Below are 68,476 nucleotides of genomic sequence, written 5' to 3'. Positions count from 1 at the left end.
TATCTGGCAACAAAACTGACACCTTTTTACAAGGAGTCATGTTTGCATAGACCGCAATACCTGCAGTCATAATACAAACAAAAGAACATAACTCTGATAATGTGCACTGTCCTTGAAGTTGATTGGTCCACACCCGAGACAGCTTTCCTTAGAGCCTAGTCTCACATGGGTTGGACCAGATGACGCCAAAAGGCGCACAACTTGGAGCCATTCGAACATTGTGCACTTCCACTACCACGTGACTTGCACGAATATAATTTTAAAGTAATATTTCAGACTTAAGCTTTTCGTGACTGCAGGAATTCATATTCTTTGGGTTTTTCGGTAAAGTCACGTAGATAGGTTGAAAGTAATAAAAATAAAATAAACAAAAAAACTACGTTTCGATCGCAACACCAGCGGTCGTCATCATGGCAGAGAGAAGAGGCTGACCCCCATTTTCTCTCCGCCTCATGGTGACCGCTTGTGTTGCGATCGAAACGTCGTCGTTTTTTGTTTATTTATTTTTTATTAATTTGAACCTATCTACGTGACTTTATCGAAAGACCCAAAGAATATAATATTTCAGAGTCACGTCGAATATTAACAGTCTCTCATAGAAGGGAAATAATAAAATAATAAAAACATAACAATAATATGAATCCCTGCAGTCACGAAAGCTTTAAATCGAAATTTAAAGTCTCTCATGGATTAATTCGAATTTCTCATTGAATCTCCGGTGAATGTTAGTAACAATGTCCTTTGAGAGTTCGTAACAATGCCCCTCTTCTATCCGGGAATGGCCTCACAGATTGCCAGGGCTTTTCTTGAGGGTCCTACATTGGGACGCTTGGCCATTTCAATTTATGAGTGTTTGGCTTTGAGAAGCAACCCGGAGCACCGGAGGAAAAGCCCATGCATAATACCGGCTATAGCACTGAAAGCTCCACACACACACACATTCAAAAACACGTTGTTGCACTGCCACCTCCTGGCTGCCTCACAGCCCAATCAATCGACACCCGGTGTTCTCGGGCAGTCGTTTCATCCAATTGTAAGGTGGCCCACCGAAGGCTGACTAATGAATTACACAAATCTCGCAGTCACGGGACAGCTGTCACGGTAGAACGAACTTGATTGGTTGAGGGATTCGCAAGAATTTTGGGAAATGAGGGACGAGTGGCGGAGTTTGAGGACGATTTTCGAAGATCGGTGGTGAAGAGGAGGAGGAGGAACATCGGGAAAACGTTCTAGAAGGTTCGCAAAGGAACGGGGAACAGATGGCAACAAATGGGTGGCGAAGCTCTCTGCGAGTGCGTGTAAGTGGAGCGATAGATTTCCTTACGCGGAGATCGACTCGCGTGGACTGCCTTTCACAAGTACCAACTGGGCTCAAGCCAGCTGAGCTTTCAAAAGCAGACGAGATCAGTCACACCGTTGGTAATTTGGATGTTGAGTGTATGAGATCACACCTTGGCTAACTATGCTTGGACAGGCCATCGTTACTGCGGGTGTCTCATTCTCTGGTGTTGAGGAATTCAATTTGCTCCGCTTCCAGCGTTTGCTCATGCACCCCACGCGAAGTCGACACCCCCTCCTTCCCTGGTCTGCTGGTCTACCTCCCAAATCACCCCCCCCTCCCAATAATCTCAGCCATCCTCCCGGCATAAGGGTCTTGCTTTGTTGGCCCTTTTTGACATTTTATTTTATCCATAGGAAGGAAAGATATTATATTGAAGGTGACAGTTAATCTATAATCCATTGGAATTGATATTTGTTGTGGACGTATAATTTATTAAATGTAATTTGATTTAAGAAGCAGAATTTTGATTTATGATAATATTGTGTTATCTGTGTAGCACTAGGCTTTACGCAAATAAATGTATTTCATAAAATAATATTCCTCTCTTATTGCATTTACTTCATCTCCAAATTAAATTCATAATAAGGTTATCATTTTTCCGTAATGGCACATTTTAAATGCGTTGCGGTGGGGGGGGGGCTATGGCACACTTTACCAAAGCCTTTTTAAAAAAGTATCATGCAATATTGTTTCAGAGATCATATCACTGATGCCACTCTTATTTTCATTTTGAAAATGGCAAAGTCCCGTCATAACCGGCAATAATTTACGATGTTTACTTTGCGCCGTGACTCCAGGCAGTGTCTGCCAGTTAAAGAATAATGGCCTGCGAGGTACATTTTTCAATCCGCGCACGGTGTGATCTACAACAGGTGTCAGGCAGGCGAGAAAATAACATTTTTAACCATTCCACATCACGCGGGCAGCGCTCCATCAACCGGCTCTGCAAATCAAAGCGGAGAGCTGAAATAAAGTGTCAATTCGTCTGTTTCAATGTCACCTTGAATACTCGGTGAGAAAATGTACTTTTCAGAAATATTTCATACGCTCGTCCGTGTACTGTATGAGCATGCTAAGGATATCTGTTGTGGGTTTTTTTTGGGGGGGGGGCGCGGGGGGGGGGGGCACTCTTTTGTTTTAACGATATACGGCAGATATTTACAAATCGATGCACTGCACCGTCGAGTGTTGCAACCCTTAGGGCCGGCTTTTAGAAGCAATGACTTTGCTCAAATCTGCCGATTCACAAGCAGCCGAGTTCAGCCGGGTCGCAGGTGTGTTTGCTTATTGTAACGAGTGAGTCAATTGGCCTTGGAACTTCCTGCCACTGTCACAGCTGAACAACTTTGCATTGCTATCGAGTCAAGACTCCTGACGTCCACATACTGCGTAGATATATGAATTCAGTGTGGACGCACGCGTGCATGCAAATTATTTGTTTTTAGTCTTGAAAGAAACGTCTTCAGGAACCGTCTGCGATAGATGTCAGGCAAATAAATTATACTGGTAGTAACCTCCTGGTTACACCAGCCCACAGGGGATTATTGTGTCTGTCCGTCCGTCGTGCATCCAAAAATGGGAGGGGTGGGGCTGGGTGGAGAGGGGAGGGTGGGGAGGGGCTGGGTGGGGAGGGTGGGAAGGGGTTGGGTGGGGAGGAAGGGGCTGGGTGGGGCTGGGTGGGGAGGGGCTGGGTGCAGAGGGGAGGGTGGGGAGGGGCTGGGTGGGGAGGGTGGGGGGCGGTAGGGGTGGAGCTGGGTGGGGAGGGGCTGGGTGGGGAGGGGCTGGGTGAGGGGTGAGAGGGGTGGGGCTGGGTGGGGGGTGGGAAGGGTGGGGCTGGGTGGAGGGTGGGAGGGGTTGGGCTGGGTGGGGAGGGGCTGGTCACCCCGTGGTGCCCTTATAAAACTCAACGTTTAACCTACTCACGCCGGCTTGTGCCCGCCCTCACAGTCGGGCATATTTGCGAAATACACCACGCCGCCGTTGACCCTGGCCATTGACCGAGCAACCCAACGTTCCTACCAGCTCCCTCCGCAGGAATGTGTTATTCATTTATTTTGTTATCATCTGGAAGACCAGAAGCTTCAGAGGAAACTCGTAATAAGAAGCAGCATATTAATAATGATGATCGTCGGTGTTAGTTGTGGGGGTTTTTGGGCCATAATTCACCACACTGATCAGCAAGGGTTAGTGTCGGGATAAGGCTGGACCAGTTCAGACAACGCCGCTGTTGTTAGCCTTTGTCAGGAATCAAACCTACGTTTTCTGGGTTCATAATAAAGTTGACTAACCCCTGCAATCACCAATCCACCTACCCAGAGAGCATAAGACACAGTGTCCTGTACAAGCGTATGTTCAGAAACTCTATTCGGTATGCAGAACTGTACGGTCACGTGTAACAGCAATTGCTCAATAAAATAAACTGTGCAAATATGTAGAGTACCCTATAAGCCAAAGCCAAAGATCCCCCGTATAGCCTTAACAGACTGTAGGGGCAAGTAGTGTTAGCGAGCACCTATGAAGGCCGGAACGGTACACGAGGGGGTGGGTGGCCAGCACCACGCCCGACCGCCTTTGTCTTCCCAGTGGCGATGTTTATACACCGCACAGGTACTCATTTGAGGCTGAGTCAACCTAGGAGAGAGGCCCAGAACCGGTTCAGATAATCGTCACTGGTGTTGACCATGAGCGGGAATCGAACCCGGGTGGCCAGGTTAATAGAAAAGCGCTCTAACCGCTACACCACCACTCCACTTATAAGCAAACTCATTCACACATACATTTTTATTTATCCGGTCGTGAGTTATCCTTTGATGTGCTGTACGTTTTAATGTTGTTCTAGAAGGGCGACAAAGCTGACATTTGGCAGGTATGTAGTTAAGTCAATGCTTATAACTAGCAATAAACAAATAAAAACCTCTTCTGTTATTTTTGGCCCACAATAAAATTCGGGCCCAAAAAAGTTTTGGAACCTAGGGCAGCAAAGACTTGCGTCTGGAAGTACTGAAGGGCGCCAAATGTCAAATCGGACGTAAAGATTTACGCCAACTCAAATATTTAGGGTTATTTTTGGATGAAAATGTGATGTTAAATCCAGTATGAAGCCACTGAAGACTGCTACCGGTTACTAGCACGTAATATGTACTGTACAGAACAAGTACAGTAGATTGCATCTCATCCGTGACCCTATTATCCATGGGAGCAGTAGGGTCTGCGAAAACCCATATTACCCATGGCCCTATTATTCTTCCAATTAGCCACAATATTTTCCTACGGATAAGGGGAATAAATCCATGGCTAACCCGACGGATGATAGGATCCGCGATGTTCAACCCCCCCACAGCACCACGGATAAGAGTTCCTGTGTAATATATACAGCGCATACAAAAATACAACTACATCTCAAGATACAATGAGTATATTTAATCGTAAATATTTAGATACGTAATTATAATTCAGTGTGTGCATATTCACACGTGAACAAGTCAGACCTCAACAGGCATATCTGGTACTTTTGCCAAAAGTCTTTGTATTCGCAAGGAATTCATGACAGTACATGCCTAAAGTGTGTGTTTGTATCAGTTTTGTTGTGCATACATGAGTCATTCGGAGCTGATATGATTTCAGCAGGAAGTTATGGACCGGTCCATTTATGATGAGGGGGTGGTAAGTATTCCATGAGTGTGCTCCATCTTTGTGATAGTCACTGAAACTGAGCTTCGGGTCTTTCTTATTAGATCGTGATATATTGGTGCAGTCGATTTACCTCTTTTGTGTCACCTTTCAGGGCGCAATTGAACCACTGTAGATTCCAAGCATTCTCGATATACAGTAAATGTTTTACCCATCACGATAAACACAAGGAGCTTTGCTGGAAGCCAGTTGGGGCCTGCTGGGCTGACATACCTGTTAAGTTACTTTTTTGGCAGGCGAGTTAATATTTAAAAATACATCGTTTGATCTCGGTCCTGGCATGTAAATCTCCTGTTTTACAAGCTGTTCAGAGATTATTTAAATTTCATTTTTGAAAAATGTGGCCTGTCAAATGAAGACGTGAACTTCTTCATTGAAAGATCCCCTTTCACGACAAACAAATAAAAAATAATCCCTATGAACAGTAATGAACCCTGTATATGACAGCAGGTGACCACCGGCGTGTTCAGGTCGACTAATGAGACTTTATTACGACACGAGTCGCTTGTGTGGTCATCCAGAAGTGTTTTGTTTCTTTCTTCTGGACACTCCCAATGAAAGGGCCGTGCAGTCATGACTCAAGCTTGTTCATGATTTGGTTAAACAGAAGTCCCAGGAGGATCGTGCACATATTGTATCCCAGCTGTTTTCTCTGAGCTTGCTGGCAAAAAAAATGTTGTAATGAAAAAAGAGACCGGGGTTGTTTTTAACACGCTGATCCCTTCCCGCCATCGCTTTTTCAATCTGTCGATAAATTCCCCAGAGCATGCGTGGTGGTATTTGAGGAATGTAACATGTGCCTCGCAGTTTTTTTTTATTTTATGTTTGGGGGGGGGGGTCACATTACTCATATTCATGGTCCACACTTGCAACAGAATGCGTAGGTAGTATCCAGTAGACAGTACGGGGTATGTTCTCTCTTAAACGCATTTGCGTATGACCCACCAACTTTGGGACTCCGTTCCATTTTGCGAGGCTTATCTAGGTCGGGATTTGGTGGTACGCTGGCACGGGCTGGTATGCGGCACATGTGCTTTCCTAATTATCATTTTCATGTGCTTCCAATTACATGTGTATATTTATTTCGCTCGTGAAATATAATGATAATAAAACGCACGTGTGCACAGCCCCATGCAATAGCAGTGGATTGTTTAAAAAAAAAAGCCAGATTGTGTGCGAGTGTAGTAGGCTCGTCGTGATTCACTGTGGCAACCTTCAAAATAAACCCCGTATTTTTTTTATTGTTCGCAGTTTTTGTTGTTGCTGTCCAAGTCTTTAAATGCTATTGTAAACAACTTGGAAGTTTGGAGCAGAATGCGAAGAGCACGCTTTGCAGATGCAGTCAAGGAAATTGGCGTGATACGTTTTGGGGGGGGTGGAGGGCATGCCGGCAGAACTTGGTTGTAAGGCAGCTTACCAGGCAAGTGGAAGACCTCAAGCCAGATGGTTGGCTGCTGTACAAACATATCTTTGGAAGATAGACGTCGCACTTCCATACAAGCTGCCGAATGTAGCATAAGGAAGGACGCAATGGTGGCCCTTTGTGTCGAGGTGCGGTGGAATCTCAATCTGCAGCATTGGCTGAGATGGCATCTCTCGGCCGATTGAAAACGATGACGTTTTCATCGGCACAACCTACAGAAGCGCTGTGCAATGCTACGTTTTCCAATATTTTTTTTCATATAATTTACTTCTCTTATTGGCGAAGCCGAGCAGAGGGCACTGACAGTTTCATAATCAATAGAAACAAGCTCCCAGTCGCCATTGGCCCACGGGTGACTAGGATCCACCTCTAGAATTTAAATGAAATAAATGGGTAGTTAACTACCAGAGGCCAATTATAATGATCAGTTTTGATGGTGGTGGCGTTTATCTTCGAATGTTTGACGCCTTCGGGGGAAAGAGAGTCAGGCGTTCATGCGGTTTGACGTCATTCCAGATGCATTGCAAGCACAAGCAAAGCCTTTTTGTGCGTGTGTGTGTGTGCGTGTGTGCGTGTGTGTGTGTGCGTGTGTGTGTGTGCGTGTGTGTGTGTGTGCCATGACTGCAGCAGGGATGCGGCAGCATTCTTGTGCGCTTGCATCACGGCGGTAACCTTCAGCTGTCACTTTACGAACGGTTTGGTGGGGGGGGGACAAATGTGCCACAATGTATGTGTGTGTGCGTAAGCTTTGGAGGCCTCAATTCTATATTCCTCGTACTCTTTCTGTGCGAGAGAACACAACGGCGAGGGTGATTGCATACTTGGCTGCTCAAAAAAGCCAAACTGAACGCGTGATGCCGAATTGCACTATAAAACGGCACTCGTTACACAATAATACGTATGCAAAACAATTCACGATTTCAAATAGAATGGACGTTGAAACTTCTTTCGCACCGTGCGGAGCCAACCAGGCCAATCGGAGGTGGCTGGTAGCAAACGCCTATGAAGGCCGGCACGGGGCACGAGGGGGTGGGTAGCCAGCACCACTTCCGACCGCATTTGTCTCCCGAGTGGCGATGTTTACTACACACCACACCAGGTATTCAGTTGAGGCTGAGTCGACCTACGGGAGGAGGCCCAGAACGGGTTCAGATGAACGTCACTGGTGTTGGCCGTGAGCAGGAATCGAACTCGGGTCGCGAGGTTTGTAGCTGAGCACGCAAACCGCTACACGACTGCTCCCCACGTAGTATGTTTGTCTGCTGCATATATACTAACACGCGAATACCGTATAGCTTGTCCTTATACGGTATACTAATAATAATGCCAACTTTGAAGACGCGCAGTATTCGCTCACTCTCGAATGCAGAGAACGACTCAGAGGCAAGGGTAACCACAGATGAGCGGGGAATGCAGCAGCCAGGCTGTGAGCTGGCACCGACAACTGCCCAAGCTCTGTGGCCCGGTGTACGTTAAGATGTTTTCAGACAATACCTGTTCATATGAGGGATGAAACTGGAGCACCCGGAGAAAACCCACATGTGCGAGGAGTCAACGCTCTATCCCATACATTTGGAACAGATGGCAAATATCCATAATAAATGTGTTTTGGGGTTTGAGCATATAAATATATAAATGTGTCGTTAAACCCGCCGCCACCCGACACAGCAAATTAGTAAGGTTTGTCGTGTAAACAAAACATGGCAATTAGTTACGAGTTTAGCACAATGGTGTGTTAGAGAGTAAACGCATAATATTTAAGATTGGATTCTAGATTTGAAGCTTTCGTGACTGCAAGGATTCATACTCTTAGGTTTTTTCGGTAAAGTCACGTAGGTAAAAAAAGAAAATTTTAATTAATAAAAGTAAAATAAAAAATCACGACGTTACTGATACAGCAATCGTGCTGTGACTGTTCCACCTGAAGACGGAAGCTTGTGTTGCCTCCGAAACGTCGTGATTTTTTATTTGACTTTTATTATTTTTATTTTAAGATTGGAGTACGACGTTTCGCTGGTGATTACAACCAGCTTCATCAGGCGATAGCCAGAATTGTGCCGAACTAGTAACTGATTGCCACGTTTTGTTCACGTGATAAAACTTTACTAATTGGCTGCGTCAGCTGGTGGCGGGTTTAACGGCACATTTATATTTACGCGATCTAACGCTAGAAAAACCTTTATCATGGATAATATTGGTCGCGAAAGCCTACGCGTTAGACGCCAAATCGTCCACAGTTGCTGCACCGCCTTCTCCTGGCAAAGCCAGGGTTTGGCACCTCAACGCTCACGGGAAGGGAATTTCTCAACAATTGTGTGATCCACCAACGCTTGCCTCCGCAGTGTTGGTTCACACGGCCCAGCTACTGGAGTCAATTCCGCGACTCCGACGTGCAGTGCGCAATGCAATATGCACAGCACGTGTGATGTATAATGCATTGATTCCATTAACATGTTACGCAACATTTTCCTACGTCGTCCGCGCAGGCTCAGCATGCGTAACAGTGCAAAGGGGAGCGGCGAGAACGCACGGCAGTAAGTACAATTGGCATTTAAAGGCTTAAATCAATACCATTGCATGCGGACACAACTGTTTGCGGCCAGCCTCATTTCGTTTCAATGCACAGCCATCGTGAAGTCTCCCAGTGTAATGATGGGTGTCAGCCCGCACTCCATTCCGCAAGGGGTGAAGCGATCCAGTGCACGTTTACAATCGCCATCATAACAGGTGCTCCCAGCGCAAGTAACCGAAGCCTGCCACTCACATCTATTGTGGCCGTGCGTAAGAAAGCACGCGGTCTACAGTTACACGCTGTTTTATTGGACGCACCTGCTGTGGCGCTTTGAAAACCTGGATGGGATTCTTTTTCTCTCCAGGAGCCGGATCGCTCAAGCACCTGTTGACACAGTTTGCTTATTGCGCTGTCATATGCTGACTGAATGTCTGTGTAGGTGGATCGGCAAGGCAGGCGGGCACAGAGAGATTGTTGGTAAAGTGTGTCAGTACAACGAGGGGATACTGCCTCTGGACTTGCAATGCAGAGGTCGCCGATTCAGTCTCCCAGCGTGGCTGTTGTAAATATTTGTGCAAATATTTTGAATCGCCCCTGCCACTGTCCACCCAGCAGTTGCTCAAAAGGCAAGTCGCATGCGTTCGGGTAGAATTTGTGGTAGGGTAGCGAGATGTTAACTACCTCGCCTCGTATACAACTGGTCGCGGGTTAAATCCCAACCCTGACGCCTATATAATTGAATTCTAGATTTTAAGCTTTCGTGACTGCAAGGATTCATACTCCCAGATTTTTTCGGTAAACTCACGTAGGTAAAAAAATAAATTTAAAGTTAATAAAAGTAATAATGGGAATAAAATAAAATAATAAATCACGACGTTTCGGAAGCAACACAAGTCTCCGTCATCAGGTGGGACCCTCACAGCTAAAATTACTGCATCACTTGATGTGTTGCCTCCGAAACGTCGTGATTTATTATTTTATTTTATTTCCATTATTACTTTTATTAACTTTTAATTTTATTTTTTACCTACGTGACTTTACCGAAAAAACCTGAGAGTATATAATTGAAGTTTGCGCGTTCTCTCCGTAGTCGAGTAAATATTTCTTCGGGTCCTCCGGTTTTTCCCTCCACATTTAGAAACATGCGTTTGGAGTATTTGGCTGAAATACATTTCCACATATGCCATTTCTTTGAGCTATCATTTGTGGCCAGGTCGCTTCTATAAAAGAGCTAGTGGGCCTTACCTGGTAAAAAAAATAGTTTAGTTGAAAGTTTTACGTCCGGCCAATGTGAAAGAACATGTCAAAATACCTTCTACAGAGGTTCTTAAGAGCCCCTCATAGTGGAGGCCCTTCCACCAACAGAGGTGTGAGCAAGCAATTGCAGGGCTGCGCCTTTTACAACAAGTAGGTTGTTGATAGGCTTCCCGAGCGATGTGAACGTGTTCTCCCGTAATAAACGTGGGGTTTCTTTGGCAGCTCTGCTTTTCATTTCAGAAAAATTCAAAAACCTCCACGAAAGAATGCGTCCAAACATCACGAAACAGAGCGCCGCTCAAAAAACGAGTCGCATAATTTGTTGAGCTCTTTCCTGGATAAACAAAGAAAATGATGAATTAGCTCATAAAATAGTATGCTTCGGAGCATAGTCATGTTTATTGCTGTGTATGCCACAAGAATAATTTTCATTTACAAGCGGGTGGGTTCATAGGTTCAAAGTGAAATTACATAATACATTACATAACACGAATGTGTATTAAATTCGAGTGCTCAATCTACGTGCTTTGTGTGTGCATCCAGGTGCAGTGCACTGCGCTACGGACCCAGCGACTCGAGTTCGATTCTCGCTCAAGGACAACACCAGTGATGTTTGTCTGAACCAGTCCTGGGCTTCCCCTAGGTCGATTCAGCCTCAAGTGAGGTACCTGTTGCAGTGTGTGGACATGGCCACGTGCGAGCCACAGGCGGTCGGAGCGTGGTGCTGGCCACCCAAACTGCACGCTAACCAGCACTTGTCCCATAACAAGTATGTCAAAGCCTATCCGGTCACCTTTGTCAGGTGTACGTGTGAACTCAGCGTTGCTCAACCGCGGTGCCGAACTTATAAGTAAGCTTTTAAAACACCATTTGTCTTGATAATGCAACACCAGCTACATTGCTCTTTAGCTGCAGGTGGTAGTTGCATTTTATGGGCAAACACTCCGAGCAAACAGACCGCAAGGCCATCATGGGAGATGAAACATACACGCGTTCGAGTACACACAGGACATGGCCTGCGACTTACACAATTCCCCGTGTTGGATCAAAAGGGACCCCCCCCCCAAATCTCCCACTGGGCAATCGCATCTCACCCGTGCAGGATCCCAGAGATTACGTCGATTTAATTATTTAAGTGAAAACCCAAAAGAGGTCTGTGACTCTTTTGAGCGTCACCCTCCGAAAGCATTAACTCCTTAATAGCATCGCTAATGCGCGCATATTAAATTAAGCGCAGTGATCAAAGGAGGTCCGGGGATTTTTATATTTAACCCGCCTAAGTGTAAAAACAAATAAAAATAGGGGATCCTTAATGATTTTGTACACTAAAATATGGTTTCTATCATTATCTGGGATGTTGGCAATTAGGACTTACAGCTACCCAATTACTGGCTGCAAAGCGATCCATTTATACCTCGGGCACAAAGACCACATGATGAATCTTCCGTGGAGCATATAACAATTACGGCGAAGAGTGTCGCACAGGCGACTCTAATTAAGAAATCCGTGTTTGAGCCCAGAGCACAGCGCTAATTGTGGCGCATAACCCTCATTAACAGTTATCCGGCGTGATTAATTCCCGCCAACGGTGTCACACTGGCACTTTAATTAAAACGCTGTCTCCGTGATTAATGGCTCAATTAAACTGTGAACCAATACAACTCCCGACCGTTTTTATCTCTGTGGGCATAAAGAGAGAGAGAGAGAGAAAAAAACATTATGACGCTTATTACTTATAACGTGTGATATTTGGCTAATACAAACAGATTACGTGTTGAAAAGACGGTGTCCGCACGCTCTTATCACAAGTGCAGTTTGCACATTTCCTTTAATACAGTCGCTGCAGTACATCTCATACGGGAGCTGTCATAAATTTCGCACCGTGATTTATGGTGTTTAATAATATTGCGGCTTCTCCTTTCCCTCCCTTATTCAAGAGCTAGGCAATGGGCATTATCTCCGAGTGTTTTGTGACTGGCTTGTGTGAACCTGCGTGTATTTGCGTGTGCGCGCGTGTGCCTTTGCGCGTATGTGTGTATGCACATGTACGTGGCAATGTTTCTGCTTTTGGGGAACGGTAGCGTAGGGATTTGCGCGCTGTGCTACGGACCTGGCCACCCGAGTTCAATTCCTGTTCACGGCCAACATAACTGACGATTATCTGAACCGATCCTGAGCCTCCCCTAGGTCGAATCGGCCTCAAATGAGAACCTGGTGTGGTGCGTAAAAACTCGGGAGACAAAGGCGGCCGGGCGTGGTGCTGGCCACCCCACCCCCTCGTGGGGCGTGCCGGCCTTCATAGGTGCTCGCTAACAGCACTTGCTCCTACAACCTGTTAAGGCTATACGGGGGATCTTTGTCTTTGTGTACGTGGCAATGTTTACGTGCCTGTTTCTGTTTTCCAGTGTTTGCATATTGCATTAAGTTGGCTGGCTAAAGCGTGTGTGTCTCCCTCTCTCCTTGGGGAAAATCCATTTGCAAAAAAAAACATTTCAAAAGTCAACTCAAATACACGAGAACCATGGTTCATCAAACAATGAAAGCCAATTAAAAAAAAACTTACAAAACACAGACATAGCTACTCTGTGTGCCTGTGTGTGTACGCGCACATACGTAGTCATATGCACTTGCAAATTATATGCATGCTTGGTGGAGATCTACGATTTTTTTTTACGTCTGAACCGCCATATATCTCCGTGGCCCAAACTGCCAAAAGTCATTATCTGGCCTATTGATCATAGCATGCTAAGCCATATGTATGTATATTGTACGACATGTGCATAGATACAATCTATTACAGCTGCATTGCTACACCTTTTAAAGGCCCCGTGGCTTCGTTGTGGCCTCAGTCCATATCTGGGCTTACATTGCTGATGATCTATAATAAGGGTGAAGCACAAACACAGAAACATGCTGTGGATTGTGTGATGCCTTTCAGAATGGCCTGTCAACTGAAAAATAGAGCAGCGTTTATCAAAGCACGATCCGTAAAATGTTATATTGCATTATATACAAGCGTAACCAATTAATAAAAATATAACAATTCAATTTTTATTATTTTAGCACACGTATAAATAAATTGTCTCCGGTGCGAATGCACACTTTATGATCTGCATTTGCGAGTGGGACTGGTTTGCAGTAGGCACGCAGAGAGGTTTGAAACACATAGGTTCATGCTCTGAATGTTCAATATTAAAAAGCACGTATCTTGGATGCTGTCAATTTTCGTTTTGTCATGGCCTATGGCGGGTGTGCGAGTGTTCTGTGCCTCGTGTCAGAACTGATTTACTCTGCAGCCCAACCTTTGACCTTCTGCAACCATCCATCATGCATTGCACGGAGAGATAACAGGCACAAGGGTGAGGGGAAACAAGAAAATGGAGAGTAGATGGGACAGAGAAAATACATTAGAGAGGTTGACATAATTAGATAAGCCGGATGGAGGATTGGAAAAGTAATGATTGAAAGTATACACAGGCCAGAGTATTAAGACGGATCACAGTAATTAGTGAATTAATGCCAGGCTCATTTTTGAATTGAGATGTCAGGGACTGTAGCAAACACGCGTTAAAAAAAAAACAGGAAAAAATATTTACCTACGCATATGAAGACGAATAAAGCCCAAAATGTAAATGGTTGAGAGAATTGCCGTGTAAATAGATTTTAAAAAATGAATGCAGTGTAGGCAAATAAAAAGAGTACAAGGAAAGATGATCTGGTGCTGGTAAATGGAAAGCCAGTCTCCCAGCCTACGCACGGATGAGAATGTCAGATAAAAGTCGCTGAAAGAAATGAAAAAAATCTCACTGAATAACAATCCAATTTAGTCATGTTCTCACAGTCTTTTCATTCCTCATCCCACTGGCATTGATTGACAAGGAAACACAAAGCAATTTAGTCACAGAAAATTGATTCGGTTTTTTCAGTAAATGGGATCTGCAAAAAGAGATGCGTTATTGACTAGGAAGACCTCAACAGACTGATAATCAGTAAATTCTTATTTTTTTTTCCGCTCCGTGCAGTCATTACATTTTCTATGTTATAGCAGCTGTAGATAAACCACAGTGATGTACGGCTTGTTTCTGCTTTTGACAGTCGGCCTTGAATTCACAAAAAAATAGACAGGATCGGAGGCTTCTGTTCTCCATGAGATGGCATTGTGATTCATTCCAAAGTGAAGGTTAAACACATCAAATTATACATCGCAAATATGGATTGGTTTTATTAGCCCTCTGCATTGGTTTATGGATCATCATGTTTAAGGTGCTGCACGTTGTGTACGCTTCGTACCTAAAATACGAGACGAAACACACAGCAAGACACCAGCAGTGCTTAAGCTAAAGACGGTGATTATTGCTGGCACAGAGGGAGAGGGCAGGGGAGGTGCAAACGTTGTTGATGTTGTTGTTTATTGCACTTTTTTTACCTCTGCTGGTGTGATGGAGATTGACAATGAGCAAAGCAATTCTGCGCTGGAAATTGCATCAGTTGATATCTTGATGACAGCTGCACAAAAAAAGCATCTTTTTTTTCCTTCTCACAAATTCTACAGTTCTGTGGTGTGGATACACCGAGATGTATTTCGCTCCAGCGGACCCCTGAAAGTATTTCCACCCCCCCCCCCCCCCCATAGATCTGTTGTATCGCACACATCGCCAACTCATCAAAGTGACATCCGGCACTTACTTCGGTTAATGTGTGTGAATGAATGCGCAATTACCACTGTTGACTAAATATATCATGAAATACGTGCGAGGAAATCTCATAACCACCGTAACTATTATTAACGCCACGGCAATAGTGATGACACAAGAGAAATTTTTGATGGATTTTGTATCGGTGCGAAATTTTGTTTTGCACCTTTAATTAGGCCTGCCAGGTCCCTATATGAATCCGCGTGTCGACTTGTCACGTCTCGTAACACGTTTAATCGGACTATCAATCGATGTCTGTGTGTGTGTGTGGGGCGTGATTGGGGCGGGGGGGGGGCACTGTGCACTTGCTTGTGGTGGCGTAGCCGCTGCGGAGGTGTCGTGGGGAAGTGGTAACGCAATCTTGTGGCGATGCGAATTGCGTTTCTTTTTGTACGCCGTGGTGACATTTTCATACACGAAACCACATAAACGCGAACTGATGATTTATTATTATTATTCAATGATCGGTTTAATGTAAACGTGGCCCACCATGTTGGGCCGTGCAATTTCAATATCATTTGCGCGCAAAAAAATGTATTGCCCAGGGGCGATTTTCAACCCGAAAACCAATCACGCCTCCAATTTACAAAGCATTAGCACTGCCATTATGACAGACACACTGTGCTGCCTGGCAACTCATACAGACTTCCCAGAAAGTGATTTTTCAACGTTATTGAATTACAAGATCCAATTTCCGGCTGATGAAATTTTCTGAGCTTTTTTTGTGTGCTCAGAATCTGTTTTGATCCGAGTGGACCCCATCATCCCAAGACATATGAGTCAAGGGCATTATGGTACAGTATTAGCTTATTTTATTCTGTTATGTCATTTCTCACCATGTTTGTGGCCAAATGCCACGATGCCTACCGGAGCATCCCGACGTCACTCGGTTTTTTGCCGTCGTGACGAGAAACAACATCATCTGTGGCGTGGGTCAGACATTTTCTTCCTAAATGCAGCCAAGAGTAAGGATTAGTGACACTCTGACGGGAATGTAACATTAATCGTAGCTGACCCACAAAACATAAATCATTGCTGGTCATCAAAAAAAAAACTAACCCCCCCCCCACTCACCACACAAGAGGTGGTATGCTCCACTGCTAAGCACCATCGCGATGATTGTCCCCTGAAGGACCGCTTAGGGCTGTGCATGTGTGTAGCCTGTGATTGTTGCCTGCTTAAATTCTCACAGGGCAGTTGCGGTTTTGAGAAGAAACCCTCCTCCCCTCGACATCTCTCCATCGCGCCATTCTCTTCTCGCCGATGAAACACCTGCCCTGTCCACCACCGGCTCGGGCAGATTCTCCTTCTCCCCAAAACTCCAGCCGACCCAGCATGAAGAGTGAAACAACCCCCCGACAGATGCACTCTGGCGTGAGCAATCGAAGGCGGTGAGCTGGAAAGGGGCTACTAAGTTTCCCATCGTTACTCTAAACGCAGCGGTGTTCAGAGTCCCCCGATGCTGTTTGTTTGGACATCGTCACTTGATTTCTATATATATTTTTAGCAATACCACGGCAGTGCATACCCTTGAAAGGGATGAGGGAATTTTCAGATAATGACACATAAGCAGAAAAGAGGACTTAATGTAACTCCGAATACAGTATGAATACTTTGTGTTTAGTCCATCTGGCAATTAGTGTCTCTCAAAACCAACACACAGCGGTCGCATTTGTTAAAGCAAACAAACTCTGGGCTGCTTTTGACTTCATGGAGATAATTGGAGGTACTGTAATCTGAACGTTGATTTATGTTCGCACTATTTTGAATACCTCATGTTTTTTTTCTTTTTTTTCTGATTGCTTTCCTTAATTTCTGTTCTCATTTTTTGTTGTTGTCAGTTTTGGTGACCCAGGTCACGCTTGCAAAATGAGATTCATCATGGTCTCTTGAATTATCACCACCTGCTTAAACTAAATCAACTTGAACTGGAACTTGAACTTCTGGGTTCTTATCAGTGGGCATGCTTATTGAACAAACCCCACTGAGTTGCCAGATGTTATTGGCAAGAGCATTCCATCTAAACAATGGGGCCCTGTTCGAAACGCAATATTTTACATTAATTCATTATGCGATCTGGAAGGACAATAGATGAATTGACTCAAAATATTTGACTTTGTATGCGGAGATTACATAACTCCGATGTGTTTATACATGTTATTACCCTTGATGCTCTAAAATAATGCAAAATGAGTTTGTAATTTTCATATAGGTTTTCTGCTTATATTAGGTGAGTGTCAGTTTCTAGATACATAAGCAATGATTGAGCTACATTTGGCGCTTCTCCATGAACAAAAAAGTGCCTAATAACTTAAAAAAACAATTTACTAAACGAATTTAACCGCACACAAAATTAATATCGCGTCATAAAACAAACAGCTCTCCTATAAACGAAGATGGAGCAAGTGAGCCACACAGAACATAAATACGGATGAACAATGGATCTAAAGTAGGAAAACATTGCAGCGAGATAGAATATCACATTGATTCGCAACCACGTGACCCTATTTATAAAGCACATGACACAGTCCACCTCTTTTTAACTCTGCAAACGCTCCAGGACCAGCGTTACGTGCTGATGTGTGGCTGCCGCATGTTAAATTGAAAATAGGTTCAATGTGCCAGCAGTCACACGTATAAGATGCATATGCATTGAGCACAAATATCTAATTGAGAAATAAAAAAAGTGTGCCATGTATTTTTTACGGGTGCCTAATAACAGAGAATACAGCTACACTTTTTGCACGTTTGTGACAAAAGCCACCAATAGTCCTATTCTATCTTGGGCCGCAGTCAGTTAACATTTAAGCTATAGCCTTAGCCTAACCATAACTGACCATGCACGAGTACAAGGTGCGTGATGCGTTTTGGCATCATGTTCCGTCTCATATAAAATCCTCATTTCAAATCACATTTCTTGTACACAGGCGGTAAGTAAGCAAATGCAATGTTTACTTAATGTGTAGGGGAAAACTCTGAATATGTTTTAGCAGTCAACCTCCTTTTACATAGCATGCATGTTGCCAGAGCCACTCGACAAAAAAAAAGCAAAAAAAATGCGTTGTTCACTCATCCAGCTAACCGACCCAATTATTTAATGTAATATTAGATGTACCCGCAGTTTCGAATGAATATCTGAGATGGCACAATTTTCCAAATTTCTCCTTGTACTCGGCACTGTATGAGACGAACCACATTGATGATGATGATGGGTTATTAGCAAAGAACCCTATTCATTACGCCCCATGGCCCCATTGGATATTGTGACACCTTTTGTTCCAAAATACAGATAGATTCTTGTTGAAGTTTGCATAAGCTGTTTTCATTAATATCCTTTTACGAATATCCGTTGGATGCAGCCAAGTTGGCTGGCATGAGTGTTGCCCGTAATGTTTAATGTTTTGATCAAACACAGTCTTAACGCAACAGCCAGTGAAAATGGGCCGCATTGCCACCAAATGACTCTGAATGCACGCCTGTGCACCATTCCACAATGGGTTATTTTGAATAATTTGCTCGAATTACGCGCCCCACGATTATTTGTAGTATCTCCTTTTTACTGCGGGTGAAACATTTATTTTGGTATTTAAACGCGGCATTAGCACAAAAGTGACAAGTTTGTTTTCGCTATTGTTTAACCAGGCCAACTCCATAAGACGGCGGAGCGATTTATTTACAACGCACAAACACCAACCAGGGCACCAATTCACATTCACATGAAAAATGTTGCTCCAGGATACAGTTAATCACCAGGCGGAATGCATGATCGCCTCCGTCTAGCGCGTGTCTACGGATGCGCATTGTATAATATGTATAAATACCCCGCTACTTGTAATTTAAACCATAGAAAGCCATCACCTATCTTTTTTTCCTCTCTCTCAAAGCATGATACAAACAACACTACGAGTCTCAGCTATTTTATTCTTTATTGCTCTCTAAATCTGCTACGTTTTAAAGCTTTACAGCTCTTTCTCTCTCTCTCTCTGTGTCTTGGAGCAAGCAATGCCGTGACTTCAGCAAACAATCCTACGATTCAGTGGTTTATTTGAGCTCGGCAAGGTTGCCTAGCAACGACTCCTTGCCGAAGTCTATTTCAGGACAGCAGAATGCAGTCGTGTCCAATTCAATCTGAAATAAACGCGTCGTTCAGAGCCATCAAGCTTTGCCCTTGAGAAAATACGATGCATATAAATTAATGTTTTAGTTGTGAGCCGTTTGAGGGGGTGTGTGCGTACGACAAAAGAAAATTACTTTTGCTGATTGCTTTACGATAAAGCTAAATAATTTCCTACAGATAATTACAAAATGTTGTGTGCCTTGTTTTCTTTATGCGTTTTGCTGGCTCATAAATAAAAAAAAACATTATGACAATTATAGATTGGTTATATCGCAGAGAAACTGCAGCACAAACATTCTACTGTTATGCTTCCGTGCCATAATTACGGTTCATTTTTTACTCATTTATCTCATTTGCTTTATTTTATAGCAGTAATACAGAATTTGTTTTAATTTAAAGCGATACTTTATTTGCAAAAGTTACGATATTTCTCATTACACAGCTTTAGAAAATATCTATTTTGGCATGTTGGTAATGTGTTCTTCACACATTAAATGCACATTTTACGCACACTTAATTGTATAATTAATGCTTAAGCGTTGTTTGAATATTTCACTTAACATTTACAAAAAAGTATATTAGAAAATAAAATATTTTCTCTAAAATCGTAAGTTTGCCCTTTTTGTTTGAATGTGTCTATCTCTCCACACATACCGTATGCTAAGAACCCGTTTACCAGTTTTGGACGAAATTTTTGGAAGAATGATCCAACAGATGAAAATCTTGTATGAGATTGCTTTTGGGGTCAACCAGTCAAAGGTCAAGATTGCAGTTCCCCAAATGACTGTTGGCAGATAAAAGAAAAAGCAAAGAGACAAGAACAAGGTATCAGCATGTAATGGAATGCCGCCCCTCTTGGTGGATATTTTAAGAATTTAGGAAATTGGTGGGCCAACCAAAAAAGAAACGACACAAAGGCATCTAAAAAGTAACAGACTATTAAGCATGATAGCATAGAGTCCAAGGTGATTCACTGGCCAGAACATTGCGGTCCATGTTGTGTTGTTCCAGGTTGCCGCTAATGTTGTTCCCGTGCCATTCATTTATTACCCTATGCTGTGCATTAGTCTTTCATAATTGATTACCTCTGCACTCGTTCATCACATGTAAAGAGAATTAAAGTAATGCTGACCCAACTCTATTTAGCACATTATGGGAGGCTGTCAGGCACAGAAGCTTCAGCACCAAACCAACCTTGCACAAAATGGAACGCACGACATTAAATGCCCCACACGTATGTATCCCAGGGTTGGCATGGCTGCATTTAAGGCGTTCTCGTATTTAATTTGGAGTGTTTCATTTGTTTTGCAGGGGTGACTCAGAGGGTGGGACCCTCTGAGTACCCGTCTAAATTCTAATGTCACTTGAGCGAGGAATGCCCAGTGCATTCCACTTATCTTATTCCTCGTAAACACGGCCACCAATTATGAAGCTGCTCCATTCAAACCATTTCCTTAAAGCAGTGGACTGCAATTACATTCCGAGCGCAGTGTAATTTTTTCTCTCTCTCTCTCTCCCTGTATAATCGATTTCACCGCCAGTCCTTGTCCTTTCACATATTTTAATTCGATTTAAATACTACATTTGCGGAAATGCCTATTTACCTTCTGAATTGGTGATCTCTGCGGTCGCCGTGTCCATCATTAGACCAACCGCAGCGGTACGGCTTAATCCCTTCCCTCTGATCACACCCCGTGTGGGTGGCCGCGGTTGTCGTCAAATTACCAGTGCTGGCAGAAGTTTGTGGCTACCCCTACCTCTCTCTTTATTTTAAGAACATGGTTGCAACATGGCTTGTTTTTGGTATTTCAGTTCAGAAATCCCAACCGACACCGTGCCCAAAGTAATCATGGTATAAATTTTAGAAAATGACGGATGAACTGCTTTGTGTATACGAATGTCTCAAGAATGTGGCTATTCATAAACATACGAGCTTTGTGTGGTGGAAAATGGAAACTGCAGTTTTAAGAGTTTGGAAAGAGGCATAGTGGCAGTCAGTGTCTATCTACGAGGAGATTAAGGCCTCTTTATGATGACGCCATTCAATGTAGCTGTGTATATTCTTCTTTCCATTTGCGTATTCAATGTTTTGTTATTGCTCCATCGCCCTCTCGGTTATTTCCTTATTTGTGCTTTTCTCTTATGTTCGTCCCTTCCATCTGCCTACTAATTTGTCCAGTCAAAGTCAACTTAATTTGTATTAAACAAGTCAAGGGCCAAGACGTCACTTTTGCCCACACCACCTTGCCATCACTTACTTCCTTCTGACAGCTCCCATTGTTGTAAAAGCGCCACGGTGGTGCCGAGATGTTAACTACCTTGCCTGATATGCAGGAGGTCGTGAGTTCGATCCCGACCCTGACGCCTGCTGCATATTTGGAGTTTGCACGTTCTCCCCGTGGTCGCGTGGATTTTTCTCCAGGTCCTCTGGTTTTTCCCTCCATATTTAGAAACATGCCTTCAGAGTTTTTGGCTGCGATGAATTTCCACGTGATAAGCCACTTTGTTGAGCTATCATTTGTCGCCAGGTCGCTTCTGAAAAAGAGCTACTGTATATAGTTCAGTGTGGCCTTACCTGGTAAAATACAAATAGCTAGGTAGTAAAGTCCACTCTTTTGAGTATCTTAAGAGTAGCTCACAATCTTGCTTTGGGGGTGTCCCCCTTGCTCGCCAACCTCGGGGAGACCATCTCCTGACCGATTTCAGCAACCCGCCCGCCTCCAATCTACACGCGTACCCTGCCCATCACGACCCTCCATTTCATGAATCTACAAAATGCAATGCTGGAGGCTATGCTTCACAGATTCTTCTATAGATGTACACCAGCCGAGTCCCTTAAGTTTTGTTTGAAAACGTTTCAAGTTAAAGCTTTCGTGACTGCAGGGATTCATCTTCTTGGTTCTTTCGGTAAAGTCACGTAGAAGGGAAGTAAAAAAATAATAACAATTAAACAAAGTAATTTATTTTTTATTTTATTATGTTTTCTTTTTATTATTTTATTATTTCCATTCTACGTGACTTTACCGAAAGAACCAAGAATATGAATCCTTGCAGTTATGAAAGCTTTAAATAGAAAAATATTAGCCTCTCACAGGTTTAACCTTTTTAGCCACTTTTTGTTTTTACAATATTGTGCATAATAGGCAATCGTGACGACTCGGTGAGCAGGTGAGTGAGCGGTGTTGAATTGTAACGATTTCTAGACGGGCTAAACAGTCGACTTGTTACAATGATAATACATTCGCTTTCATTTTTTCTACCAGGAAAGCCTTTTTAAAGTGGGTCCTGCAATTGGGATGTTTGGCCAATCGCATTCGTGTTTGGCATGTGGGAGGAAATTACCGTATTTGGAGAAACCCAGTGCATTAAAGCTCCGTACAGATAGATTCAAGAATCCAATGCTGATCTGCCATTTCCTTCTGACCACCTTGCAGAGGCAACACTATAGTTGAGTCTATGCTTACAACTGGAACATTTGCTTCTTTTTTAAATTAGGAACCCAAAAGTTACAACTCAGTGGTTGATTACTTTTGCACAGTGCAAGGGCAGCCTAAATTAAATGTAGAAGTGAACATAAAATATATATATATATCTCCATCATTAGTGAACCAAGTAATTTGATTCCCATAGAGCACGATGCCGATTGACAGTTGTAGCTTAAACGAGTGCCAATTGTTGCTGCCGCAAAGCGCAGATAGCGTACGCATTGTTTCCCCGCATGTGAATGAGTAATAAGAAGATACTGCCATAAAGTTGCACATGGGAGTCTACACGAATCTTCCCCCCTTTCTCTCCATGGGACGGGGGTGTTGGCACCGCACCGCACGCGCCCAGGCGTGGTTGCTTTACTCCCGCAAGTACATGTACTCCTCTGCTTACGAACATTCCACTTACGAACTTTCAGAGATACGAACGAACCTGTCCGTATGTCCAGTTGCCTGTTCGGACCGAGAGTCGTAAGTTCAAACGACGCGCAATGAATAGCGGTGGTGGCATCTATATCTGCAGAACATGAAGAACCAGTGGCATCTACATCTTCAGAACGTGAAGAACCAGTGGCATCTACATCTGCAAAACGTGAAGAACCAGTGGCATCTACATCTGCAGAACGTGAAGAACCAGTGGCATCTACATCTGCAAAACGTGAAGAACCAGTGGCATCTACATCTGCAGAACGTGAAGAACCAGTGGCATCTACATCTGCAAAACGTGAAGAACCAGTGGCATCTACATCTGCAGAACGTGAAGAACCAGTGGCATCTACATCTGCAGAACGTGAAGAACCAGTGGCATCTATATCTACAGGAGATTATACAACTCTTAAAGTCATTGCCCGTGTTTAGTGTACATGCTGTTCAATATGTTTGGAATCGACAGGAGTAAAGCTGGACTTACAAACACATCGACTTATGCACAGACCTCTGGAACCTAACTCGTTCGTAAGTAGAGGAGTAACTGTACAGTGGTCCCTCGGTTACCAACATTAATTAGTTCCGCGAATTTTTTTTTAAATGATCGTTAATCGAATGTATTTAAACACTCAATTTTAATAAACGTTATAGCAACATATTAAAACGTTAATATTATTGGAAAAATTGAGAAATAATGATTAAATAGAGCATAAAAAGTTAATATATTGAGCATAAAATAAAAATGCTCAACTTAGGCTAAGGAGATGGATGGCTTAAGCCTTATGGGGTTGATGGAAAGTTGAGGTGGGAGAAAATTGTTTTCCTCACTTTCTTGTCTTCACATTCATTTCAGGAGGCATTGCTATTGATCTTGTTTATCTTTTAACTCAAGAAGAGAAGTATTCAAGATAACTTTTCTATAAGCAACGCACATCAAACATTGAAAAGCTATTAAAACGGCCATAAAAAGGGCGCCGCTGATTGGCTGAGGTCTGCTGAGTCCTCTTAGAAGCGCTTCGATTGGCCGAAATTAGCGGCTGCGTGATATCGTAAAAAACATCGTTAATAAATAAATGTATCGTTAGTAGAAACAATGGGACCCCAAGGGAGGCGGATCGTTAATCTAAATATCGTTAATCGATGGCATCGTAAACCGAGGGAGCACTGTATAACAAATTCACTGATTGGCTGAAAACATCTTAATAAACAAAGAACTGCAGACCAGTTGTTGGCGCCGGCTCACCGCCTGGCAGCCTTCCAACCTGGTGCGTGGTTCCTCAGTGATCGTGAGATGGAATTTGCATAAAAGACAGCGATATACAATGAATCCTTAAGCATTACATTAGGCGACATCACAGTCAGACATTTCCAATTCAGCATAATAATGCATATGGGGTATCTTTTTCGAGGCAATTATACACAGTTTTAGGAAATGTGGCTTATTTATGGAATACATCAATGGTTTGACACATACACAATACTGGACAAACCATCGCCAATCCCGGCATGGGTGAAAACGTCAGTTCATCTGAAAATGATCCATAATAGAAGTTGTGGGTTGGATCGCGTAAATATGTAAATGTGTCGTTAAAACCCACCACCATCCGACACAGCCAACTAGTAAGGGTTGTCACGTAAACAGAACGTGCCAATTCGTCACGAGTACAGCACACCGGTGTTTTGGAGAGCCAAGCCACAACATTTACAATCTGAGTACGATGTTTCGTCAGCAATTACAACTAGCTTCATCAGGCGAAAGCCAGATTTGTGAAGTCCACCTGTTCCGTTCCTTATATAGAGGCGGAGATGTGGTAACCATGCTTCTGCGCTCTTACACAATGTGGGGGGGGGGGGGGGGGGATTACTGAGGCAACGTACATTATGCATGTGTATTATGCGAGCCCTTTGAACATGTCCTTCCTGTCTATTGTCTTTATTAAAACACAATACAATGGCGGATTTTAATGACACATTTGTAGTGACTGTGAATGTCACTGTGTGGTGCCAGGCTTGCGAGGCCACGGCAGATAACGTGTTGTCATTATGTGCAGCCCGGTTACTGGGCGTAGTACCAGCCCTAGCGGGGCTTTGGTGAGCACTGGTTAGCGCAGAGGCTCCACGTACAGTGTGCGGTGCGGGCTCCCGGTGAGGGAGCGAGAGAGAGTGTCAGCCAGCCAGGGTTACGTTGGGGCATGATACGCTGGTTGACCTGCCGACACGTGAACGGATGATATTGGAGGGGGGCCACCGGTGGACGAGGGCCGCTGGGTGGTCACGTGGTATAGAGGAGCTCTCGGGAGCCTTCGGGAAGGAGCTCGAGAGATCTAGAAGGTGGGCGGGGCGAGGGGCGGAGCCAGCCCCAGCCCGGGCCGATATAACGGGGGCCCCATGTGGGGCTCAGGGTTCTTCGGGTTGTTGGTGAAGAAGATCCACGGCGGGTTGAAGAAGCCTCCAGCCACGCGGTCCGGGACCCAGCTCGTGGTCCGGACCGGCATAGCGGGACCGTGTCTAGTTCTGCCGTAGCGTGGCAAGATGGGCGTTCAACACCCGAGTGTAGGTTACGTTATGTTGTGTGTTGAGGTGATGTAATAAATAGTGTTGCTCCCAAAGGACAACGTCTGCGACTCAATTGGACTCACTACACATTTATATATTTACGCGATCTAACCCAAAAAACGATATTATGGATGATATTGGTCGCGAAAGCCTACGTGTCCATCTGAATATGTTTGACACCGTGGGATATTATGAGCCACGTTATTTCCGTCCAACATACTGTACCCAAGGGAAGATCCACTTCGTCATTTTACTTCTAAACGCCACAATCTTTAAATCGTCTCTGGTGCACATCCCAAAATGGTGGAACTGCCAACGGTATTACGCCGCCTGACGAGGGTGCGCCGTGACAGAGTGAGATCATCGCGTAAGTTTGTTTAATCAGGTGGTTGAGAACTCAAGAGGAACTGAGACGAGAGTCCCATTTGCAAAAGAAAGAGAGGCCTGGGTCACACCAACAATGACAAAAGCAGAAAAGCAAAATAAAACAAGTGCAGCAATGAAACAAAAAAAAATCGGTGCAACAACAACTGCATCACACTAGAAATGAAAAAATATTCCACAAACGCACGTCAGTTTTAATTATAATGGAAGTCTGCTTGGGTAGATTATTTTAGACTGATCATTGTACAATTACCATCAAGGTTTTTGAGTTTAAGTCTTGGTTGGAGCTTGACTCGTCCCATCACCCGTCTCAAGAGTCAACAACGTGTGGCATATCCTTTTTAAAAGTCAACATTTGGATGTTCTACGAATATAGTGGCTCTCTCGTCAGAATGTGGAATTTTCACCACCGGCTGTCAATGCAGTAGTGACGAACCCCAACTAATGTTTTGTCTGAGCGTGGAGACACAAACTGTCTTCAATGTAACAAACACGACACAGTTAGGCTTAACTTAGAGGAATCATTACACAGGCCGTACAAAATTCGCATTGAAGGAAATGAAGGTGGATAAAGTTTCAAGTTAATTTTGCTCAACCAGGTGAGAAGTTGTCATTGCCACAACAGGAGTGATCTGGGGGGGCATTAGTCTGCCAGTAGGGGGCGATGATTACCACCGTGTGTGTAATCCCAATGGAGTCATTTTTGGGGTCATTGTCGAATCTGGCAAATTTGGACCCTGACGCTGGCACACAGTGACCCTACGCCCCTACGCTCGCGAATTACATCGGGGGGAGTGGGGGGGTGATATTTTATGCCCGCTGTCAAGCAGACAGGCGAATGGTGCTGTTATTACGGTTATTATACGGGCGCAGGGTTAATCAGGGCAGCCGCTGGATTCGAGCTGTGAACGTCTGCAACGAGCGGCGGTTGAGCCATCGCTGTGTAATATAACGGGGGATTTATAATGGAGGATTGCAGCACAAAAATAGATTCAAGGTTTAGCCGTACGCTATTTCAGATGGAGGCACGCCAAATTATTCCTAAATACAATTCATTTTCACTACACATTTCGTCGTGTTACATATATAAACTTATTTACAAATAGATTACTCGCGACGCTGTATACGCTTTGAAAACATGATCCCAGATATATTGTACATTAGAGGGTGGAAACAATATAACTGGAAATAGAAATCCAGCTATAACTATGTTTCACTCAATACTGGCAATTCCATTATTATTACGATTGCTCCATTGGTGCCCCTATGGAGGTCATGCCTCGTAATGAATATGGCCAACATTCGCAGTGTGTTCTTTCATACACACTGTGACGTGTGTACGCCTGCTGTTGTGCTCCTACAATAAAACCAAAGTCTTCAGTTACCTGCCCCGGCTGCACCTGTTCTGGAAAGTTCACAAACCTGGACCAGAGTTCTCTGGCAACGGCGACCTGGATCGCAGCAGAGGCTGTGTGTGTTTCCTGGCTTTTGCGAGGTGCCCGCTCCTTGCATATGCAGCAATGGGTGGAGAAATGTACCTCGATCGGCTTAAACGCGTACATCGGCATGCTTGGGGTGACTGAGCGGCTCAGGGGCTAATTCTTTGCCTGCGTCGGAGCACTGGCACACGATTGCTTCTTCACGAAGGCTTGCTGGAACTCAACACCTTGGCGTGAAGCGGGGGAGGAATGCCCACTGGCTGGGTTCACACTGCCGTAAAGCATGATGATTATTTACTGTACGGTCGTTATTGTCGTATATATTTGTTTTATTGCTGTTGTACTGATCGTGCACTCCAAATATTCAACGTGCAAATAGCACCACATTGTGCGCACGTGATACATCTGGACTGGATTACAAACAGAACACGAAGTTTCAGATGTGCTTGCTGAAAATATGGCAACGTACCGCACGTATATCTTGTGCACCGCGTGAACGTGCGTACGCATTGAGGCAAAGGTGCAGCCCTGCAATCTCCTGCTCATGCCACTTGCTTGTGGAAATGCCTCCACTAGACGGAGCTCTAGAAGAGCCTCTCTAGAGAATATTCGACCAACTCTATCTCATTAACCAGACGTCTTGGAAGAGGTGGGAGTTGCCACACACTATTCCACAAAGTGCTTGCCACAATCTTCTTGGTTCTTTTGGTAAAGTCACGTAGAATGGAAATAAAAAAAATTAAACATAATAAAATAATTATCTTATTATGTTTTTTTTCCATTCTACGTGACTTTACCGAAAGAACCAAGAAGATGAATCCCTGCAGTCACGAAAGCTTTAAATCGAAATGCTTGCCACAAATGAACCACAATACCTTGCTGATCTGGTCAAGGAGCATAACCCATCACACAATCATCCTCGCAACGGCTTTTGGCTAACCATCGAACAAAGACGGTCACTGCATCGCGCGCTTTCAGATTCGCTACTGCGGCCGTCTGGAACACTGTTCCATCTGATATTAGGAAGCCACTGGAGCTATGCATTTTTAAACCTAGATTGAAAACTAATTTTTTTAGAACTGCGTTTTGTGTTTAGTTTATTGTCATTCCCATACACCTCCGATTAGCATGGTTGGCTATGTACGGTGTGAAAGAAGCTCAACATACGTATACACATGCCAATCGATGTAACTGCGGTGCACCCATGTAGTCTCGACTGCTGGTGGAATAGAGGTGGAGGGGAGGATTGAAGAAAACTTGCACCATTGATTCAACCGCTGTGCTCAGGACTGCTGGCGGAGCTCTGGATTGCAAATTTTGGTGTGCTAGCCGTTCCACCAAGGCCCCATTCACCACGTGTGCGTGTTCAACACAGCACTCCATAAACACACACAGTAGGTGGAAATGCGATATGTATTTAAGCAGATGAGAGCCCAGCCCTAGGTGAGATACGGCAAAAAAAACAAATTCCTGGAAGGGCACCCTCCGGGGATGGACAATAACACAGGTACAAAGATATGGGGGGGGGGGGGCAGCAGATTTTTGAAGGTGAACGCAAAGCATTGACACTTGAAAGTGGCGCACGAATTCGGTGTGCGATCGGCGCTTGCATTTATCGATAGTACCATTTCTAAATACAGAAGCCTGGTTTTAGATGGGTTAATAAATTATGAACGTACAAGTGCTCTTCTAAGCCGGGTACATTGGGGGTCGGTGTGTTGAAACGCTGCTTTCTTCTCGCCAAGAGACCCACGACTGTGTTTTTATTGCGTTGCCCAACCGCGTTTTTTGACCACGCCTGAAGTGAACTTTCACCGAAAAAAAACCCAACTCGGTGATGTATGACATCACGGGAAAATAAAGAAATACACGACTGCACTCTGAACCCGGTACATTTAATAAACGGAAAACACACACTCCGTACGCACTCACACACAAGTGCCAAAACACAAGCACGCACGGTCTATACACGGTGTACACACGGGTGTGCGTGTCACCCCTCGCACACATACACACGCTCATGCACGTAGGACAACAACGCAGTGACATTTTGCGGGGGGGGGGGGGGGCACATCTGCTCCAAATTAGGTGCGTGTTCCCGATAAACTGTTGTACACACACACGCGCGCGTGCGATGATGTAAGGCCTGGATGGGATTTTTGTGTTTGTGTGTTGTAGGTGGCAGGTTGCTTTCACCCCAAGGCCTGAGGCCCGTGCAAGTGTCACCACGGGCCCCCAAGAGCAGCAGATTGTAGACCGTGGCGCAAAGGGGGTGGAGAACGGTGCGCGCATGATTACACAGCCGCCGTGTGCGGCCATCGCCAGGACGCGATGTGGCCTAGTTGGAGTGAGTTCGCCGCTTGTTTGCAGAGGTTCGCGGTTCGGATTTTTCTAGCGGCCGCCCCGATTAATACTGCGGCGTGTGCGCGTGTATTAATCGTAGCGATAATACTACGCGCCGTCTGCTTCACTCGCAGTGGACGTTGTAGATTCCCCGACGCCGTTCGCAAGAGTGGGGCTATCGTATGCTGCTGTCTACATTTGCCAAATTCGAAAATTAAACTGCAAATTATTCGATTGGGTTCATACGCACAGCGGCAATCATCGCCCCTTTACTGGCAGACGAACGGTCCAAGTCACTCGCGCAAATGAGACTTGGTCTCTTGAGTTTTCACCTGGTTAAACAAAATCAACTTGAAACTTGGCTTCTTTCATCAAAACACCGCACATTCATTAGGGACCCAGTCCTTTTGTCTTACACACGGCGTGTACTTAACATTGCGCTGTGGCTGAATGGCAAGAAATAAAGAAAATGCTATGCAATTTCCCAGAGAGCACTTTAGCCGCATATTTATGAAATGTATGTGTGTGTGCACGCCGCTCAGTGTGTTTGTACCTGTGGTTGTGTTACGGGGGTTTTTGGTTGTTATGTAATTGTAATTGTTTACACCGAAATGTTTGAGCTCTGCCTGATTATATCTCCCACAGTATATATTTACATCGACTGAAAAGGTATCAGTGACAATTTAATGTGGGGTCCTTTTAACTGCGTGCATAGCTATCGCCTGACAAAACACATTCTCTCATGGGCTTCGACAGCATGAAAAACATGAAATGTTTTTTTTTTTTTACAAATTCTTTTGAGGTAAATTGAAAGCAACCTGCCCCGTGAGTTATAATTATTTTAAATACGCAGGGGATTTCAAAGAAAAGAGAGAGAAAATGAATAATTTAAGTCTTGGCTCAATTTGACAGTAATTCAATTTCCTGCATGGCATGATTCCTTTGATAAGCCTATCTATCTGCACTTACTTAACAAAATACAACAAAGGTAGTTTCGTGACAAAGTGTTCCCATTGGGGAGGCGAAGACAAAAGTGCTGCACCTGTAGGCATCTCTACGTCCTAAAACACTGCCGCCTGCTTGCTGCTGCTGTTGCTGAACTGAACCTGCCACTGGACACTTGAAACTTGCTTCAGTCAACGGCCTCCCAATTTACCCCCTCCCCTCCCACCCCGTTTTGTTGTTTGAGCGCTGAAGAGAGAGAGAAAAAAAAACTGAACCGACTAGAAGGGCTGAATCACCGAACAGATGGGGTGTGTTGTTTACACCATATGGTGCCGCGATCGTTGAGGCTGCGTTGGGCCATGATTCAACGTTTGGTTGAGGCCCTCTCCCCACCCACCCACCCACTAGGGTGCACTTCACCGTCGTGGCTTTTCCAAAGCACCGCATGCACCCGCGTAGGGCTGGAGCCACCGCTGCCGTTTGCGCTTTCTCATCAGGGCCACATCCCTAGGATACATCTTCTTGGTTCTTTCGGTAAAGTCACGTAGAAGGGAAGTAATACAATAATAAAAATAAAACGTAATAAAATAATTCTCACGACGTTTCGGCCACAACGCAAGCAGCCGTCCTCAGGTGAAGAACTGTCTTCTCGACAGACCTGTTCTTCACCTGAGGATGGCTGCTTGCGTTGTGGCCGAAACGTCGTGAGAATTATTTTATTACGTTTTATTTTTATTATTGTATTACTTCTGTAAAGTAGGAGCCGACACCAGATTGCAGGGGTCTCGTCCTTTATTCTTTTCCTTCCATCCACACCTGTCCCCCAGCCGTCCCAATCTCGTTCCCGCCAAAGGCCCCCTCTTCCCGCCCGTTCTCTCCTTATATCTCTTCGATCACCCCTCCCACTAACCCATCTATTGGTGGGAATCCTTCCCCTGACACCCCTACATCCCCCCCCCCCCCGGAGAAAAAAATAACCGTCCTCGGTTCTGCCTCCCCCATGGACCATTTAAATCTCCCCATGCCTCCCCCCACTGACAGTGACGACAGCCCTTACCCCCCCCACAACCATACAATGCAACATAACACAACGAAATCAATTGCGCGGCCTGCCCAGGTCTCCAGCCAGCATCCCGTAACAGCCCGGACATCCACAGGCAGCAGATGACCGTGGCGGCCCCCTCCTTCGAAGGCCCTCTCGTCGCGGTCCCTGGTTCGGTGGTGCTGGTGTCGCCTTGCCCGGCGCCGCTGTCTCTCCGGCCCCCGCTCGTGCCGCCGCTCCGTCAGGCCTCACATGGGGTGCTGTAGGTGACAAGGGAACACAGGGCACCGAACCCCCTGCCGGTCGGTGCGTGGTGGTCGGCGACCTTGGCCTGGGTAGGGATGATGATGATGTTGGCAGTGATGTTGGTGGTGATGTTGGTGAAGATGACGGTGGAGAGATGTATGGCTTAAGGCGGGTGGGGTGTACAAACCATCGTCGCTTACCCAGTTGGACCTGGACGCACTGCGGTCGGAGTGCTTTAATGACCTCGACCGGCCCTTTCCAGGGTCGGTGCAGCTTTGGTGAGAGGCCAACCGGCACCTGAGGACAGTGTAGCCATGCCTGGTCCCCGACTTTGAAGGGCTTGGCTGTCACTGTCCTCTCCCGTATCCGTACATTACTCTCTTGGCTCGTGGCCGATGCGGCCTCGGCTGCTTGGCGGGCCTCTCTCAAATAAATGAGGGAGGTCTTTAGTGCCTTCGGCCATGCGTCGGCTCTTGCGGGAATGTCCGTCAACTGCACCTCAATAGGCGGAACGGGATCCCGTCCGTACATCAGGAAAAACGGCGAGAACCCCGTCGCCGCGTGTGGGGCCACCCTGTACGCCGCTAAGACAGATGGAATGTGGAGGTCCCAGTCGGAATGGTTTTCGTCCACCACTTGGGACAGCATGGCCGCTATGGTGCGGTTAAGCCGCTCTACCATCCCATCGGTCTGGGGATGATACGGAGATGTTCGGACCTTTTTAGTGCCCAGGATAGAGCAGACGTCCTTCAATAGCTGTGAGGAGAAATTCCTGCCCTGATCCGTGAGCAACCGCTCCGGTGCCCCCTTATCAAGGACATAGCCTCCCACGAAGGCATCGGCGATGGTCTGTGCCGTTTGGTCCGGGAGGGCCCACGCCATCGGCCACCTCGTGCAGTACTCGACTCCGACCAACAGGTATTTATTTCCCCGTGGCGTGACCGGCAGTGGTCCCAGGATGTCCAACGCAACCAATTCGTTGACCCTGGTCACCGTGATGGGCTGTAGGGGCGCCCGGCTTACCCGGGGTGGCGGCTTTCGCCGCGCACATTCGACGCAGGTAGCGACCCATCGATGCACATCAGCGGTCATACCTGGCCAAAAGTACCGACTCTGTAATGTGTACAGTGTCTTCCGCCCCGCCAGGTGCAGCAGCTGGCGGCCGTGTACGTCCATAACCAATTGTTGACGCAGCGACTCCGGAACTACCAGGCATCGTCGGCGCCCTGTCGGGTCCCATCGCATGAGGAGGTCCTCCCATACGATGTACTCCTCCCCCCCTGCCTCTGCTGAGGCGCGTAGCGTTCGCAGTGGGGCTTCCTCCAGCTGTAGCCGTCGCCAATCGTCCAAGGTCAGCCCCAGGTCGTGGTCGGTCAGCTGGACCTCACCCTGTGCGTCCTCCGCCGTGCGTACGGGAGCGATGACTGTCCCCTCCGGCCTCGCCTCCTTGCAGCGTGCCCCGCCTGTGGTGCATGCACAAGGGCCCTGGGGCGCCAGTCGGGACAATGCGTCTGCGTTGGCATGTCTGGTCCCTTTGCGATGCACTACTTGGTACCTGTACTCCTGCAGGCGCTCTATCCATCTGGCCAGCTGGCCCGAAGGCTGGTCGATGCGGAGCGAATACTGCAAGGCCGCGTGGTCAGTGCGGACCGTAAATTTGCGACCATACAGGTAGGGTCGAAATTGCTGCACGAAGTGAACGACTGCCAGGAGTTCCCTACGTGTGACGCAGTAGCGCTGCTCCGCTGATGAAAGCACGCGACTACCATAGGCGATAACCACCTCGCGACCCTGCTGGACTTGCGACAAAACACTGCCGATGCCCACATCGCTGGCGTCCGTGTCCAGGATAAAGGGGAGGCCAAAATCCGGAAAAGCCAATGGTGGTGCATCTGTCAGACGTGAGCGCAGCTGCTGGAATGCCTCTTCCTCCAGAGGGCCCCAATAAAACCTCTGGTTCTTCGCCGTCAACACGTGCAAGGGCTTGGCAATGGTTGCGAAGTTGGGTACGAACCGGCGGTAATAAGAAACGAAACCCACAAACCGGCGTACCTCTGGAACCGTTGTGGGAACAGCCCAGGCCCTCACGCAGGCCGTCTTTTCCGGGTCTGTAGCCACTCCAGACTCACTGACGACGTGGCCCAAGTAGCGTACCGACGACTGCATAAGGTGGCACTTCGACGGCTTGAGCTTCAAGTTCGCGTTCCGGAACCGCAGGAATACCTGACGTAATCGGTCAATGTGTTCCTCGAATGATCGGCTGAAGACAATGACGTCATCCAGGTAGATGAGGCACGTTTCCCATTGGAGGCCTGCTAAGGCCAACTCCATTATGCGTTGGAACGTCGCCGGCGCAGTCTGGAGGCCCATAGGCAGGCAGTTGAACTCGAACAGGCCCTGTGGTGTCCGGAACGCTGTTTTAGGCCGGGAGTCCGCGTCTAGTGGGACCTGCCAGAACCCGGACAATAAATCCAGCGTACTGAAAAATTTTGCTCCCGCCAGTGCATCCAATGAGTCGTCAATACGTGGTAGGGGATATGCGTCGGCCAGCGTGACGGCATTGAGGCGTCGGAAGTCCACACAGAATCTCAGTGACCCGTCTGACTTCTTGACTAGGACCACCGGTGCCCCCCAGGGACTCGAGGATGGAGAAATTATGTCGGCCCGCAGCATCTCCTGCACCGCTTGTTGAATGTGCCCTTTTTCCATTGGGCTCATTCTATATGTGTTTTGGCGCAGGGGTGCGGCATCTCCCGTGTTAATGTGGTGCTGCGACAGATTTGTGCGCCCTAGGTCGAACGGTCCCCGGCTGAACACGTCCGAGAACTCATGCAATAATGAGTGCAGCTGCTGTTTCTGGTCGGGCGGCAATCCCGGCTCAGGCCCCGCCAGCTGGTCCATCCACGATTCGGCCCCTCTGTCCTCGGACTGGCTGATGCTGCCTACAAGCTCGGGCTTTGTCCCTGGGGCTCCTAGTGACAAGGGACTAACGTGGGCCAGAACTGTTCCCTCCTGCACCGTCGCTGTTCTATCGGAGATGTTCAGCACCTGAATGAACAGATGCTGGTTCCTCTGTACAATAGTTTCGGCCCCCACCAGCGCATGGCGATCCATGGCAGCTGATGCCGGAGACACCAGGATGGGTGAGTCTGGTCGGGCTGTCACGAGGGGAGACCGATATTGCAGCGGAATCAGCATCTGGGCTGCCGGGGGAATGGAGACAGACTTACTGACCAGAGCCTGCACGTAGGGTACTCCCCGGCTGGCTCCCTCCGCCTTTAGGAAATGGAGATGCGTTCCCTGGACTTCCACCCGCCCATTGGCCAGATCGATTTTCATTGGCATCCGCCTCAGAAAGTCCGTCCCCAACAGGCAGGGTACGGGCAATGTTGCGGAGACAAGGATGGGTCCTGCTACCGAAAGCTGCCCAATCTGTATCGGGGCTTCAACCTGGCCCAGGAAGCCCATGCTGCCTCCATTTGCTGCAATGAACGTTGTCTTGACGGGGACTAAAGGTCGGATTTTATCCGGCAGCATCTCGTGCATGGTGCTCGAGATGATCGTGGCAGATGCCCCCGTATCAACCAAGATACGTGCCGACACTCCCGCGATTTCACCGACCAGGACCGAGGTTCCTGACGTGGCCGCTACCACCCGCCTTGCCAGCTTCCTCCATTGTGTGGCTGAGTCCGGCCACTGACCAGGCGGCGTCTCGTTATCCTGTGGTGCATGGTGAAATGATGGGGGATGGATGTGAATGGACTGAAGATGGGGTTCCTCCCTTTGGAGTGCGTCGCAGCAGGGTGAACGCGCCCTTGTTACATAGTGTGGGCTTACCCCTGGGTTGCGGGCTGGGCTCTCTGTGTGGTGCAAATTGCCCCCCTTTGGTGACGTAGGATGGGCCCCCCTTGTGGTGTGGGGGGCCCCCCCCATTGTAGGGGGCAGTGGGGACTGGGGGGTGGGCCTTCCCGTGAGCCCCTCCCTTCTCCCCTCCCTTCCCTTTGTCACGGGGGCGTGGTCCCCCTGGTTCCGTCTCAATCTGCCGCAAAGCGGTGGTGAGGCGGCCCGTGGAACTGCTTCAGGGCGCACTGTCAATCTTGTGGGCTGCCTCCGCCCCCGGGCCGTTGCCCCTGGCAACTCGCCGGCGTCGCAGGCAATTGGTGACGTCACGCCCGCCGGCGACGTCACGCTCGCCCGCGACGTCACGCCCGCCCGCGACGTCACGCCCGCCCGGGACGTCACGCCCGCCCGCGACGTCACGCCCGCCCGCGACGTCACGCCCGCCCGCGACGTCACGCCCGCCTTGGACGTCACGCCCGCCCGCGACGTCACGCCCGCCGGTGAAACCACGCCCGCCCGCGACGTCACCTCCGCCCGCGACGTCACCTCCGCCCGCGACGTCACGTCCGCCCGCGACGTCCCTTCCGGCCCCGGCGCGACTCCCGACGCGGTCTCCGGCCCCGGCGCGACTCCCGACGCGGTCTCCGGCCCCGGCGCGATCCCCGACGTGGTCCACGGCCCCGGCGCAATTCCCGGCGCGATCCGCGACACCACTCCTGGCCGCGACGTCACTCCCGGATGCAACGTCACGTCCGTTCGCGACGCCACTCCGGGTCGCGACGCCACCCCTGGTCGCGACGCAATCCCAGGCCCCGGCGCTATCCCCGGCGCGATTCCCTTCCCCCGACCCGGACAATGGGGACCGGGGAACGACACCGACGGCGCCCACCCCGAGGAGACTCCCGGTAAGTTCGCGGCGTCGGAATTATAATTGCTCGGCCCGACCGAGAGGCCGGGCGGGAAGGCGTCACTCGCCTGGATCCTGTCGGCGTTCGGCCCCGGCGGGTTCCAGGTAACGTTGGCGGCCTCCGGCTCTGTGCGGCACCCCCTCGCCACATGCCCCTCTCGACCACAACGGTGGCAGACCCACGGGGCGTTCCGTCGGGGGGGCTCGGCGCGATGTTGTAGAGGCGGCTGCCAGCGACGCGGCGGTTGGTCGCGCCCCTGGTCCCTCTGCTCCGCCAGTCCCCGGATCGCCGCGTACACCTCCCGTAGCGATGGCTCCGTCTCAGACGTCGGGGGTCCGTCCCCAGCTGCTCCACAGGCAGCCTGTGGCGACGGTGCAGGTTCGGCGGTTGGTGTCGCTGGACCCAGTAGTGCCGCGGCAACGGCTCGGCTGTTCCCCCCCGCCGCGCCAGCTACCGGGCCCACGGGTGGCGCCCGGCCCATGACCTGCTCGTGGGCTTGGATGGTCCGGGCAGCCCACAGCGAGGTGCGTTCCCCCGGCGTCACCACGGGCATTACAACGCCGGCGCGGCAAGCGTAGGCGATGAGGTGCTCGACCACGAGATCCTCGAGCGCTTCTTCAGCCAGGCGAGGGAAAGCTCTCCTCGCCAACACGAGCAGTGCACCCCTGTAGGATAAAGGGGATTCTTTAGCCCCTCGCTGGCGATCCTGGAACCGTTTAAAGGCCCCTTCCGCCGGGCAATAGATCTCCCCCAAAGCCTCGTAGGCCGCCTGTAGCGTGGTCTTGCTGTGCGAGGGAAGGGAGGTGTAAGAGGCGAGTGCTTCCTTGCCCAGAACGGATGGCAGCGCTCGTAGTGCCTCTTCGTCTGTCCACTCGAGAGCGTGGAAGGCAGCCTCGAATCGGCGGACAAACTCCTCCCAGTCTTCTTCCTCAGCCACGAACTTGTCGACGGGCCCCAGCCGACGCGGCCGTCCGGCCACCTGCTCTCCCTGTTGGGTGGTTAGCCCTGGGGGTTTTGGCGGGACCGGCGGCGGCTGGCGTGACGAGGTTGGTTGCCCGGCCGGCTGGTCGGCCTCCGGGTCCCGTGGCCTCTCCTCCCGTAGTACGCGTGGGGGTGGGGGTCCCGGTGCTGGCGGGTCCCCCATAGGGAGCCTCTGTAGGAGCTCCTGGAGTGCCCTCTCCACGCGGGCCATGCGGTCCTCCATGGTGTCCTCCAGGCGATCCGGGCCCCCTGCTGCTGCTTCTGATAGCAGGCCCCCTTGTTGCCCGGGATGGGAAGGATCCCCGGCCCCTGCTTCCTCCTCCCTTGGCTCTTTCCCGCGGGGATTTTTCTTTGTAGCCATGAGATCCCACCGCTGCCACCAGATGTAAAGTAGGAGCCGACACCAGATTGCAGGGGTCTCGTCCTTTATTCTTTTCCTTCCATCCACACCTGTCCCCCAGCCGTCCCAATCTCGTTCCCGCCAAAGGCCCCCTCTTCCCGCCCGTTCTCTCCTTATATCTCTTCGATCACCCCTCCCACTAACCCATCTATTGGTGGGAATCCTTCCCCTGACACCCCTACACTTCCCTTCAACGTGACTTTACTGAAAGAACCAAGAAGATGAAGCCCTGCAGTCACGAAAGCTTTAAATCGAAAAATCCCTAGGATACTTTTTGTGTTTTGTTTTAATTATTGCAGAGGTAGTGTCCAGGAGGGTGGGAACATTGCGAATTGGGTGCACACTTTCAAAAAGCATCCGAGCTACAAATCAATCAGTCAGATCTGGTGAGCCAGCCCTGCCTTGCAAGCGGTCGGACGAAATGATTGAACACGACCCAATATGTGTCATCTTGAGAAGTTCTTGCATTGTGAACTTATTTTTTTCCCTTCGCCGAGAGAGCTGTTGCAGCCACAGGAATTGAAGCGGCGTTTGATCCGTCCTCTCTCTTTTTGTTGTTGTAAATGGACACACGGCTGTGGGGCGCAAGGGGGCACCATCGCCAGCACCATCATCCACAACCCCGTGGGGCTCTGTTCATGGGGAGGAGGAGGGGGGGTGGGAGCCGCAGTGACGGCATTGCGCGCGCCGATCTCACGTAACGCGCGATTGTTTTTGAGCGTCTTCGCTCAGCCGTCAAAGGTGAGTCTGCGTGCCAAGAGTTGCTTTGCATTTTTTTTCTCTCTCTTTCTCTGTCTTCCATCACCCACTCCGAGGTGAACAATTTCAACGCACGTTGTCACGTGGGGGGGGGGGGACCGCTGCCTGGTGCCACCTTAGGGGCCGTCCATAAATGACGTCACGCACCTGGGCGGGGGGGGAGTCAGACATTTGTGACGATGTGTGACGAGGGGGGGGGGGGAGAGAAATGTGACGTCACGTCAAAATGCGCAACTTTAAATAAATATAGACAACTCGTTCTACTTAATTATATAGACTTTTTAATAAATGTTTTCTCCTACAACATCAGTGCAGCGCCACATTAAATACGCACTACAATGACAATAGTTTAAAGCGATTTGAAGCACGTTTTATATTTTTGGGGGGAGACAGAGCTTTGTGACGTCATATTTGAGGGGGGCTCTGACTTTTTGTGACGCCGTGTGACGAAGGGGGGGGGGGTCAAAAATAGTCCAAAATCGGGTGACGTCATTTATGGACGGCCCCTTACGAAGGGAGACAATTTCGATAAGACTTGCTCAAATCACGCCTGCGTTTAGACTCAGAATATTTATCCTGGAGAAATCCGATGAGCCGTGAAGCTCTTCTTTTCACAGGCGTCCGGTAGGGGCGGTGTGCGTGGGTCACGTGCAGCTTTTTCAGCAAAGTAGATTCTTTGAGCCCATCTCTGCGCCCCTTTGATTGCTATCTCCTCGCGTGTGGCTTTTCTCCGGACCCACCAGTTTCCCCGCACGCAGGCAAAACACTCGCTTATTGAAAGTGGCAAAACATTCCCAAAATAGAAGCTCTCCTGGAAAAAAAAAAGTCTGAATACTCAGAGAGGGTTTCCACTATGAATAAAGTTTTGGTTATGTTGAAGATTCGCACACACTAACACCATCACGCGCATAAGCAAGTTGACGTGGAATATAAATATATAGCTGTGTTTAGCATCGCTGCATAAACTGTATGGGGAAAATGCTGTTGACAGGGCAATATTGGGGCTAACATCACACCTCGTCACATTTGGTCTCCCCAGTACTAATATTGACCACACTGCACCATACAAGGCTGAGTGAGTTGAACCAAAAGGAGGTCCCGACGTGGTTTCATGGCCAATGATGTGCGCGATTGGACATGAAACCAGGTCAATGCGATCATTAAAGTTGTGTCCTAACCACGGTTACATAATTTTCACTGTTATATATCCCTACACACACACAAAAAGACAAAATAGACTGTTGGGGCAAGTGCTGTTGACAAGCGGCCAACACACAAAGGCACCTTTTACTCACACACACACTTCGATATTTTTGGTGAAAAGATCCATTAAACAATTTCAAGCAAACATTCTGTCTATGAGACCTATGCGTACATTTATTTGATACCCCAGAGGCAGTGGTGATAAATCGGTATCTTGAGTTCACTGATGCTGAAGTAAACTTGAACTCTTGCCAGATCCACATAGATTTTTTTTCTCTCCCATTATATAATTATCAGCTATGCTGCTTGAAATTACATATGAGACGTAGTGTATTAAGCATTCAACTTCTAAGTTTAATTTAATGCGCATTATAGTTTAATGCGCATTATGGTTTAATGCGCGTTGGTTAATTCAGGTCACCACTGCGAATGTGGTCCTGATGTCGAAGCATTCTGTTGGTCCACAAGTAAAGTGTTCAACCTATCTGCCACGCAGGGTTGAAAATTGTCCATCCGTCTTCCCATTACTTGGCTCTGTGATTTGCTGAAATGAGATCACAGGGACCATTGCCAATGGTAATGCCTAAGTGCTGAAAACGTTGGTCATGAGCTCTGCTAAATAACGGCTTGCTGGGTAATTATTACGTTTATAATTTATTATATTTTATGATACATTACATTTTATGATTTTTGTTTGTTACATACGACTAAGTCAGCCACAAATCCGGTAACTTGAGTTGGATTCCCGTCCACGGCTACCATCAATGGCTAGTAAATGTTAAACTGGTCCTGATCCTCCTCCACTTCACGATCCTGCACTGACTACTGTGGTCAGTGGTGAAGTATGGTCAAACAGCCTCCGTGACCGACAAGGCAAGGGGAGGCCCTTCCTCCAGCAGTGGATTGACAAGGAGCTGTACACTATTATTACTACTCGTCAGCTAATGAAGGGCAGTAGCATTGCAGTTAACATTGCGCTTTGAACCTGGCAGGGTGGGTTGGATTCCCAGCCACGGCTAACACCAGTGGCGAGTGATGTCCCGAGCCAATTTTGCCCTTTCTGCACCAACCTGCAGTTACCAGTGTGGTCGAACAACCCTCATGCCTGACATGGCATGGTGAGGCCTTCATCGAATGTGTAAAGGCCTGGGAGTTTATGATCATTTCCAGTAAATTAGCCTGCTGGCTGGCTCATAGTGGAGCATTCAACTCACTTTCAAAATGTCCCGAGTTCAAAACCCGGTTAAAGATCGATTTTTCGCACAATACATTGTACTCATCACCGTCAGCAGCAGCAGCAACCATGCTCAGTCCACTGCTGGATAAAGACCTTCCCAAAAGCTGCCATCACTTACCATCACCCAATGTAATAATCCACGTAGCACCAGCGCACGAGCTGATTTCATCATCACCATCATCGCTGCATCTCTGCACGTGTCCCTTGTGCCAATTAGCGACAATATACGGCACTTTCAAGTGTGAATACCGTCTTTTTCTGGCAGAATTCACCTCGAACAAGGATCAGAGGGAATTGTTGAGTTTGGTAAAAACACATCATGAGTGACACAAGATAAGACTGTTTAAAAAACGACGTAATTTTGTAGACTTGCTCCTGGATATTTTTTCAGGATTCACAAACCTTTGTTTTCACACAAAATTCACCAGGATCTTCCAGTGGGATGATGCAACTAAAAGCAGCAGATTGAATCCCTTTACAGTATTGTAAGTCAAGTGGACAAAGGTCCCCCCATATAGCCTTAACAGACTGTTGGGGCAAGTGCTGTTAGCGAACACCTATGAAGACCGGCACGGCACACGAATGGGTGGGTGGCCAGGACCACGCCCGACCACCTTTGTCTCCCCAGTGACGATGTTTACACACCGCACTGGGTACTCATTGGAGGCTGAGTCGACATAGGGAGGAAGGTCCAGGATCGGTTCAGATATCCGTCACTGGTGTTGGCCGTGAGTGGGAATCGAACCCGGGTGGCTGGGTTCGTAGCACAGCGTGCTGACCGCTCCACCACCGCTCCCCACTTATCCAAACGCACACATTCTCATTTTACATAAGCTGTTTAAAACTTTGTGGAGAAACACTATTGCCATACAGTAGTCGAAAAAGAAAAAAAAACAGTAATTCTGAGAATTCCACTTAATCTAAAACATGTATAAGTTGAGTTTATCTTGCGGGTCCGTTGTGGAGAGATAACATTCCTCACTGCAATTGATAAGCAATACTGATATATTATCAAACCAGTTTGTACAGAAGTTATGCCAAAATAAAAGTACCCGTGGACATTCCTGCTGACGTCCGCGGCAAGTGCGTGTTGCGACACCACACGACTCGACTTGGTTGTCTATGGTGAAGCCTTTTGTCTTTTGTGAAACGGACGGCACAAGTTTCACAATCCGTGCTGTGACTATGTTTAAAGTGTAGTATTATTGTGTTGTTAAATAATACAACAAAAAATATGTGGTGAAAAACATGTTGGGTGAACCCACGAAACATTTTTTTTCTGCACTAACACTCGATTAGAATACGTATAGTCCCAAAATATGTCTGAAAGGTTAAGCGCTAAGTGTCACCGACGTGATGAGTCACACAAACAGTGTGTAACATTATCGCGTGCGCCATGCGCGAGAAATCAGTCACTCACTAACAACTCGAAGATAATCGGAGGGAGTATACAGTATGTCCGTGTGAATACATATTTGGCTGGTTTGTTTGTTTTAAAGGGTTGAAAAAACACAGGACGTTGTAGTCCATGTAAAATTTGATACCGATAATGCGTAACTGTCAACCGTTTAAAGTGAGATTCTGGCAACATTTGTTACACAGGCAATGCAGTAACCACGTTGGGTCCATTTTAAGCTTCATATTTATCTACCAATTGAAGGACATTTCCAAGTAGAAAAAAATTGTATTTAAAAAAAAGTGTATGCTTTCATTGTAAGCTTTAGAACGATGCACAACTACGAGTGTTTTACTCTACGTGAAAGTGGCATGATGGTGTGGTGAGTTTAGGGAAATAAATGAGTCAACCAAAGTTGATTTGAGGTCCAGTGGCCAAAAGAGACCTTTCATCTAAAATGTTTTGCTGACATTCAAGTGAACAGTCGTGGTTATTAACGACATAGGATTTCAGGTAGAAGATATTTAGATGAACATTAATTGTTTTCTTGCTTTACAAGTTGCAGTGATATGGATGTTTATTCTAAGGTGTTTACGCTAGTTCAAAGCAATTTCTCAACGCTTCTTTCGAAGCTTCAATGTTGGTGACCATCATTTGTGGCCTGAGTCAAGCTGGGTGCTTTTTATTAACTTCAGAATTCATGAAGTGTTGTTATATTTTTTTCATGACATGAAAATACCACATTTGTGTGTATTGATATTTACCGTGTCGTACTGTTATAATAGTCAGCCGTTTGTCATTTCATTGGGAGATGCAGGCCTTTCCACATCACTTCGGTCATGGGGGTTGTCTGGCAATACGTCTCCACGTTTGTCAATGCGGGTAGGTGAAGGGTATGACCAGGGCCAGTTCCAATATCACTCGCCACTGATGTTAGCCGTGGCAGGGAACCACATTCAGGTCGTCAGGTTTGTAATGGAGCATGCTTGCGGGCTCCACCCCACAGTTCATTCACTATGACAAATATCCACAACGAGCCATTTAGATAGATAGGTCTGTGACCTTTATTTATTATCTGGTAGTAAAGACAGATTTCCCGTATAACCTTTTATAGACTGTTGGGGCAAGTGCTGTTAGTGAGCTCCCATGGAGGCTGGCACGGCACTCGAGGAGGTGGGTGGCCAACACCTCACCCGGTCGCCTTTGTCTCCGTAGTGCTGATTGTTATCACACCGCACCAGGTAAAGTACTCATTTAAGTCTGAGCCGACCTAGGGGAGGCCCAGGTATCGGTTCACATATTCGCCACTGGCTTTGGTCGTAAGCGGGAACCAAACTGCATTGCGTTAACCACTATACTACCGCTCCCCACTTCCATAGCAACACACCGCACCAGGTAAAGTACTCATTTAATTCTGAGCCGACCTCGGGGAGGCCCAGGTATCGGTTCACATATTCGCCACTGGCATTGGTCGTAAGCGGGAACCAAACTGCATTGCGTTAACCACTATACTACCGCTCCCCACTTCCATAGCAACCCACGTAACAAAAACATTCCGCGACCAAAGCAGTTTTAAATTGTAAGAACATTTTGCAATTAGCATGGCATCCGTTTTTGTGGATTAAATTATTTTATTTAACTTTTGGCCAAGTTTAGATTACATTTTATTTTACTTTTCCACCAAAATATAACGCGATGCTACATGCATGTGCCAATGCATACTCACTTAATTATAGTGGATTGAGTTCCCAAGTGGCTGATGATCATTTTCAGTTCTGTTGCTCTTAACTTTTGATGATTAAACGTTTTAATCCTTGGGAGTAAAAAGCTACAACGTTGGACGCGAGATAATATGAACACACAAAACAAATTAATATAATTGATAGAGGTATGTATATCTAGGACAGTGTTCTTCATTGCAAGGCCCGCAGGCCACTCGCGGCCCCTGGTGGCCTTGAGTGTGGCCACCGAAAATACACAACACGTGACAACACCTCCCATCAGAGTGCTGCTGTCAAACCCAATGGTTTCAAATGTGTGGCGGCCCTCACACTGATGTCTTGTTGGCGAAAGCGGCCCCCCTCTTAACATGTGTGAAGAACACTGATCAAGGACATTTAATGTAAGCTGCCTGGGATCTAAATACGGTACAGTTATGAGAATGAAACGCAACATACCAACGTGCCTGATGAATACAGTTTTCAATCAGTGTATCGTGTCGGATCAAAAACACGACCACTGAAGAAGAAAATGGAGCAAAAGCTGCACGGAGAGACTCATGCTTGGGTTTACAATGAGAGTAAGGAAGATGACCACACAGATCAGATACAATTTTTTGCTGTTTTTTCCCTGGATTTTCAGTTTGCACATAGTCACATAGTCACTTTAAGATGTTTTCTTGTTCATGTTTTTTGTTTGTTGCGGTTGCACGCGATTCAAGAGCCGAATGGCTCACAGGGCTATACCTAATAAATAAACTTGAAACTTGAAACAAAGTAGATTTATCAGACGCAACCGGAAGGGAAGTAAGCGGGCTTGGGCAGGGCACATCACGAGGATGCTGGTTGATGCACGAGACTAGCTATGGAATAGAAGCCAAAGGAGGGAACACGCCCGATATGGTGACAATTGAAGGCACGGAGGGTTGAGATACATCCACGTGCAGGAGTGAGATGGGTTTTGGCATTGCAGGGCTGGAATAGATAACAGTGTGGAGAGGCGGGAGGCTTTCATCCAGACGTAGACTGGCTGATGATGATGATTGTGGTGGTGGTGGTGGGGACCAATCTCTCAAGACAACAACCATTGTTGGCTTCTCTAAAAGTGGTGCTCATTTTATCCTGAGGTGGGGGGTGGAGTTGATGGGTTGAGTCGACCTCTGACCGGGAATTGAACTCGCAACTCCCTGAATGTCAGTCATGTGTTTCAAGTCACAACACCACATGGCTGTATTTTACACCGGTGTAAGTTATATGAAATGGCCTCTAATAGGGAAAGTGTTTTTTGTATTTCCCAACCACCTTTTTGTTTTGTTTATCAGTGATACAAAAGACAAAGGTTGATGGGTAATAATTTTCGGGTGAGAAGTCAGTTATGGGTCAGGGGATGAGTGGTGTGGAGTGAAGGGTCGGCTTGACAAAGTGTCTGTCGCCCTGCTGATCCTTTCTCATGTGACCCTGGCTTAATTCCAACATCCAAGGCCTAAATTTAGGAGACAGAAAAAATTGCCAGTTTTATAACAGAGGGGCTTCCACCTAGGGATTTAAGTAAACATTGAGTACTGTAGGATACCGACATGAGATACTGACTGGTTAATGTATAGACGCTATTTATTTGTTGCAGTTATGTTTGCTGGCATTTCCTGATTAATTCAGAAATCATTGATTAGCCTTTCATAATGAAATGTGTGAAAAGTAACCTATATTTAATTATACATTCATGGCGACATCAAAAAAATATAAATGTTCTCTATGTGATGACACATAGTATGTACTCTTAACACATCTTGCACTGACAAAGGAAAGACAAATAAGCAAATTACGAATGATTTAATGTTCACCCAGAATGTTAGACTCAATGTATAATTTGATGTGCAAATGCAATTTATTATGTACTTTTATATTATTAGTCTGGCACGCAGTGGCAGTGTGGTGGTCGTAAGCAGCATGGTGCACTATGGACCTGGCAAACTGAGTTTGATTCCCAGCCAGGGCTAACATCGCTGTCAACTTATATCTGAACAGGTCCCGAGTTGCCACCCTTTTCACCCCCCCCCGCACTGACCAAACAACCCCTCCTTATGACCAAATGCCATGGAGAGGCCTTTTCCCGGCAATACATTGACAAATGGTGGTGACATTATTCGTAATTATATTAGACCATTAGTTATTGGTTTTCAAAAATAACCATCCCAATGATATGCGTCCATGATTGTAGATCACACGTTGTGGTCCTGTGAGCCGCATAGAAAAAAAAATATTCATAAGGCCAAGAGCCCAAATACCCTGTCCGCTAATAAAAACTATTTAAATATTCATGAAAATGTTGAAAAATTAAGTTGTCTAACGGACTGTGCTGAAATACGTATATACCGCACGAGCGATAAAGACATACTGAGCGCATGCACTGGTCGTGTCGCACAGGGTGGTCACGTGGGGTAGTCACACGGATGATTCGCTTGAGCTGGTTGGCTGTGGATTAATCCCCCCCCCCTCACTTCGCGCAAGAAGAGCGCACAAGTGATGTCATCACATCTATGCCTCTACATAAGGAACGAAACAGGTGAACTTCTCCACAAATCTGGCTGTCGCCTGATGAAGCTGGTTGTAATTACTGGCGAAACGTCGTACTCAGATTGTAAATATTGTGGCTTGGCTCCCCAATACACCGGTGTGGTGTACAAGTAACAAATTGGCCACGTTCTGTTTACGTGACAACCCTTACTAGTTGGCTGTGTCGGGTGGTGGCGGGTTTAACGACACATTTCTATATTTACGCGATCTAACCCGAAAAACCTCTATTATGGCTGTGGATGTTTGAATTTTAAAAACTGCGGATGCAGAGGTGCACTTCCAAGGGCGAGCGTCCCCGGCTGATCCCGCCTCCGCAGATTTCTCCCATTTCAAGTGCATTAAAACCTCTTAATTTCTTGGATATATTTTTTTCGCGAACTTTGACTATTCGCGATTTTACATTTGTATACCAGTTCAAGTTTCGCGCCTTTGTCCCTCGACCATTCGCGATTTGGCAACGTGGCGTCACGGCGTTAGGCAAAGAGCTTCTTGCCTCGATGAGATTTACTCAATGGGGAAAAAACTCCTGATTGTGATTGTGGTGGATTGTGACCACCCTTCCCGTGTGCCCATCCCAAGCCAGTGTGTGACACATACTCGACACGCTCAGGCACAACGCGAGCACCCACAGACGTTACCAAATGCATCTGGCCGTCCACCCGTTTGAGGACGTGCCTTGATGGCGAGTCATTAACGTTCAAGTGACCCTGAATTTTTGTTTTCAGGGAAATAAAACTTTAGAGTTTACGGTATAATTTATTGATGCTTTTATTTTTATATATTTGTATTATTGTATAATTGTATTAAGTTTATGGATGTTATGTATATGTACAGTACAGGATTAATGTTATGAAACATTTAGATTTTCTCCCATATGTTTAGTCGGACAGGGAATCTAACCCCCCTTTAAACGTAGTCTCTAATTTCGCGAATTCTACTTTCCCGCACATTTTCAAGAACCTAATCCTCGTGAACGTTGAGGCCTAACCGTAAAGGTACATTGACAAGAAGTGATTTGACCACTGCTCTCTCTCTCTCTCGAGCAGCAGCAGTAGCATGTGGCCTTCCCATGATCCACACGTGGCCCACAAGCTGCAGTTGTGCCACCCCTGACACAGACACCTTGGCTACCATTCAGAATGTGCCGGACACAACTCAAGCACAGAGAGTATGAGTTAAAGAAAGAAATACGTTTCTGAATTAATAAAAAAAATGTTTTACCTGTGGCAAACCACGGGAAGGGGAGTAGAGTGAAGGATATCATGAATGGAGAAATAAACTTGAACGGGAAAACGGGCGGAATGCCAGGACGGAAGTCCACGGCTCAAGATTATCAGCAGTAAGAACGTCGGAGGAGCGCTGTGCATGAAGGGGATGCGGAGAAGGAATAACTAGAGACGGGGTGTTTTACGGGAGGTTTGAGCTGATTTAGTTGTATAGACAGGCATTAGAGTTCTTGAATGTCACTGTGCACATTACAAAGGAAAAGTGCCCTTTAATTACAACATAATCTGTTCAGCGCAGATCTGCCATGAGAGAACTGTTGATGACGAATTGGGTGTTTGGGGGGGGGCGAGAGATGAGCACCACATTTATCTGCTTTTCACTCCTCCCGTGCTTCTCAAACCAGGCATATAGTTCCTTTCTGACTGAATCAATCTGGAGTAATCTGCCGGGTGCTCATTTAATACTGAATTGATCTGGCAGAGGCACTGGACTGACCCGGAAAGGGGTGGCCCTCATTCTAGAGGAAGCCCTCATAAAGCTGTCCATTGTCGGATAAAGTGGCCTGGCTTCCTGGTGGCTGCAGACTAGTTCTTACTTTGCTCTGATTTATATTTGCTTCATTGCTGTACGTCGTTTTATTTCGTTTCCTTTTGTCATAGTTTGTTGTTGAAAGCCAGATCACTCTCGCAAATTAAGACTAAATACTGTTCTCCTGAGTTCTCACCCGATTTAACTGAGTAAAAATTGGAACTTGACCTGAAAGGGGACCCAGCGAACATCGCGGTAGATGGCCAAACGTGGAATTGAACCCACGGGACCCCGCCTGCCACAATTGCCACCGCACAAAGAGGACAACCATCCCTGGAAAAAAAACCACGAACGCAGAGAAAAGCATGCACCTTATTAAGGAAGTGCACGATAAAACATTGAATGAAACAGAGGTTAAGTAGGTCAATATAAATAAACATCTATGCCCAAGAGTTGCCAAAACACATGTGTACATGGAAACATTTGATAATATTTCCTGGTATAATTAAGTTTGTAAGATTGCCGGGGTACATTTTCATAAATATCCGCAGTTACGTTTCTCCAATCATGGCGATTGCACAATCTGTCGGCGATTAACCCATTATCTTAACAGAGACATCAGGGGTCCCTATTGTGGGCACTCGTGTGCTTGCTTATTTGTTAATTAATCACTTTCTTTTGAAGGATGACGACGTTTAAATTGCGGTCCGGGCACTGACAGGGTGCCACGTGACTTTAGACATGAGGAATAAGGCACGCATTTAATGCGTTACACATGAAAAGCATAGAGCAATGAATAACATGTTACGATAAGCCACTTATTTCAGATCGAGGGACATTTTAGGTCACTAAATGAACTTAATTATATATTTTCGAAATAAAAACATGGTTACGTTTCCTGTAATTAGAGCCCAATTTTTGCTCTGAGGAGTTGGACATTTATTGGCAAAAAATATTTTAGGCTGCTCAAATTACACAAAAATTTGACCTTTAAAACTACAAACTGCAGTAAAGATGCATTGCATTTGTGTACGTTGCATAAATAAAACACATTCTCTGAATATTATAAATATTGTGTGCTGCGTTATTTGTCAATACAGTCGTTTCAGGCATGGTCAATCCACTGTTAGATGAAGGCCTCCACAAACGTTCACCCCAAAGCAATGCAGTCCTTTGGCTTTAATAAGCATTAAATCAATATCGCTAAATGAAAAGAGGGCTTGTTCTTGACCCAGTGTTTGCTGCCTTGGTGCTGTCATTGTATGATGAAATTCTATTACTCGATCACAGTGGAGAGCTTCAGTGTTTTGATATGTATATGCGTGTGGTAATAGCGCAGTTCGAATATTTCCCCGAAGAATGTATGTTTTTGTGCATTGAACACAACACAGAAACGCGCTGGAAAGTGTGACCAACGCCAGAAGGCTAATAAATATACAAATTTACGTGAAAAAACTCCCCGAAATATTAGCGTTTAGCATGATTCAGTGCTGATTATCGCAGTCAAATCTTCTGCTCTCCCCCCATGCCGTTAAGAACGTTTAGATTAAGTTAAACGCATAGCACACGGATTAATACTCGATGGCCTGAGTTTGATAAGAACATGTGGCTTGCAGACTCCCACTGCCTGGCGGTTTAACACGATGGATCAGCGTTCACAGCACGCAGGAGCACGTTTGTGCATGCGTGTGCATGCGCGTTTGTCTTTAACTCCTTGTGTGTGTGTGTGTTTTTCTGCCTTTCTCTAAATTCTCTCAGATTCAATTACTGTAGTTTGTTTTTTCGGCCCAGATGCTCAGCGGCTGAAGTCGTGACACTGTGGGCTTCCTTGTTTCAAGTTCCATTAGAGTAATTACGCAGCAATAGGGCTGAACGGACCAATTATAGTAAGGGGCTTTAATTACTGCACACAGTATCACAGCCTTACATCATCCAGTAATGAAGAGCTTTATTTAAAGGGGCACTGTATTCTTGTAGAGGGTTTTTTTATATTCTTGATCCTTGATTAAACAGAGGTTGATGTGAAAAATGGTTCCGTCTTAAAAATGGCTTGACTCCGTCATCGCTCGCATTAAGAAGGCCCCACTCTAAAATCTAGCAACAGGCGGTTTTGCGTGCCTCGGCAGATACTTAACGATATAAATATGTCGTGATCCGAGACGGCGAGGAAAGTGCCCAAGTGAATACGGTTCTTTAACGTGAATTCCTCGTTGTACTTATTGAATGCAGTTTTAAATCATGAATAATATAATCAGTGAATACGTTGCTGCATGAAGGGCCTCCTCCTACTGCGTCGGTCTTGGGTACTGTGTGAACCACAACTTCCCCCACGCTGGCCCGTGTGGGTTTAGTGAAAGGCAGGGGCCCAGGACCGGTTCAAACCCCCCACTTTGCGACCGATTGTTCCTCGTGACTGCGGATTGAACTCGGGTCACGTGTCCATAACAGAGCAGAAGGCTCAACAACTGTGCCACCACGTCCCACCTCCCCCACCACCCCAAAATGTTTTTGAACTATTTATATACAGCATGGCTTTCCATTTCACCGTGACGAGGACCGAGAAGCCGCTCGCGATTTGCCGCCCGTTGCAGGCGATGCACGCGGCTCGAATTCCGGTGACTGCCCCGGTTAACACCGTGGGCGCATTCACCGCAAACCCATGCGCGTCGTCTGCGCCAAAGGTGGACGTTGAAGATGTTTGTTGGACTTCTTTCGCACTCTACGTAGTCAATCGCCGTGCTCATCGATCACCCGAAACGTTCTTCGAAGAAAAAAATAGTTGGTGACGGCGCGATTTTTTCCCAAATTTGAACAAAAAGGCCACATGCGCCAACTTCGCCATCCCTCCCCTCCTGTGCAACTTGAGTTGTTGCTCTAAAGATCGTTGATCGTTTTGACGGTTTAAAGTCGTGATTTCTTCTCGCTTGAACAGAGCGGGCACCTTGAGGGTTGCCACCTTCCACTCAACTGTGAAACTACTGAGGCTATAATCATCCGTGAAAAATAGGACTCTTTGTGATAAGCCAACATTATTAGAACGGCGGCGAATGGCAAATGTGCCAACAATTTCATTCAATTCCTCGTAGCAATTTTTTTTATATAAAGAAACATCTTTCCAAAACAACCAATGCAACGTTTAACAACATTATACACAACAGTATTTCTCCATTGGAGTCACGGCAAGCGACGGTTCCCCTCCTCTACAAATAAAGCCCTGACCTCTCTCCGCATGCCCTCAAACCTGCGTGCATTTAGGCGCAGTTGGTGATAATGTTGCAGCGACCTCGTGCTCCCCGCTCACGCCTGCGCACGGCTATGAACCCTCGCGACGAAAAATTCCTTGGTCACGCTGCTGAGCTTAACTTAATCGGGACGTGGGTGCCACAATGCCTCTAAGAGGTTGCGTAAGGGATGCCCAAAAAGCGAACCCTATTCGTAAATAAATACCTCTCCAGCTTTCACAGATTGCGAGTTCAACCCGTTCACATTGAATTGGTCATCAGGGTAATTTGAAAGAGCCCAGGAAGGAAACAAAATAAAGAAAGCAAATGGAAATGATGGGTCGGTTGGGAGACCGTTAGGTAGAAACGAAAGGGAATTTTCCAGAATCTTTATGGAGACTGGAGGAAATCCGATGAGCTATGAAGCTATTTTTCCACAGATGTCCAGGAGGGGCGGGTCAGTGAGTTACAACAACGTACTGTATGTACGTTGAATTTCTTTCACACCTTACGTAGCCAACCGTACTAATCGGAGGTGTGAGAAATCTAAAACGATAGCAGTGCAACACAGAGAAAAATATAAGCAAGTCCCTAAATATAAATACATCTCAATAAATAAAGTATATAAATCAAATGTTTCAACACTAAATGCAATCTTGGGCAAGGCAGCAAAACAACAACAACAAAAACAGTCCCAGACCACACCAAGCCAACACACAGTCCCCCAATAAAATGGCACATGACAATGTAACCTTAGCTACTGTACAAAGGTCAGGATCACATTTATAAATCACATTGGCAAATGTGGCTGTATCCAGGACCAATCATCTGCATCAGGATATTTTTGAAGAAAGTTGTACGCTGTGAAGGGAGGTTTGGTGGAGAGTCGGGGAAAGTTCCAGAAAGGACGGCGAAGAGGGTAAAAGGTGGGGAAAAGGCGTCAAGCATTTTGAAAACTTTTTGCGTTATCGAATTATTCGAGTAATAAAACGGATAATCGTTCAAGTAATCGATTACTTAGATAGTCGGATAGCCCAGCTGTGAAGGAGTTACATGTTGCTGCACGCGTCACCTTACTACTAAACGATCGTCCCACGTGCCGTGGCTAACCTGAAGGCAGAGAGGTGATACCCAATTGGCTAGGCCATAAGCACCTCCAAGAGAAGGCGGAAAGCTGAGATTAAACCCAAGACGGGCACCTTGTGTACGCATGTTTGTTTGTTGTAGTACGGAGTTAGACTGATGGCCTTAATCTAAGTTGTCTTGTGGTTGTTGTTGTTGTTTGACTTGCATCCCACTGGGATTTTTTCACACAGCGTTGGTGTACGGTGCTTTTTCTGCAATATTTTTGCTGTCTTTTCTTGGATTTTCTGTTTGCACTTAGTCACATAGTCACTTTAAGATGTTTTATTGTTCATGTTTTTGTTTTTTGTTTGTTGCGGTTGCACCCGATTCAAGAGCCGAATGGCTCACAGGGCTATACCTAATCAATGAACTTGAACTTACATGCAGGTGCCTGCCACACGACACAGACTGATTTAAAGTTGGTTTAACACGTAGGCTTTCGCGACCAATATCATCCATAATATCGTTTTTTTTGGGTTAGATCACATTCATATATAAAAGTGACAACCCTTACTAGTTGGCTGTGTCGGGTGGTGGCGGGTTTTAACGACACTTTTATATGTTTATTACGCGATCTAACAAAAAAAAACTCTATTATGGATGATTTAAAGTAGCACTTTCAATGTCACGCGGAATGCATTTTTTTACGCAGTCGGCAGGCGTGCGATTGATGGCTTGTTAAATGCACCGCTTTGTATTGGTGAACATGTCGAGGATATGAATGGGAATGCCCACGGTGGTCAGATCGAGTGAACTTGATGTTGTTATATTCTTAGGTTTTTTTCGGTAAAGTCACGTAGGTAAAATAATTTCAAATGAATAAAAGTAAAATAAAAATAAAATAAAAATCACGACGTTTCGGAGGCAACACAAGTTGGAACCTTCACAGCACGATAGCTGTATCAAGTGAGAGAAATTCCAAGAAAACAGTCCTTGTATATATACTGGTTGAGGGTGGGAGGAGCCAAGGTAGGGCCTGAATATTATTTTTGTGAGGTTCGGTGCCGCTGAAGTACGCTGTCAGGAATGAGCCTTTGTTGTGTAAACTAGGTGCGGATGATGTTAAGGTGTGTGTAAATGAGACTGAGCCTTTTGTTATGTAGAGGTGATGCGGCTGAAATCGCTGCCAGGAAATGAGTCTTTGTTGTGTAGAATGGTTGACTGAGCCTATTGTTATGTAGAGGTGGTGTGGCTGAAATCGCTAAGAATATGAATCCTTGCAGTCACGAAAGCTTCAAATCTAGAATTGATGTTGTTAGTCGGAGCGCTTCTCGAACGTGACGGCGCGTGGCTCTTGGTGCTGCGAGGCTTTTCAGACGAGGTAAACGCGCGTTCAGTTCGCGCACCCCACACACCGATTTAATATTTAGGGTACATTTTTGCACGTGTTTTTGTATGCAAAACAACAAGGTGTAGTGAAGAGGAAAAAAAAACCTGAAAACATTAGCATGTACAGTATGTATATAAAAATTATGAAATGCGTGGCCAACCCTTTTTGTTTTAAACTTCTTTGGACAAAATTGCGTTGAATGTGCGACGCATTTCCATCTTTGTGTTGTAGAATTTCACAGAGCATCGGTTTTACTTCATACATTGATATATAAAATAGATATAAATAATTATATATATTTACAGATATAAATAATATTAAACTCATGTATATTATATTAATATATTAATGTAAATTGTCCTATTATATACAGAAAATTATACGTAACATGTAATGTATATTTATATATAATTATAATAATTAAAGAAAACACATATTTTGAAATATTATTTATGATTGATATATTCTATATTTTTTACTCCAATTCAGTTTCAGCAATGGAACACAACGAGTCTACATTGGGGGCACACCTCTCCCCTCGCCCCGCCCCCCGTTTTAAAGAGACAATTCCAATGTAAATATGCACCTGTGTCACTGCATCAGGCTCCATAATCTAACGTAAGCTTTTATTTCAACAATGGGGAACATAGCTGCAGTGACTGTCAAATGTCAAGACCTTATCTCTATCCCCATGCAAATGTGTACGGTGGTGGGGGGGGGGGAGCAAAGTTTCGAGAAGATAAACGAAAGGAAACGCAAACCGTGGGTTATCAGAAACCTGATCGATATGCACACTGTATTATGATGAGTAATGCATGTTAGTATAAGTGCTATGGCTGGTTACATTGAGAGTTAGCGCGAAGTTTGCATTTGCTTGCTTTTATATGAAATTTTCAGAAACTCTTGAGATGCCCCTTATACTGTATATGTAGGTGTGTATGTGATGTATGAACAAGTTGTCACAGTAAGGGGTACAGCCGGTGGTGCATCTACCGGTCATCTCAGTCAGCCCACCCATGGCACCTGCTGGGTCAGCGAGCCTTCGACACTTCACGTGGCTTCAAAGTGCACCTAGCCTGGCACAGGCGGCGTGGGGACATCGCCGTCACTTCGGGGTGAACGGTGGGTATTGTATGTAGTGTCTAAAATATTCTTCACTTAGCCTGGAAAATGTTTCACTTAACCTCACGGTTTGTATTTGTTACAGCCCGGGCCTGTTTGAGATGTTTGGACGTTTATTGTTGGACTCGCTTTTTTGCCCGTGCAAGGACGGGTGTAGATTGCAGTAAATCTGAAATATTCAATAGAAAAATTATTCAGCTCATGATTATTAATGAGGGGGGTTGCCGCGTGTGGAATGACGTCACGCGCGTGACGGACAGACATTTCTGGGTGATTTTCGTAGGTAATTATTTTTTGGTTTTACTCGGTGGGCAAACAAATGGGCTGCGCAGAAAAGTTGTGTGCAAACCGGCAGGTAATGTTCTCAATCTGCACAGACGTAACCGAAACCTCCTTGCTGTCCTCCCTTCAACAAGCATCCAATCGTCATGCTGGTTGATGCACAACACACAATGGATCAACCCAAGGTCGTAATTATAATATATATTGGGGGGCGGGGGGGACACATCTCACCCCCCCCCCCCCCAATATTAAAATATGCTCAAAATGCCTTCCCAATATATTGCTATAAAATAGATTTCTGTTTTTATGATTGTGGTTATGGTTGTACTTTATTAATCCCTAATCTCTGCCATTACATACAATGAAACAAGAAAAGGTAAAAAAGAAAAACAGAGCAATGTAATACAATACACTATTAGACATTATTGTAAAAAATAAATTAAAAGTCCATCCTATGTTTTAGTGATTTTTTTTTTATCTTTTAGGCAGGAAATTCGTTTTTTAATTGAGATTTTTCTGTGGGGGGGGGGGGACCCCAGACCCCCTGGAAGATTTGCCCCCCCCAATGTTGACTCCATGGCTACGGCCTTGGATGAACCCCTCTTCAGAGCGAGTCACCAACCCAACCTGCACGTTTCTGGAGTATGAGACCACATCATGCGTAAAGAAGATCCTGTGCAATTAACGTGATTCAACAAATGGATATATTCTGATTCACTCCGGTCGCATGTTCGCAGTGGTCAGTCACCGCCTCCTGAACACTCTTCTGTCACTACTGCCACGCTTACTGCTCCCGTGAACTTCACTCACTGATTCATCCACCCATGTTGCGGACTTGCTCGACCCGACTGACTGTTCCAGTCTCATCCACACTGCTCAACCACGTCACGGCAGGTCACAGCAACACACACAAAGATCCCCCGTATAGCCTTAACAGACTGTAGGGGCAAGTGCTGTTAGCTAGCACCTGGAACGGCCGGAACGGTGCACGAGGGTGGGTGCCAGCACCACGCCCGACCGTCTTTGTCTCCCCAGTGGCGATGTTTACACACCGCACCAAGTGCTCAATTGAGGCTGAGTTGACCTAGGGGAGGCCCAGGACCGGTTCAGGTAATCGTCACTGGTGTTGGTGGCCGTAATCGGGAATCGAACCCGGGTCGCCGGGTTCGTAGCACAGAGCGCTAACCGCTACACTACCGCTCCCCAATGACACACGCAGCAACCCACACACCCGTTTATCCACTCACTCAACTACCGAATCACTCCCACACCCACTTATTTAACCACTCACTCACCACACTCCAGGTATTAAAAAAAAACTCTTCTTATTCTGCTTCATCGCTTGCACAGCTCAACTTTGAAATTCATTCCCCGTTGTCTCTTTGTCCAAGCTGTTATAACCTCGCTCAAATTAAGGGATGTGTGGAAATTATGTCTTACTACAGTACTCGTGTCATGATGTTTATTGCTGGCCGGTTGAACTTGGGCCTTAGGGCCTGTGCACAGCAACCGTGTTAAAAAAATACGTAAAAAATGTTCTCATGACTTTGATACGAATTTTCCATGTCTCACGAGGCACAATCGTTGAAGACAAATATGAAAGCTGCTGGTGTGTCACGCGTCTTACGTTAATTTCAGTAAGTCTACCCAGTTGCAGAAAGCTTAACGAAAGCCCCCCACGAGCACCTCGATTCGAAGGTGTTTTTGGGAGTCTAATTCACACATCCAAGTGTAGCCGTCGACTTGAAGTGGTGATGGCATGGACCATGCAGTTGCCAAGGGTCCCCTCACTTCCTCTTTGCTGCACGATGCCACCCATCGGCGTGCCCGCTTGACCAATAATGTTAATGGTACCGGAGGGGGGCGGGGAGCGAGTAGCACAGGGGTCGGGAACCTTTTTGACTGGGAGAGCCATAAAAGCCAAATATTTCTAAATATATTTCATTGAGAGCCATATAGTATTTTTAACGTATAATAAATTAAATATCTTACTTTTAATGCGACTTCTGGTGCTATATGGTTTTGCTGATGGCCTTGTAGTCTGGTTCGTACGTGGTGAGGTTGAGCTTCGTGCAGGCGTGACCCGTGAAATTTATCTTCAAAACTAATTTCTGTTTACTTTTAAATGACACAAATATTATTAAGCAATATCACAAGTATTTTAAAATCAGTTCCAAACTGATTTTTTTTATTTTTATTTTTTTCAACTCAAAATTGTCTGGGAGCCATTTGCCGTCACCGGAAGAGCCATATATGGCTCGCGAGCCATAGGTTCCCGACCGCTGGAGTAGCAGGACAGAGCAAAGGAGGCTCGAGATGGCATACATGACACATATAGTCAATAATAATATTTTTTTATACTGAACTTCTTTTGTACCGTACGAAACCAACCGTGCTAATCGGAGGTAAAAGACCCAACGCAGAAGATCCCTGGATTTGATCTTCCACGAAGCTCATGTTCCCCACTAAAATCACATCCACAAATGAAAAATGTTAACTCTCCAATGTCCGACTGTTGTCGTCCAGAACAGACCGTACAATATACAACGACGCAACGTCCCGATCCACAAATACGAAGGAGACATCACAGCGATACACTCCGCTGCTCCTGAAGTGGCTATCTGGCTTGACCACCTGAATGTAAAATTGTAGCTGTTTCTCTGCATCTACATCAGCCGTGCGACAAGAATAATCGGAGGTGTGGGGAAAGTACAACAAATGGAACACAAAAAGGACTTCTAAATAAATGAGCTTTCAATCTAGATTTAAAAGTGCATAGCGTCGTTGGATTCCTATTATGACCTCACAATCGAAACGATTGCACAGTGAAAATGAGCGTGACTTTTTCAGTTCACATTCTACCGCGTCGAATTGTTTGTGCATGCGATGAACAAATAAGTAGATTACTATTTTGTACATAAAATGCTGTTTATTCTCTCTTCAGCACACCGGTGGGCTAAAGAAGTGAATTATTTTGTCCTTTGAAAAACGTGACACATTTTTTACTATTTGGCCGTGTCGGGTGGTGGAGGGTTACGACACATTTATAAATAACGCGATCTGATCCAAATAAACTATATTATGAATAATATTGGTCGCGAAAGCCTACGTGTTAAATTGAGCCTACGTGTTAAATTTACTATTTTGTAGTACTCACTTCTCAGGTGGATGGGGAGAATGATATGACAGTGGTTACAGATCACTGCACTTTGAACCTGTTGACCCAGAGCTTAATTCCCGGCCACTCGAGCATCATTTCCTCTGGGTTTTCAGCGCCAGTTAAATATGGTTAAACAAATGCCACAACCAACACGACCTTCATCCAGCAGTGGTTTGAGAAATGGCTGGACATTCATTTAAATTTGTTGAGGTGTAAGGCATATAGAATATATGTTCGGGCATATATCTGCTGTATATATATATAAAAAAAACATCTGTATTTGGCAGGTTGAAAATATCTTGTCACCTTCTGCCTACTCTCAGTATAAAGGGATATTACCAAAAATGTATGCCTTAAAATAATGTCGTTGAAATAACAAGCATTACTCATGCAACCGTCGCTTGCTAAGCCATTACCGCCGAACATTCCGTTATGCCGTGATTGTGTTTGGTGTCATTCTATCGGCGCTCTCCTTCTCGATATACGAACGTATCGTTTCATTATTTATTTATTTAATTGCATTTACAATCTCGCTTCTCACCGGCAGCATCCATTTGATTCGGCCACGAAGTAATGGGAACGACATTATTGGCTCCCCGTCTTGAATTGCTTTCGAGTGACCACAAAGTGACTTCGTTTGTGCTCGGGACTTGTGAGTTGGAAGAATACAATTAAAAACCCGTTCAATTGTCGAGATCTCTCTCCACAGTGTTCGTCGCTACCGTACACTCTCTTGTGCTGGCACGCCAAAGCCGCCACGCAGCGTTTAGACCCCTCGCATTAAACCTCGATTATTAATGTTGTTACGAACCTCAAGTGCAAATGGTTGCATGTTTGCATGTACATAGCAATGTATAGGAATCGATAGCCACCTACCCCTCTCCCCTCGCCAATCATTCACTGTGGGCACTCGTAACATTAACATGTCGTGAAACCATCGCGTATGATGCAGGATTAACCCGGGCACATGTTGCTTTAAAAGCTAATGCTTGCAACGCTTGTGTGTGTGTGTGCCGTTTTAATTTACATGAATCTGCACATCGCGTTTGTCACGCTTATTGCTCGGTCTATATGTTGGGGGGGGGGGGCGTTTGTAATTAAATGTTGAATAAGTTGGGGGCCCCACACATGAGCAGTGTGATTTATTAATGCACAGTTCTGAGAGCCGCTGATCTGCCGTGCATTGATAGAACCCCGAGGAATGGAAGCTGGTATGTTGTAATGATGAATTATTACACGCACAGTATATGTGAATCATTATTACTCTATGGAAGTAATGCATTTTGTTAGATCAAGTAGCAAAAAAAAAAATCATTTTTTTCCCATTATTATCACTCCTTAGAACATTCACCATTAAATGGGGAAATTGGTGTGGATTTCAAAAGTTAAATGAGGATGACAAGAAGCTTGTTCCAATGATGAGCTATTAGGAGACGAGACTGGGTAAGGTGTTCGAGCGCTACATGATTAGAATAGATAATTACACTAGTTAGTGGGAATATGGTACGCAGAGTGTGATTTGAATCTGCTACATTTGAAAGAATGCAAACGTTTGCCTTTGGGAACAGTTCTCTATCTGCTTTCTGCTCAAATGTAGCACAGTGATACACAACATCGTAGGTGGTTGATGTGTTTTGGCTGACAATGGTTGTACGGTAATCGTAGTACACTATTTAAAATTGCATTGAATGTACATGCAAACTCGTACTCTGTACACCCAACAAAAAGATGTACCTATTTTCCACAACATTCCAGATAGATTCAGTGCTGAGTAAACTTGAAGTAACTTCTAGAACATTCCAGAACTTTCCAGTCATATAAATAGTAGTATAAATACAGGGGCCTTAAGCCCACCAGTTCAGTTTAGTTCCAGCTGCCTAAATGGATACATATCTGCATTTTTCTGAGATGGCATCAAGAGGCTGCAAGCATCCGGCAGACGCATTTTGCTATGTCTGCGGCCAATTTATCAAGACAAGAACGAAAAAGTACTCTGTGGAAGCATCTGCTAAGATGTGTGATGTCTACAAGGTATATTTCGGCATGCCTGTCAGGGATCAAGACAAACCCTGGGCACCTCATTTCACCTGCGAGCAATGCAAAACAACTCTGGAAGGTAAGATGTACAATAATTGCTCGAAATTTTGTTATAGAATTTGTAAAAAAAAATTAAATTTAAAAGTTTTAATTTGAAAATGTTTTACAATTTTAAATGTTATTGAAAAAATATATATGAAAACTGTAGCGAAAATCTCTTACACATTAGTCATGGGTGAAATAAATGTATTTTTGCAGGATGGTACAGAGGGGAAAAGAGAGCCATGAAGTTCACTATCCCAAGAATTTGGCGAGAACCCACTGACCACTCAAGCAACTGCTGCTTCTGCAAGGTGGACCTGTCCAAACGTCGGACTGGCAAGAATGCACCTGCTATCACGTATCCGAACCTTCCTTCATCCATCGCCCCGGTACCACACTGTCATGAGCTCCCTGTACCCACTCCTCCGGAGAGAGAGCAGCCATCTTTAGAAGAGAGCAGCAAGTCAGAGTGCGAGGAAGACGTCGATCCAGATGACAATTTCAGAGGTGGAGATGAGAGAAACCCATACTACCCCAACCAAAAAGAGCTCAACGACTTGTCTCACCAAGTCCAGGCTCAAGCAGTGGAACTTGTTGGATGAAAGTGTGCAAGTCGCAAATCAGAGGAAGCGTAACCAACCTTTTTGCAGCTTCTTCACCTGTCAAGATAGGCTCTGCTTCTGCCACAATGTGACCAGTCTGTTCGAGGCAATCGGAATCGCCTGTAACCAGACTGAGTGGCGCCTCTTCATTGACAGCTCATCGAGGAGCCTCAAAGCCGTGCTGCTCCATAATGGTAACATGTAGCCATCTTATTCTTTGGATCTTTCGGTAAAGTCACAAAGATATGTTCAAATAAAATAACAAAAAGAATAAATAAAAACTAGGAAGTTTCGATCGCAACACAAGCGTTCATCATCAAGAAGAAAAAATAGGGGGAAAGCTGCTGAGGCAGACTGTTTTAAAGGTTTAAAATGGGTGTAGCCCAAGGGTCATGAACGAAGTGGATGGTCCGAGACATGACGCTTCGTGTTCGTGAACATAAGGCAGATCTGAAACACGTTAGGACCAATACCTCGGCCGTGACTGATCATTGTTTTAATGCGGTGGGTTCACATGAAATTGATTTCTCTTAGAAGATACTTTGCAAACCCACTGGCTATCAACAAAGATTCGTTCATGAAGCCATCCACATATATAGACACAGACACAACTTCAATCGAGAAGATGGGTATAAACGTAGCAATCATTGGAAGGACGTTATCAACCAGTTTAAGTCATAACTGGCTATGATGTTCCCATCCTACCACCTTCCGATGTTAGTTGTAATTTTCGGCTATCTGATTTTACATTAACAGGTTAAATTTCCCGCACTAACACAGCCACCTCGCTCGCCGAGCTCGACGTTGCTGCTCTCCGATCTTACATTAACATGCGAATCTCTCACGGTAACATGTTAATCTCTCACGGTAACATCGCCACCTCCGCGTCCTCGTCGTGGACGTCGCCCTCCGATCTTACACCAACATGCTAATTTCTCACATTAACATAACTAGCCCCGCCCACTTCGTTTATGACCCTTGGGCTACACCAATTTTAAACCTTTAAAACAGTCTGCCTCAGCAGCTTTCCCCCTCTGTTTCTTCCTGATGACGAACGCTTGTGTTGCGATCGAAACGTCGTAGTTTAAAGAAAAATATGTTTTGTAATTTTCTTTGAACCTATCTACGTGACTTTACCGCAAGACCCAAAGAATGTGAATTCCTGCAGTCACGAAAGCTTTAAGTCAAGAAGTACCCGTCTCTTCCCCTGGCTCACTCGGTGCACCTCAAAGAGGATTACAACAGCATCAAGACCTTGCTGGACGCCTTGAAGTATGATGAGTACGACTGGCAGGTCAAATAGAATAAACTCAAAACGAACCTAGACGACAATACCCGTATCATGCATGGTGGTGATCACCCATCTAACCACTAACCAAGCTTAAACCATGTGACTGGGTGCATTCAGGCTGGCTTGAGAATATATAGATGGACCTTATTCAAAGTAAGCGCCTGCAGCTGACATGAAATACCAGCAATTATATATATATTACAAACAAACATATCCCATGTTTATTATTACCATAAATAATGTATAATATCTATCTATTAAAGCCTCACTAAATCTCAAAATATTTGCAAGGGGGTTCTACATTGGGATGTTTTGCCAATTTAATTTCCCAAGAGAAAAAACACATGAGGGGATAACGCAGAAAAATCCACAAAGGCTGGTCAGAACCCCATTATAAAACATAGTAAAACATTTAAGAAAATTCTAACTTTCAACAGTACACAGACTGCTGTCATTAAATTGCCAACTGTAGCCATATTCAGCTTGCCAAGAGAGCAAAAGAAAAATATAAAAACAAATAATAAAAGGTATGGAATGACAGAAAATGTCAACAAAGGGCAGCTTTTTGAAAAGTGTCTTTCAGTTATATTTCCTCCTTTCAGCAGACGCACGGCTGTGTGTTGTCGGTGGTGCGTTCACGCAGCGCACAACGGCAGAAGGGGGTCCTTAGTTACGTGTAGTTACGCCGCGGACGTGTTTATTTTTTTCCTCGTCACACTTTAAAAAGTGGAGCATGTGCAGGGAAGTCCAGCAAGGTCTGGGCTAGGAATCTCGTAACCTGCCAGAACTCGGGCGACCGGATGAGCTGTCTTCACTTTTCCAACTACCTCCCCACCCCTCCCGACGCTGTTTGTTTTCGCAGAGCGCTCCACATTGGTGCACAAAAGGAGCTGCAATTACCCAGGCGCTATTATGGTGGAATGGCACAATACGCAGGGCCTATTGTGTGCAGCTGTGTGACCTGAAAAAAAACAACCGGCGAGCAATATACACATTGTAACTACTACCACCTGTTGAGCCGAGATATGAGGAGGAATGATTTATTGATGGTTGAAGTAAATCGTGCCACATTAATTACGCTATTAATTACACGTGTGATAAGTCCACTCTCTAGCATAATTACGTCAAAGCTCGGGAAACATGGGGGCACACTTTTTTTTACTTCAAATGCGTTAAGCCGTTTAGTTATTTTTGTTCAGTTTCCAAGGATATTTCTCTCCCACACTTTTTTTCACTTGACATTCCCCGCACAAGTGATGTATGCTATGGCGAAAATCGTCCTTGTCATCGGAGTGTGGAATTTCCATCAACCAGCTCTGTGCCACCAACAGAGATGAACACTGGGAAATGCTTATACTGGTAGGAACCACCTGGTTCCACCAGCCCCACAGGGGATTATTGTGTCCGTCCGTCCGTCGCGCATCCAAAAATGGGAGGGGTGGGGCTGGTTGGGGGGTGGGAGGGGTGGGGCTGGGTGGGGAGGGGCTGATCACCCCGTGGTGCCCTTATAAAACTCAACGTTTAACCTACTCACGCTGGCTTGTGCCCGCCCTCGCAATCGGCCATATTTGCGGAATACACCACACCGCCGTTGACCCTGGCCATTGACCGAGCAACCCAACGTTCCTACCAGCTCCCTCCGCAGGAATGTGTTTTGAGCGTTCAGGCCAGATTCTTTTATAATTAGTGTTTCTCTGCTTTTGTGGTATTCCAGCATTCACCAGTAATTCTACAAAATTGATTGCAACCAATTAATGTAACCAGTTAGTTTTTTTTCCAATTCACCATTTGTAATAGGAGAAGCAACATTGCATACATATCTAAATCAGTACCTGGATGCTTGCTGACATCAGTACCCTCGCCCGCCACAGAACAGAGCTGACCAATCAAGCTCCTTCGAACTACGCAAACGCACACAGATGCCAATGTGTGTTGTTCTGCTCTCCACCGTGGTAAAGAATTGTGGCACTAAGCCAAGTATGGCTTAGCGCGACATGAAAACGATGATAGATGATGATGAAGATAGTAATGCTAAATGAAGACGATAATTTCGCAGATAAGGGAAGTGATATTGATGATAATATTGAAGATAATGACAATTGAGTGTATAGTGATGATGATGAGAATTAATCTCACACCAACACCTATCCCTATCGCATGGCAATCCACCATCCTTTGCCTCCAGGGCACTGGATTACAGATGTACACATTGATGTGCGCACACCAAAACAAACAACGCATTGTGGCCGCCATTGGAATCAAACTCAAAGTCACCAGGGTTGCAGCCACTGCGCCACCACATGTGTATATGCGCACGCATATCTAATGTGGTGAATGGACAATGGGCTATACAGTTATTGTTTGTATTAAGGAACAAGGGGAAATAATAAAGACTGTATATATACAGTCCACTTTGTTACAGCAATGCCTAGACCATTGGTCAAAGTGCCAAATTCTGCTGATTGTTTCTGGCAATTAAAAAATTCAATAATATAGAATTTACAACCCATTGTCAATCCGGTCATGGGGTGTGTCCATCCCTACTTCAACAAGTTGGTCAGTGTGGCCTGGTAAAGGGGAGCCCAGGACTGGCATGCATCGAATGGCCACTCTAAGGCCCATCCACAGGTGGTGTTGGTGCCTCATCATCGTCATCATCACGAGGCGCGAACTCCTCGGAGCGTAGCGGTTCCCACGGCATGCCGTCAGGTGACCCTATACCCTGTGCTCGCCACCACGCTGAGTGCAGGCCAAGCTCATGATGGTGAAGGTCAGCCTCGATCGCGCGTGTCCACGTCAAGCGGGGCCTGCCCCGGGGTCGTCTCCAATCCCGCGGAGGGCTGTCGGTGAACAGCCGAGGGCGTTCGCCCAGGCCACGTGTTCCGAAGAGCCGAAATGTTCTGGCTCTGACCGTGTCGGACACTGATGGGGGAACCATGTGACCTTGGCGTTTGTGACGTGCTCGCTCTCTCGGCAGATTCTTAGCAATAGAAATGTTGTCGAGTACGACATCGAGGAGAACGTGATTTTTTCTTTATACTCGAATGGATATGGCTGTATGAGTTACACCGTTTTCGTGCTTATTTTACTTTATTCAGTTAAAAAAAAGTCACGTTACAGGTCGCTGTCAAAACATTTTCGACCAGTTCCTTATTCCGGTACCATTCCTGCACCATTTAAAGAATGTTCCGATTCTTGATGTTTGTATCGCGACAGATGTGACCATGGTTGTAACGAAGATCTGTGCCGGTGAGTAACATCTGTGCCGTCGCAGGGCAATCATGAAATACAACTGGAATAAAATAAATACAAATACACTTCTGCATGAAGGCATTCCACGTGCTGTGTCAGAACGGTATTGACTAGAGGGATGTAAAAATATTTATTTACGTAACTAACAATGGTAGGTGCTGAAATAAAATGTAATATTTAAAAATACTTTTAAAAAAACAAGCTTTAATGAAATGTACCCTACTCGTAATGGCAAAACTCCACGACTCCAGGAAGTGGCCGCAAACCTTGCCATAACGTAAGGGCTCCGTGGTGATTTACAGCCAACGTCAGTTGAGCGTGGACAATTAGACCCAAGCCAAAACATAACATATAAAAAAGAATGTTATTTTTTTTATATAGAATATAATATTGTCATCAGTATGACATAAGTATACCAAGTTTGCAGTCGATACCACATTGGGAAGTGGGTTGAAATCGAGTTACAAAATTTGAGGATACGACAACAACAACAGACAGAGTGAGCTAAAACACATTCCTGCGGAGGGAGCTGGTAGGAACGTTGGGTTGCTCATGTCAATGGCCAGGGTCAACGGCGGCGTGGTGTATTCCACAAATATGCCCGACTGTGAGGGCGGGCACAAGCCGGAGTGAGTAGGTTAAACGTTGAGTTTTATAAGGGCACCACGGAGTGACCAGCCCCTCCCCTCCCAGCCCCACCCCTCCCACCCCCCACCCAGCTCCTCCCCACCCAGCCCCTCCCCACCCTCCCCACCCAGCCCCTCCCCACCCTCCCCACCCAGCCCCTCCCCACTCTCCCCTCCCCACCCAGCCCCTCTCCACCCTCCCCACCCAGCCCCTCCCTCCCCACCCAGCCCCTCCCTCCACGATGGACGGACGGACACAATAATCCCCTGTGGGCTGGTGTAACCAGGAGGTTCCTACTAGTATAAAAGCGTGTAATAATAATAAAAAGAGGCCTTTTCTGGCCCATATGGCCTTAGAGTTGGCCATCACTCGTTTACTTCGTGCAGTTGTTGCTACCTATTCACCCCTCAGCACAAGTGTTCAATTTGTTTCATCACTCAAAATGGAACTTGCCAAACATATATTGCACGAATGAGCTGCTTATGAGAAAACCTTAACACCCTGTAAAGACTTATCTTGATAAAGTAATAACTAAAAATAATACCAATTTACAATGTATCTTTGTACAACACTAAAGACGTATCAGAGTGATGGGAGAGTGGTCGCGTGCGTAACATGATAACCCGTTTAGTTTGACATGGCTTAGGTGAAATGTCTTCTTGCTCGGGTTCGGTGCGCGGTATGCGATGATGTCATGGTTAGTGCTCAGCCCCACTACCACTACTATATGAAGTGTTTATTTGTACTTTTAGTACATTTAGGCAGGCAGTGGTCATTTGAATTATGCTTTTTTTTTGCCAGAGTGGGGCAGTGCTGTAAATTAAGTTTGTGAAAAATATGTTGTTGTCAAAGAAGCCCCCAGTTTCCACTTTAACCTTGGGAACATTTTGTTGATATCTCCTGGCACAATTTCAATAAAAAAACTCCACATACAGAACCGCTTGTACAACAGGATTATGTGTCATGTACAGTCTCCGAAAAGCACAATTCATTTCTTGTTTTGTTGTAAGTTTTGATCACTTGGCTTGAGAATAGCACGAAAATAATTCTAACGTCATTACTCACCACCTAACGCTTCCAATTCATTTTTTAAATGCCCGTTGCAGAATCATCAAAAGCAATAGAATACACGGCGAAGGTTATGAGAATGTAACTTCAAATAATAAAAAACTCAATCTTCTAGAGATCTGTATAACCATCGAAGTATGACCAAAATAGAGCCATCAGCATTTTTTCTTTTTTATGACAGAAATGTCAGGGTCTCTTTGGTCCTTGCTTGGTTTGTTTTATGGTCTATTAAGCAGAACTTTTGTTTGGATGAAGAATTGTTGATGTGGTCTGGAATCAATTTAAAGTATAAAAAAATACATTCCTAGAACTGCTTTCTGCTGAAAAGAGAGTTAACATGTGCAGTGTGAGGACATTTCTCCACGCGGCAATTCATCATCACTTTGCCTGGCAATTTGCATTTTGCCAAGTGTGCAATGTCATCCACTTGAAAGAGTAAAAAAAATGATTTAAACTCTTTATGTTGTCATTTATTAAAATTATGATAATAAAATTGATAGGGTCTAACGGGAGAATGTTTTACGCTTTAAAATTTACGGCATGTGTTCATGTGTGTGTGTGCGAATGCATTTAAAACCACCACAACATTGCACTAAATTATGGGTTTTGGCTCTCTGCGATGCACATTTGATCATACGCTGTCAG

The 68,476-nt window shown here is 45.9% G+C and overlaps 2 protein-coding genes across 2 annotated transcripts; one reads left to right on the top strand and one right to left on the bottom strand.

Moving 5' to 3' along the window:
- Positions 1-31,776: 31,776 nt before the first annotated feature.
- Positions 31,777-38,116, bottom strand: LOC133350833 (uncharacterized). Its single transcript, XM_061565605.1, has 2 exons — positions 36,717-38,116; positions 31,777-31,915 (listed from the first exon to the last, which is right to left on the bottom strand). Exons 1-2 carry the CDS (start codon positions 37,989-37,991, stop codon positions 31,904-31,906), a joined length of 1,287 nt encoding a protein of 428 aa, XP_061421589.1. The 5' UTR covers positions 37,992-38,116; the 3' UTR covers positions 31,777-31,903.
- A 22,658-nt stretch (positions 38,117-60,774) lies between these two features.
- On the top strand, positions 60,775-61,913 carry LOC133351003 (uncharacterized). Its single transcript, XM_061565892.1, has 2 exons — positions 60,775-61,028; positions 61,208-61,913. The coding sequence occupies exons 1-2, from the start codon at positions 60,794-60,796 to the stop codon at positions 61,591-61,593; spliced, it is 621 nt and encodes a 206-aa protein (XP_061421876.1). The 5' UTR covers positions 60,775-60,793; the 3' UTR covers positions 61,594-61,913.
- The last annotated feature ends 6,563 nt before the right edge of the window (positions 61,914-68,476 follow it).

Source organism: Lethenteron reissneri, chromosome 35 (genome assembly GCF_015708825.2).
Source record: "Lethenteron reissneri isolate LAM-NWPU_2019-01 chromosome 35, ASM1570882v1, whole genome shotgun sequence".
NCBI lineage: Eukaryota > Metazoa > Chordata > Hyperoartia > Petromyzontiformes > Petromyzontidae > Lethenteron > Lethenteron reissneri.
This window is presented reverse-complemented; position numbering and strand designations above follow the sequence as displayed.

What these genes read in the sequence shown, in the direction of transcription:
- LOC133350833 (XM_061565605.1), bottom strand. Translation starts at nt 37,991, where the DNA reads ATGGCTACAAAGAAAAATCCCCGCGGGAAAGAGCCAAGGGAGGAGGAA.
- LOC133351003 (XM_061565892.1), top strand. Translation starts at nt 60,794, where the DNA reads ATGGATACATATCTGCATTTTTCTGAGATGGCATCAAGAGGCTGCAAG. An exon ending in ATGCAAAACAACTCTGGAAG is followed by an intron (nt 61,029 to 61,207) that starts GTAAGATGTACA and finishes GTATTTTTGCAG; the next exon opens with GATGGTACAGAGGGGAAAAG.